Here is a 72089-nt window from a genome sequence, read left to right as displayed (position 1 = left end):
TAAAGTTGTGTTTTCAAGCTTTTTTGGCTCAAAGGATCGATCCCTTGGTTAAAGGATCCCCAACGGCTCCAAACAGTTAGAATTGACAGAGAAGGTATAAATTGAAGGTTAAAGCATCTTAGAGTTAACAAGAACCATATTGAACAAATATACCAACATCTAAGAAATCTTTTGTGTTTAATTTCTCAATCTTTTCATTGTATAACATTTATGAGCTTTATTGTTTAATTTGCTCAAGTGTGATTTGGGTGAGAGCTTATCATTTGCAAACACATTTTCCTTGTGAGGTTTTCATTTGTTTGCTAAATTTGTAATTACTCTTTGGGAGAGTGCGTATTCAAGGTTTTTGGATATAAACCTTGAAGTGTTTGTAAGGTTACACCTTGTCCTTAAATGTAAGAAAATCTAGTGGATTTGAGAAATCCTTAGTTTGGAAGCTCAGGTAGTGGATGTAGACTTAGTTGAGAAGTCGAACCACTCTAAATCGTTGTGCAAAAAATTTTATTTTTCGATTGCTTCCACCAAATTCTTTGAAAAGCCAATTCACCGCCTCTTGGCGTATTTCGATTGATCGATAAAGCTAATATTTTATTATATATATATAATATAAGCATATAATTATATACTTTATACTTATACTTTATATTTATTAATACAAGTGTATATATGTGTGTGTGCACACGCGCATACTTATATATATACACTTATGTCTTATAATGCATGCATAAATATAATATACATTTTATATACATGAATCATATTATCATAACATTCATCATACATATTATATATATATATATATATATATATAAAAGTATATATATAATAAGTATATACTTATTTATAACGTATGCATTAGTATAATGTACATTATATATACATATTATATATATATATATATATTATAATTGTTTTATTTTTTCTTCAACTTTTGAAATGAATGCAATTCAGTATATTTTTTAATTGTTGAACTATGTTTCGATATAACAAATTTAAGGCAAAATGTTTTTGGACTTGAATTGAATTTATTCAAAGTTTTCAAAAGGTTTCAAAAATAATTCAAAGTCCATTAAATTCAGATTTAAGCAAAAATACTAAGAGGTACCGATACCCCTACTATTGGTATGAATACCCCTATGACTGCTCAAACATCGAATGCAAAAAGGGTACCGATACCCCTATGGGTATCCATACCTAGGTACCGATACCCCTGCCTGGGTATCAATACCCCAAGGCTCCAACAACTAGAAATGACTAGTTAAATTTGAAATTAACAAAGAAAGTACTGATACCCTTTGAAGGGGTACCGATACTCGCTGTTATGGATATCCTTGTTTTGTATAAAAATAATCCCCAAACGGATCCAAATCATCCCCAACGGCTATATATGACTTCAAACTCATTTTAAGCTATAAATACAAGTTGAGGACACTTGAAGACATATGAGAACACCTATCCAAGCATTCAAACACAAGAGAAGAAGTTTTTCATTCTTATTTTCATTCTCTCTTATAAACATTGTTCTAGTGAGCTTAATTCTTGTAAACACCTACATTTGATAGGTTTATTTGTTTACTTCTTTTATCATTTTGTAAAGGGGAAAGGTTCTAGCTAAGCTCATGTAAAAGCTAGGGAAAGGTTCTAGTTTATCCCGTGAAAAACTAGGGAGTTGTAAAGGTTATCTCTTTGTCCTTGAAAAAGAAAGAAAAATTAGTGAATTTGTTGGAAAATCCTTGGTGAGGAGCTAAGGTAGTGGATGTAGACTTGGTTAATAAGTCGAACCACTATAAATCGTTGTACAAATTTTCTATCTTTCAATCTCCTTACTCCCTAAACACAAAAACCATTTCAACCTCTCTTTGCAAACCGTTTAGGTTATCGATTTGAGTTTCCGCAAATCCTAACAATTGGTATCATAGCTTAACTCGTTAGAAGACTTAACATCCTTGAGACGATCCTCGAAGAAGCTCTACCAATTCCTGACGCAACCGATAAAGAAATGGTTTCAACCTCCGGTGCTTATTACTTTGAAGATATACCTATTATGGATTCACAATCGGTCAACAAGCCACACTTCTTTAATGGAGTAAATTATGCTCATTGGAAGAATAATATGATGTTCTTTATTCAAGCCTACGATCTAGGAGCTTGGAACTCAATCATGAGGGGTTACTCGACTCCACTCGGTGAATACGATGATTAGAGTAATGGAGAGAAGAAAAAGTTCCATCTTAATTCTATGGCCATACATATTCTCTTTTGTGCTTTAGGACCAAACGAATATGGAAAAATATCCTCTTATTCTACTACCAAGAAGATTTGGGATAAGCTCCAAGTCACTCATGAAGAAACCAACGAAGTGAGGGAAACAAAGATAAGTCTTCTTAACCATAGCTACGAGAACTTCAAGATGAAACCCAATGAAGACATCAAAGCTATGACATATAGATTTTCCGTGATTATCAACGGTATCAGGGGATTTGGAAAAGTAATCCCTAATGAGAAGCTTGTAAGGAAGATAATCTACTCTCTTGTAAGTTCGTGGTAATCGAAGAAGACCGCCATTATCGAATCTAGAGACCTAAAGTCTCTCACTCTAGATGAATTGATTGGTTCTCTTTTCACTCTTGAGATGATGGTGAAGGAAGAAGAAAAGGGTGAAAAAAAAGAAAAACAAGAAGAAGAAGGAGGTAGAAATTTCCTTCAAATCCACCAATGAAAACTATCAAGATACAAGTGATGAGGTGAATGAAGACGATGATGAACAAGAAGAAGAGATGATCATGCTCTTGAAATAACTCAAGAGATTCATGATTTCCAAGGAAGTGAAACATGAATCAACCAAGAAGAAGAGTCCCCCGGTATGCTTCAATTGTCAAATAAAGGGGCATGTCAACCATGAATGTCCTCTTCTAAAGAAAAAGGGGTCAAGCAAGAAGAAGGCATTTGTTGCATCTTGGAGTGATGAAGATGATTCCAATGATGAAGCAGTCAACCTATGCATCATGGCCACTCAAGAAGAATTCGAGGTATTTATAACTCAAATGAATTTAATTCATTTACTTTTGATGAGTTACAAGATGCTTATTATAGGTTGTATTTGGGATTTGAGACCATGAATTCCAAATATATGAAATTAATTTCAAAACTCAAAATTGAAAATAAATCGATTTTGAAAGCAAGAGTTGATTTTGAAAATCAAAATGAAAATTTGTAAAATGATTTAGAGCTTTCAAAAATCAAAATAAATGATTTGGAAAAGGAAAATTTTAAGTTAAAAGTTAAGCTTGAAAAATTAACAAAAGAAAAAAATATTTTCTAAAAACAATTTATTATGTTTAAAAATGAAAAAAAACTTACATTGTCATTTTCATGGTCATTTGGAACATGTTTGTCCTATAAAGAAAAAAAACTTTTTAAAACTAGACAAGTATGAATTCCTAAGGGAACAAGGGGTATTAAAACTAACGTTCAAGGATCCAAAGCAATTTGGATATCAAAATCTACTTAAATGTCTCTTGTAGGCGTGTGGGAGCAATGGTAATGAAAGTGATGATATTCAAGATGCTCTAGCCACACATGAAAAAGGAATGAGTAACCTCTAAGCTTAATGCTTTTAATTTTGATTATTTAGTTGCTCATTTTGGTTTAAGCATGCATGAGTTTTGATTTTAAATAATTATATATTGTTTTAATCTCATGTATGTTGAAAACAATTGCTATGATGAACATTTTAATGTTTTAATGATTTTTCATAAATTTTAGTTCATCATAAGGAATTTTGGTCAAAATTGGTTTTAAATGCAAATGATATCTCTCTAACAATTGATATCAACTTTTTAAATACTTTGATTTTACAAATTTTAAATTTTTGACCTAAATTTAAATGTTTATGCATATGATTTAAAATGTAAATGATATCTCTCTAACAATTGATATCAATTTTTTCAAAAGCGTAACATTTTTAGAAAACTTTATGCATATGCACATAATTTCAACAATTGATATTGCATAAAGAATGTTAGACTTGGATATATTGAATTTCATGTGCTACTAACATGTTTATTATTCTTTGTTGAAATTCAATTTTGTTTAAGTGTCAAGTTTTTAAAGCTAAATTTTGTTAGGAATGCACTTATTGAGTGGGATCTTTGATTTTTCAAATAAATTCTAATTGTCAAATTTATCACTTACTCTCCAATGTTATTTTAAAACTTCAAAGATTGAATTATTTTTTGTAGAACTATGTTTCGATATAACAAATTTAAGGGAAAATGTTTTTGAACTTGAATTAAATTTATTCAAAGTGTTTCAAAAGGTTTCAAAAATAATTTAAAGTTCATTAAATTCGGATTTGAGCAAAAATATTAAGAGGTACCGATACCCCTATGAATGGGTATCAATACTCCTATGCATGGGTACTGATATTAAATTATAGAATGCAAAATGGGTACCGATACCCCTTTAGAGGTACCGAAACCCCAAGGCTCCAACGTCTAGTTGATTTGAATTTAATGAAGGGGTACTGATACCCCTATCAATACCCCATGTTATGGGCAACCTTATTTTGTAGAAAAATAATCCCCAAACGGCTCCAAAACATCCCCAACGGCTAAATACGACTTCAAACTCATTTCAAGCTATAAATACAAGCTGAGGGCACTTGAAGAATATATAGAACAACTATCCAACCAATCAAACACAAGAGAAGAGTTTTTCATACTTATTTCATATTTCTCTTGTAAATATTTATGTTCATGTTAGCTTAATTCTTGTAAACACCTACCTTAGAGAGGTTTTCTTACATTTCCTTTTATTGTAAAGGGGTTTTGTTTCTAACTAAGCCTGCTAAAAGCTAGGGAAATGTTCTAGTTTAGCCCGTGAAAAACTAGGGAGTTTCTAAAGGTTACCTCTTTGTGCTTGAAAAAGAAAGAACAAATTAGTGAATTTATTAGAAAATATTTGGTGATGAGCTAAGGTAGTGGATGTAGACTTGGTTGAGAATTCGAACCACTATAAATCGCTGTACAATTCTCTATATTTCAATCTCCTTACTCCCTAAACACAAAAACCATTTTGACCCCTCTTTGCAAACCGATTCGATTGTCGAATTGAGCTTCCACAAATCCCAATAATTGGTATTAGAGCCTAACTCATTAGAAGGTTTAACCACCTTAAGACGATCCTAGAAGACGCTCTACCAATTCCCGACATAACTGACAAAGAAATGACTGCAACCTCCGATGCATATTACATTGAATATTCACATATTATGTATTCACAACCGGTCGACAAGCCTCCATACTTCAATGGAGCCAACTACCGTCATTGGAAGAAATTAATGAAGGTATTTATCCAAGCCAATGATCTTGATGCATGGGAGATGATCGAGAGCGGATACTATTCTCCAAAGAAGAAGGAGAAGAAGTAGAGTGACCAAGAACGGAAGAAAGCTCAACAAAATGCCAAGGCCATGCACATGGTGTTTTGTGCATTTGGTCCTGAAATATATAAAGGAGTTTCTTCGTGTTCAAGTGCCAAGGAACTTTGGAATAAGCTCGAGGAAATCCATGGAAACAAGAAAGAAGAACCAACAAAGGTGGTGTCTTTAATGGCTCGTGAAGTGCCTGAGGTATCTTCTAACTCAAATGAATTAAATTCATATTCTTTTGATGAGTTACAAGCTGCCTACGATGAATTATTTTCAGAGTTTGAGACTGTTGAGTTAATCGATTGACGGAATTGGCCAAGAGGGGGGGTGAATTGGCAATTAAAAATTTGGTGGAAGCTTTTGCAGAAAATTGAAAGTAATTGCACAGCGATTTAGAGTGGTTCGACTTTCTCAATCAAAGTCTACGTCCACTACCTTAGCTATCCACACTAAGGATTTTCCAACAAATTCACTAATTTGTTCTTTCTTTTGAGGCCAAAGAGATAACCTTACAACACCCTCAAGAATATACCCCAATTCTTGAGAACACTCATTCCCAAAGAGAAGATTACAAATTTGCAAACTTACAAGGAAAACCTCACAAGGTAAGATGTTTGCACAATTCTAGAACAAGAAAAGAACACTCAAAGATAATTACAAATGAGCACAAATGGTGTTCTTGAAAGAAAAATGAATATTGAAAGGAAAATTGGTTTGATTTGCACAAACTTGGTGTTTGATGCTTTCTCTCTTGTTTCTCTATAATTTCTTATTGATCAAGGGCTTTAGAACTTGTTTAAATACACCTTGAATCAATTCTGAACGTTGGGGATGATTAGTGAAGATCATATAGCCGTTTTAGTGTGAAAACAATTAATAAAATAGCTTGGAGCGTGGGGGGAATCGGTACCCCCTATGGGGAATTGGTTCCCTAAGTGTAAAATTCAAATATTTCGCCCGTTATACAAGGGGGAATCGATACCCCCTGGGGGGGAATCGGTTCCCTCCGAGCATACTGGAATTCTCGGAGCCAAACCATTCAGGGGGAATCGGTACCCCCTTAGGGGGAATCGGTTCCCTCTGAGCAATCTGGAATTTTTGGCTTTGAAATGGTTCGAAATACTTTGTAAAATTATTTTGAAATTGTTTTAAGATTAAAACTTAATTTTACACTTTGAGTAAGGATTAAAAATGATCTTTGAAAGATTTGGAGTAATGTTCTGATATTCGAATAATTCTATCGAATATACTTAGAAAATCATTTGGAAAATCTTAAAATTCATTTAACTTAATTTGTTATATCGAAATATCAAAATGTTTACAACAATCTCCCCCTTTTTGATATAACAAAACATTTTAGTAATTTTAAGATTTTGAAATCAAGTTTTGAAATTACTCCCCTTTACTTTAACGCTTCTCCCATTTATCATTTAAAAACACTTTAACACTTCTCCCCTTTTTTGTTAAATCAAAAGACATTTTAAAGAATTTAAACAAGGTTTTGAAATCATTTAGCCAATTGATTATATATAATATAAGCTGCTAAGATCACAAGCAAGAGAAACGTTAGCCATTAGTTTCATAATCAATATTCATAATTAATATGAAATGGCAAAATCATATCTAATCATGAAGTAAATGATGCAATAATGAATAAATTTAATCACACCAAATAGATAATTTCTAACCATTCATAAATCCAAACAAATTCAAAGTCAATCAATCCACAAATTCAAATATTCCAAAATATTCAAAATGTTAAAACAACAAGTTTGGAGTTCAAAGCAAAACATTGAATCACATATCCGGATCAGGAGGAGGAAAATGAGCTCGCATAGCGACCATTTTGTTAGTGAGGTCATTAATACGTGCGTTGGTTGCTTCATTATTTGCACGCATTTCTCGAAGAATTTCTAATTGTTGAGCTCCCATTGTGGATAAATGGGACTGTATAGAAGTAAAGCGCGAATCTATAGTAGCGTATCGAAAATTGAATGTCTCCATAAAGGATTGGAAATATGGAGGCATTGGATGCGTTTATTGTGCTTGCTCTTCGGGCTGCTCCTCGGGCTGCTCAGGTTCATCTTTGGCTTCATCGATGTCTCGAATTAATTGCTCAAGCTCGAGATATTCGTCAGCTTCGGGTGGAGCTTGTGAAGAACTAGCTCCCGGAGTATTTGCAGAAGATCGAACCCATTCACCGGTTTCCTTATCCTTAATCCATCCCGTTCTCGTTAAGGAAAGAATGTTAATTTGTTTCTTAAGGGGAAAAACGGCATCTAGACCGACTCTAAGCCCAGCTTTGGAAAACAGATTACTCAAAATGCAACCGTAAACAAGAGATGAACAGAGTTTTTTGTTAGGAACAAGATTTACGGTTTCAACAATTTCAGCAAAAATAATATGAGGTAGGTTGATTTTAATATTATTTTTGAAACAATGTAACCACCAAAGATCTAAGGCTCTAAGAGTAGAATAACGACCTCCGGATGGTCGAAACCACCAAGAAATCATTAGATGAAGAAAACGTTCATGAAGGTCTAGGACACTTGCACTATCCCTTCTTTTATAACGAGATCCTAAAACCTATTTTTCATTTGAAATCCCATCATTATCTAATCCGAATGTATTGGCTATGTAAGCCGAGTCAATATATAAGAATTGTCCTAGAAGGTTGGAACGAATTCCTATGGTTTCGGTTTTAGTTTGGTTTTTAACACAAACGACATTAGAATAGAAAATACGAACAAGTTGATGGTAAACGATGGGTTCAAGGTCAAAGAGTTTATCAAATTTCCACTATTGTAAAAGAGGAAGATATTTAAAATTGATAGCTAACATAGCTTGACGAGAAGGAATACGTTCTTCTCGGATTTTGTTAGAGTCGAAATATTGATAATACCAAAAACGATGATTTCTAGGACCAGGATGATTGAAACACGAATTTTGGATAGTCAAATTAGGATCAATAGGATTAGGATTAGAAATTGGAATAGGTGGAGGATTTGGAGGTGGATTTGGTTGACGGTGTGAACGACTAGATGAAGACCTAGCACGTTTATGATTGGACATGGTTTAGGAAATCGGAATAGAATTGATAACCTGTAATTTAGAAAACACATGTATGCAATTCAATCAATCCCACAACTCAATTGAGTCCTCAATATTTCAAGGTTCTCTAAATCAATCCTAATGGGCAAAGTTTTTGAAAAACTTTTGAAAAAATATGGTTTTGAGAAACAATATATGTATAGTTTTCATAATAACAACATAATTTAATCAAAACACAATAATTTGAAAATTAATTTTTTTTATTTCGAAAATTTAGAAAATTTTGAAAACATCTTGTGTTTTTGATGAAATTAGTTGTAATATCTAGTTTCTAATCACTAAATAATCAATGCCCGATCAAAAATTCAACCTAGAACTAATTAAAACTAGTTCTATGTTCATAAATTGATAAAAAGAAGTTTTGGAAAAATACCTTGAATGATTTCGGATTTGAGTGAGATTAGATGAAGTTTGCACATTTTTGATGATTCTAACAGGTTTAGAGGATGATATTTGAAGTGAATTCCGATTAAAAACGTTGATTTGAGGAAAAAATGGAGATTTGAGTGCTTAGAAGGAGAGAAACGGCGGAATGAAGAAGGGTTTTGAACAAAATAAGGGTTCTGCCCGTGTTTAACCAGAACCCCAGGGGGGTATCGATTCCCCTGTGGGGGGAATCGGTTCCCCTTCAAAGGGGGAATCGGTTCCCCTTCAAAGGGGGAATCGGTTCCCTCAAGGGGGGATCAATTCCCTCTGCACCAAAATGCTAAAATCCGATTTTAAACACCCAAAATGCTAAATTAATTTCCTCTAGTGGTATTGGCAACTCATATATTGAAAATTAATCATGTTCAAACAATTCAATTAATCTTTAAACGATATTTGAACATAAAATTAATTTTTCATCACGAATCATAAACTCCCCCTAACTAATAGCAATGAATGCAATCAAAAATTGCTATTATAAGCATTTTTCATTTATTATTAAAAGTGCTAAAATTATTTTAAACACTCAGTGAAGATAGATTGGTCAAACCTAATTTTCTCCTAAGTGTCCAAAATCGTTCCTTTTCTAAAGGTTTTGTAAATATATCCGCTAATTGGTGCAAAGTATCAACAAATTCTAGAACTACATCTTCCTTAGTGACATGGTCTCTAATGAAGTGATGTCTTATTTCAATGTGCTTAGTTCTAGAGTGTTGGATGGGATTTTTAGTGAGACAAATAGCACTAGTATTGTCACACTTGATAGGAATGGTACCTACTTCAATTCCATAATCAAAAAGTTGTTGTTTCATCCATAAAACTTGTGCACAACAACTACCAGCTGAAATGTATTCGACTTCAGTGGTAGATAATGCAACACAATTTTGTTTCTTTGAAAACCAAGAAATTAGCATGTTTCCAAGGAATTGGCAAGTACCGGAGGTGCTTTTCCTATCTAATTTGCATCCTCCATAATCCGCATCAGAAAAAGCATGCAAGCTAAAGCTAGAGTCTCTAGGATACCAAAGTCCTAAACTAGGAGTGTCCTTAAGGTATCTAAAGATTCTCTTAACAGCTAGTAAATGTGATTCCTTAGGGCATGATTGAAATCTAGCACATAAGCAAACACTAAACATAATGTCCGGTCTACTTGCAGTTAGATAAAGTAGAGATCCAATCATTGACCTATATAATTTAACATCTACACATTTACCTCCTTCATCTAAGTCAAGCTTTGTTGAAGAGCTCATTGGAGTGTCATGAGGTTTCCCATTTTCCAGTCCAAACTTCTTGAGCATATCTTTGACGTACTTAGCTTGATTGATGAAGATGCCATCTTTTCTTTGCTAGATTTGGAGTCCCAAGAAAAATGAGAGCTCCCCCGTCATGCTCATCTCAAACTCACTTTGCATTAGCTTAGAAAATTCTTGGCAAAGAGCATCATTAGTAGAACCAAATATTATATCATCAACATAAATTTGAACTACTAATAAATCTTTACCTTTATGCTTCAAAAACAATGTAGTGTCAACCTTCCCTTTTGAAAAACCTTTTTCAATTAAAAAATTTGACAATCTTTCATACCAAGCTCTAGGAGCTTGCTTTAAACCATAAATAGCTTTTGTCAATTTTAAAACATGATCCGGAAAATTTGAATCTTCAAAACCTGGAGGTTGTTTCACATACACTTCTTCTTTTATAAAACCATTTAAAAATGCACTTTTAACATCCATTTGATATAATTTAAATTCATTGAAACATGCAAATGCTAGTAACATTCTAATTGCTTTCATCCTAGCTACGGGAGCGTATGTTTCATCATAGTCTATGCCCTCTTCTTGAGTATACCCTTGAGCAACAAGTCTAGCCTTGTTTCTCACTATATTACCACTCTCATCAAGCTTATTCCTAAATACCCATCTAGTACCTACAGTAGATTTATTACTAGGCCTTTCAACTAATGTCCATACTTTACTTCTCTCAAATTGATTTAACTCTTCTTGCATAGCCATAATCCAATGTTCATCATTTAATGCTTCTTTAATATTCTTAGGCTCTATGCATGAGATAAATGCAATATAATTACAAATATTTTTAAGAGAAGATCGAGTTGTTACCCCTTTTGATGGATCACTTATAATTTCACCATCATTGACATAGTTGTACTCTCTTGGATAAGATACTTCCCTTTCTTCAATGGTTGGATTCTCAAGAGGATCATGTGTTTCCTCATTTTTCGTTTCTTCTTTTGATGATGGTTCTCCAACGTCATGTCTAACGTCATTTGTAATTATAACACCTACATCATCATTCAGACAAGAATCCTTCCTCGGAAGGGGATTATCATCGAAAACAACATTTATAGAATCTTCTACAACTAAAGTTCTTTTATTAAATACACGATAGGCTTTAGAATTTAAGGAATAACCCAGAAAAATTCCTTCATCACTTTTAGCATCAAATTTGCCAAGGCTTTCTTTACCGTTGTTTAAAACAAAACATTTACATCCAAAAGGATGAAAATAACTAATGTTAGGTTTTTTATTTTTGAAAATTTCATATGGAGTTTTCTTTAAAATTGGCCTAATCATTACTCGATTTACAACATAACAAGCGATATTTGTGGCTTCCGCCCAAAAATATTTTGGCAAATTATTTTCACAAAGCATGGTTCTAGCCATTTCTTCTAAAGTTCGATTTTTCCTCTCAACAACTCCATTTTGTTGAGGGGTTCTAGGTGCTGAAAAATTATGGCTAATACCGTTAGAGTTACTAAATTCAGTAAATCCAAGATTTTCAAATTCAGTTCCATGATCACTCCTAACACTAGTTATAGAGTAACCTTTTTCATTTTGGATTACTTTTGAAAACGTGATGAATTGTTCTAATGCTTCATCTTTAGTATTTAAAAATAGAACCCAAGTATATCTAGAATAGTCATCTACCAAGACAAATGCATATTGTTTTCCACCCAAGCTAGTAGTTCTAGTTGGCCCAAAAAGATCTAAATGGATCAATTGTAAAACTCTACTAGTTGATACATCATTAATAGATTTAAAAGAAACTTGCTTTTGTTTTCCTTTAGAACAAGCATCACAGATTTTATCATTATCAAATTTAAGCTTAGGCAACCCTCTTACTAGGTCTCCTTGAATTAACCGTTGCAAAACACTCATACTAGCATGTCCTAGTCTCCTATGCCATAACCAACTATCATGTTCATCCTTAACAACTAGGCATAAATTAGTCATATCAAAAGAATCTAAATGCACCATGTATATGTTTCCTATTCTATGACCAACAAGCATAATCCGATTAGATGCAATGTCAATGACTTTACAACCATTAATTTCAAATAAGACATTGAATCCTTTATCGCATAGTTGACTAATACTCAATAGATTATGCTTTAATCCATTCACATATAAAACATTATGCAATGTTGATTATAGAGATTAAGAGAACATGCATAAAGTTTTTGAAAATGTTATGCATTAAAACTTTATAATAGTTAAACAAAAAATCTATGCATAAACATTAAAAAAAAATTTCAGGTCAAAATTTTGCAAAACCAAAGTTCTTGAAAAATCGATATCAATTGTTAAAGAGATATCAATTACTTTAAAAAAACAATTTTGACCAAAAATTAATATGATGAACTCTTTTATAAAACACTACCAAAAATTACCATGTTCATCATACAATATTTTTCAACATACATGAGATAAAACATAATTCAACATTTTAAAACTTCATGCAGGCATAAACTAAATGAGCAACCAAATAATAAAAACATTAATTTTAGAGGTTACCCATTCCCTTTTTATGTGTGTCTTAGAGCATCTTGAATATCATCATCTTTATCACAATTGCTCTCACACACCTACAAGAGACATTTAAGTAGATTTTGGTATCCAAATTGCTTTGGATCCTTGAACATTAGTTTCAATGCCTCTTGTTCCTTTTGGAACCCATACTTGTCTAATTTTAAGTCGTTTTCCTTTCTTTAAAGGACAAGTATGTTCCTTATGACCATGATAATGACAATGTGAACATATTGTCATTATTGAACTAGATGAATTATTTAGAATGATCTCTTTTTCTCTTGTTAAACATTCAAGCTTATCTTTCAAATTGAAATTTTCTTTTTCAATACTTTCAAATTTCATTTTTGAGAGTTCTAAATCCTTCTTCAAGATTTCATTTTGATTTTCAAAATCCATTTTCATTTCTAGAAGAAGTTTGTTTAATTTGAAAATTTCTTTTTCAAAGTTTTTAGATTTTATTTTTGAAAGCTCTAACTCCTTTCTCAACATTTCATTTTGATTTTCCAAGTATGTTTTAGCTTTCAAAAGAAGATCATTTTTAGCAATAAATTTAGAAATCAATTTATTGTATTTGGAGTTCATGGTCTCAAACTCCGAAAATAATTTATCATAAGCATCTTGTAACTCATTAAAAGATTTTGAATTTGATATATTTGAGTTAGAAGATACCTTTGGCTCTGTGAGAGCTAATAGAGACATCACTTTTATTGGTTCTTCTTCTTCCTTGTCTCTATAGATCTCCTCAAGCTTATCCCATATTTCCTTGGCACTTGAACAAGAAGAAACTCCTTTATATACATTAGGATCAATTGCACAACACAACATGTGCATAGCCTTTGAGTTTTGTTGATCTTCCTTCCGTTCTTGAACACTTCACTTCTTTGCCTTCTTAGTAGGAGAGGAATATCCTTTCTTGATTATCATCCAAGCTTCCATATCAAATGATTTGATGAATATCATCATACACCTCTTCCAATGATGATAATTTGTTCCATTGAAGTGTGGAGGCACGTCAATAGGTCTGGATTCTTCCATGGAGAATGAACCGGAAGTAGACACCATCTTTATCGATTTAACTCTTCCCGGATCGACTCAAGAGGCGATTAAACCTTCAAATGAGTGAGGCTATGATACCAATTGTTGAGTTAATCGATTGACGGAATTGGTCAAGAGGGGCGTGAATTGGCAATTAAAAATTTGGTGGAAGCTTTTGTAGAAAATTGAAAGTAATTGCACAGCGATTTAGATTGGTTCGACTTTCTCAATCAAAGTCTACGTCCACTACCTTAGCTATCCACACTAAGGATTTTCCAACAAATTCACTAATTTTTTCTTTCTTTTGAGGCCAAAGAGATAACCTTACAACACCCTCAAGAATATACCCCAATTCTTGAGAACACTCTTTCCCAAAGAGAAGATTACAAATTTACAAACTTACAAGGAAAACCTCACAAGGTAAGATGTTAGCACAATTCTAGAACAAGAAAAGAACACTCAAAGATAATTACAAATGAGCACAAATGGTGTTCTTGAAAGCAAAATGAATATTGAAAGGAAAATTGGCTTGATTTGCACAAACTTGGTGTTTGATGCTTTCTCTCTTGTTTCTCTATAATTTCTTATTGATCAAGGGCTTTAGAACTTGTTTAAATACACCTTGAATCACTTCTGAACGTTGGGGATGATTAGTGAAGATCATATAGCCGTTTTAGTGTGAAAACAATTAATAAAATAGCTTGGAGCGTGGGGGGAATCGGTACCCCCTATGGGGAATTGGTTCCCTAAGTGTAAAATTCAAATATTTCGCCCGTTATACAAGGGGGAATCGATACCTCCTGGGGGGGGGAATCGGTTCCATCCGAGCATACTGGAATTCTCGGAGCCAAACCATTCAGGGGGGAATCGGTACCCCCTTAGGGGGGAATCAGTTCCCTCTGAGCAATATGGAATTTTTGGCTTTGAAATGGTTCGAAATACTTTGTAAAATTATTTTGAAATTGTTTTAAAATTAAAACTTAATTTTACACTTTGAGTAAGGATTAAAAATGATCTTTGAAAGATTTGGAGTAATGTTCTGATATTCGAATAATTCTATCGAATATACTTAGAAAATCATTTGGAAAATCTTAAAATTCATTTAACTTAATTTGTTATATCGAAATATCAAAATGTTTTCAACAGAGACCATGAACTCCAAATATAGGAAAATGATTTCAAAATTTAATATCGAAAACAATTTTCTTTTGAAAACAAAAATAGATTTTGAAAGCCAAAATGAAATTTAAAAAAAAAAGGATTTAGAGCTTTCAAAAATGAAAATTGAAAGTTTTGAAAAAGAAATTTTGATTTGAAAGTTAAGCTTGAATGCTTAACAAAAGAAAACGAAATCATTTTAAATAATTCATCTAGTTCAATAATGACAATATCCTCATATTGTCATTTTCATCGTCATTTGGAACATACTTGTCTTTTAAAGAAAGTAAAACGTTTTAAAATTAGACAAGTATGGGTTCCTAAGGGAACAAGGGGCATTGAAACTAACGTCCAAGGATCCAAAGCAATTTGGATACCAAAATCCAAATAAATGTCTCTTGTATGTGTGTGGGAGCAATGGTGATGAAAATGATGATATTCAAGATGCTCTAGCCACACATGAAAAAAGAATAGGTAACCTTTAAGCTTAATGCTTTTAATTTTGGCTATTTGGTTGCTCATTTGATTTTAATCATGCATGAGTTTTTATTTTAAATGATTATGCATTATTATTTTAATCTCATGTATGTTAAAAAGGTTTTATGATGAACATTTTAAAGTTTTAATGATTTTTCAGAATTTTTTAGTTTATCATAATAAATTTTTGGTCAAAATTGGTTTTAATGCAAATGATATATCTCTAACAATTGATATCAACTTTTCAAATACTTTGATTTTACAAATTTTAAATTTTTGACCTAAATTTGAATGTTTATGCATGTGTTTTTAAATACAAAAGATATCTCTCTAACAATTGAAATTAAAATTTTCAAATGCATAACATTTTTGAAAAGCTTTATGCATATGCACTTAATTTCAATAATTGATATTGCATAAAGTATTTTAGACTTAGATATATTGAATTTCATGTGCTACTAACATGTTTGTTATTCTTTTTTGAAATTCAATTTTGTTTAAGTGTCAAGTTCTTAAAGCTAAATTTTGTTTGAAATGCATTTATTGAGGGAGAGCTTTGATTTTTCAAATGATTTTTAAATGTAAAAATTACCACTTACTCTCCAAATTTATTTTCAACTTCAAAGAATTGAACTATTTTTGATATAACAATAAGGGGGAGAAGTTTGATTTGAAAAATTCAATTTCTTAATGAAAATGGGGAGCTTAACATTTTCATATATTTTCCAACAATTGGTAACAATTGGTATTTTTTTAACAATTGATATCATTTTGTAAACAATTGGTATCTTTTTCATTAAACATTTTATTAAGGGGGAGTTTTGCCTAAAATGATTTTTCAAATGTTTTGTTATATCAAAAAGAGGGAGATTGTACAACAATGTTTTGATATAACAAATTTAAGCAAAATGTTTTTGAACTTGAATTAAATTTATTCAAAGTGTTTCAAAAGGTTTCAAAAATAATTCAAAGTTCATTAAATTCGAATTTGAGAAAATATATTAAGAGGTACCGATACCCCTATGAATGGGTATCAATACCCCATGAAGGCTCAAATTATAGAATGCAAAATGGTACCGATACCCCAAGGCTCCAACAGCTAGTAAACGACTAGTTGATTTGAATTTAATGAAGGGGTACTGATACCCCTATCAATACCCCATGTTATGGACAACCTTGTTTTACAGAAAAATAATCCCTAAACGAATCAAAAACATTCCCAACGGCTAGATACGACTTCAAACTCATTTCAAGCTATAAATACAAGATGAGGACACTTGAAGAAGATATAGAACAACTTTCAAAGCAATCAAACACAAGAGAAGAGTTTTTTTATTCTTATTTCATCTTTATCTTGTAGATATTTATGTTCTTGTGAGCTTAATTCTTGTAAACACCTACCTTAGAGAGGTTTTCTTGTTTATATTTTCTTTCATTGTAAAGGGGTTTTGGTTCTAGATAAGCATGCTAAAAGCTAGGGAAAGGTTATAGTTTAGCCCGTGAAAAACTAGGGAGTTTGTAAAGGTTATCTCTTTGTCCTTGAAAAAGAAAGAACAAATTAGTGAATTTGTTGGAAAATCCTTGGTGAAGAGCTAAGGTAGTGGATGTAGACTTGGTTGAGAAGTCAAACCACTATAAATCACTGTGCAATTATCTATCTTTCAATTCCTTACTCCCTAAACACAAAAACTGTTTTGACCCCTCTTTGCAAACCGATTTGGTTGGTGATTTGAGCTTCCGCAAATCCCAACATTTTTTATATAACAAAAAGGGGGAGATGTACGGTTTAAAAAATTCAATTTCATAATGAAAAGGGGGAGTTTAACATTTTCATATATTTTCCAACAATTGGTATATTTTTAACAATTGGTATCCTTTTGTAAACAATTGGTATCTTTTTCATTAAACATTTTATCAAGGGGAGTTTTGCCAAAAAACAATTTTTCAAATGTTTTCTTTATATAAAAAATGGGGATATTGTTGAACTATGTTTCGATATAACAAATTTAAAGCAAAATGTTTTTGTACTTGAATTGAATTTATTCAAAGATTTCAAAAGGTTTCAAAAATAATTCAAAGTCCATTAAATTCGGATTTGAGTAAAAATACTAAGAGGTACCAATACCCCTATAAATGGGTATCCATACCAGGGTATCGATACCCCTATGACTGGGTATCAATACCCCTATGACTGCTCAAACATTGAATGCAAAAAGGGTACTGATACCCCTATGGGTATCCATACCTGGGTATCGATACCCCTACTGGGTATCAATACCCAAGGCTCCAACGACTAGAAAAGGCTAGTTAAATTTGAAATTAACAAAGGAAGTATCGATACCCTTTGAAGGGGTACTGATACCTTTTGAAGGGGTATCGATACCCCCTGTTATGGATAACCTTGTTTTGAAGAAAAATCATCCCCAAATGGATCCAAATCATCCCCAACGACTATATACGACTTCAAACTCATTTCAAGCTGAGGACACTTGAAGACATATGAGAACACTTATCTAAGCATTCAAACACAAGAGAAGAAGTTTTTCATTCTTATTTTCATTCTCTCTTGTAAATATTGTTCTAGTGAGCTTAATTTTTGTAAACACCTAACTTTGAGAGGTTTATTTGTTTACTTCTTTTATCCTTTTGTAAAGGGGAAATGTTCTAGCTAAGCCAGTGTAAAAGCTGGGGACATGTTCTAGTTTATCCCGTGAAAAACTAGAGAGTTGTAAAGGTTATCTCTTTGTCCTTGAAAAAGAAAGAACAAATTAGTGAATTTGTTGGAAAATCCTTAGTGAGGAGCTAAGGTAGTGGATGTGGACTTGGTTGAGAAGTCTAACCACTATAAATCGCTGTGCAAATTTTCTATCTTTCAATCTCCTTACTCCCTAAACACAAAAATCATCCCGACCTCTCTTTGCAAACCGTTTCGGTTGTCGATTCGAGCTTCCGCAAATCCCAACAACAATTTTATTTCATATTTTGTGATTATTTTGATTTTATCCTTTTATGTTGTTTAATTTATTTAAATTTAAATTTATAATTTCATATTTGTTCATTTTAGTCCTTGATATTATATTTGTATATAAAACTAACCCTTATTTATATTTTTGTATTTTACTTCAAACCCTATAAATCACATAATGAATTTCATTTTAAATTCTATAAACTTTTATTCACCAACTTTTTAAATGTATGCAATTTAGTCCATTTTTTTATCAATTTAAACTTCACATTTTATAATTATTCTAATTTGATCCCTCATTCATGCATGTTGTTTAATTTATTTAAATTTTTGTTTATAATTTCATGTTTGTTCAATTTAGTACTTTAAATTATATTTTTATCAAAATGGACCCATAATTATTTATATTTTTTAAATTTATTCTAAATCATATACAATTACAAATTACAGTTCGACATTCTTATGTTCATGAAACATTAAAAGGCGAAAAATATTTAACCCAAAAATGACCCGACTTGAAGTCAATCCGTATTCGGTAAGATCCGAACTAAATTTTGTCTGTCAATAATGTGACCCGATCTGAACGAAATCGAACTGAAGTCCATTCGAACTTAAATTAACCTTGAATTTAACTACTTCGGACCTGAACTGTTTTGACCTAAACTGATACTGATCCGAATTGAAATTAACATTACCTGAACCCAAACTGAATATGATGCCATATCAACCTAAAAAAATGACCGGAACTGATTAGATATGGACCTGACCTGATCCGAATCAAACCATTAAATTGTTCTGACTCAACATGTATCTTATTTGATCTGACCTAACATAATCCGATTAAAACATCAACGATTACCTGATTTTACAACCTCTTTATCATCCAAGGTAAAGTTGAAACCACAAGCATCATAAAAGCAATCTTTGATTAATTGCTTGCTTTTAAGAACGCATTTTCCTTGATGTACATGGGCATACACTTAGTACCTAACCATTAATAATTATTTATATTTAAGTTTAGCGTAAAGTACATATTTAGTTACTCACCTATTTTCGTGATTTCGTTTTAGTCATTCAACTATTTTATTTTTTCAAATCATACCTAATTTTGTATTTTGGTCACATGTTAAAAAATAAACATAACTGTTGAATGTAATATTTTTCAATAATAATGTGGTATTATCTTATGGTGGCACGTTAGCATCACTGTTAATTTTTGGGTGACCATAATGTAAAGTTAGGTATGATTTTGAAAAACAAATAGTTGGATGACCAAAATGAAGTTGCGAGAATAGGTGAGTGACTAGATAAGTAGCTTATCTTTAAACATAGGGTAAATTAAACAGATCATCACTTAACTTTTTTTCTCATTCCTATTTTGGCCACTCAAGTTTAATTTTTTTTTAATTTAATAACTAAACTTTATATATTGATTTTTTAGTCACTTCGTTAATTTAATAACAGACCGAGGACCTGACATTTTAACTCAAACTTTTTCTAATTCCCAATTTATTTTTTCATTTCATTGGTGTTCATGGCTCTCACCATTTTATTGAACTCCTCTAAGCTGCAACTTTCACCATTGGAAATGCACTTCCAACAGCCTTTAAAGGTCCACCAACTCTTCCACTTGTAACCTGGCCATCTGCACTTAATAAACATGCACCGAGTCCACCAGTCCTCCCATCCTTAACTCCCATCCTTATATTCACTCTCGACTCTCTATTCATATCAATTCAATTCATTGTTACATAAAGTTTGGTTATCAGGGAATTTTGCAGGGACGAGATGAATGGAATTTTTTTTAGATAAAAACGGGGACCAATCTAATTAGCTTATGCAAATTTAGCAAGAAAAGTTGTTCTCCCTAGAGGTATTGAGTTCGAACAGCTACATCTGTAGAGTATATGTGCATTGTCAATCGATTAAGAAAATTATGAACATATATTACCTTGTAATCAATCCATACTATTAAAAAATAGTTTAGCCATTGAAACGAACATGTTGCAGCTCAACTTCCCCTTCTCCAAGTGCCGCAGTCCTCAGCCGGTTATCCTCTGTTTTAAGCAACTTAACAAATTGGACAAACACTCTTAATAATTACATGCTTGTAGCCGAGGCTCCACGGTAAATAGTTTTGTTTTAAACTTCAGTTCTTCAAATCCTTGCAAATATTTAAGTTTATAAGATTTATTTTAGTTAAATAGAATAATATGAGTTTATTTTAATCCAAATCCAAATATATTTTGAGAATGAAATTAATCGTACTCTATAATAATCGATTATGAAATGATGAAATTGCAGTCATAGCCACAAGAATGAAATGCTCACTCGAAGGTAAGTGGTGAGAGCGGTGAACACTAATAGGGATGGAAGAGTTAACATTGATGAATGAATAAATAGGTACAAATTCGAGAGTTGAAAAGTTAAGTAAATAAGAAAAGTTTGAGTTTAATGTCATATTATTAACCGATGAGTGACTAAAACATTTTAACATATCAGTTATTAAATTGAAAATTTAAAATTAAGTAATGATTTATATAGTTTACTCTTAAATTTATTACATAAACTAATACTTTGCCATCTTAATAGCTAATCAGATTACTAATCTAATATTGAATTTGTGAAAATAATGATGTTATTAAGTATTATATATTATAACCTGATTAATAATTGTAGGTCAACATAAATGTTATTTTGATTATTTTTCTTGTAGAAATCAATTTTGGGTATTAATTTTTATAATAAGCCTTATATATTATATTTAATATTTAAAGTAAATGGCTTCTCAATAATAATTTTTTTTTCAGTTTTACAAAAATATAGGGTCGTTAGATGAATAAAAATAAATAGTTGAGATTAACACATTGTTTTTTCAGTGAATATCTTCTAATTTCCTAACGTTAATCTCGGTCATCTATTTTCACTGGTACAACGTTTCTAAATCTGTATAAAACTAAAAGAATTTTACACTGTATAACAGGATCCTACCTCTCTCTCTCTATATATATCATGTTTTATTATTCCCACGTGGACTTAAATTCTAAAAATAATCTATTTAAGTAGAGCGAAAGTAACGTCGATACCCTAATCAGATCGCCGGTAAAAACTATTTAAGGTTCTCTTCCTCTTCTTTCTTCAAACCTTTTATTTTCTTGGTGAGAACCAAACCCTAAATCCGATGGCCAACAAAAGAAAAAGAGTTTCCGGAAATACTGAAAATAAAAAAACCAGGTATGTGCGTTGAATTTTTTACTGCTTCCTTCGTCGACAATCAACTTCAATCGAGTTCTTGATTTGGGTTTTGTTTTATGGTTTATGTTAGGGAAGTAAAAGCTAGAACAGTAGAGGAGAAAGATGCAGTCGACAGATTCAGTGATCTACCAGACCATCTTCTTTTGAAGATCATGTCATCACTTACGATTAAAGAACCAAATCAAACATGCGTTCTATCAAAACGATGGAAGGATGTTTTTACGTCGATATCTGATATTGACCTTGATGGCTTTCTAAAGAATCAACCTTTGCGTGATACTTTCATGAACTTCGTGGGCAGATTTCTGCTGTTGCGTAAGGATATCGATGTCAAGAGTTTCCGTCTTGACTGTGGATTTGGCATGGATCCTTGTAGAATCAGTGGATGGGTACACTATGCCCTACGGATTGGCGTTACAGATCTTGATTTAAACATTAAAACAAGGGAATCTATTCAGTTTCAATCTGGGGTTTTCACTTGTAAAACACTCAAGACATTGAAGTTATGCTTCGATCGAAGTTTCACCCTGCGTGTTCCCACAAGCTGTTGTCTGCAAAATCTCGAAGTTCTCCAGCTCAGTGATCTAACATTCTCAGATGATGAATCTATTCAAAAGTTAATCTCGAGCTGCGTTGATTCACTCGAAGAATTACGTGTTGAATATTGTAATTTGAGCAACGTAAACAAACTCGGTGTTTGCAGTACTAAACTCAAGAGGCTAACCATAACGAGTTATCAAGGCCCTAGTCAAGAACTGGAGATAAACACCCCAAATCTGGTCTACTTACAATACAACTACAACACACCGACAAAACATTCCTCAAGAACCTAAACTCTCTTTCAGAAGCACGTATTGGTATCGGACCGATCATTTCCTCCGACACGGACCGGAAACGCATTGTTTCTGCAATAAATTTGATGACAGCAATCAGTAATTTTCGGTCACTTCATTTAACCGGTTGTTATAAAGTGGATTTATTTGCGGTTGGACGGATGCTACATTGGATGGGGAACATTGTTCGCTACTAGTCCATCACTTGAAACCATTGTTTTTGACTTAGAGGTATGGATTAATCAATGGAATAGTATATATATATTATTGTAGGTTGGAATTTGTAGCTATGAATTAATTTTTTTTCCAGATGTTTTCTCCTGTAGATTTTCATATAAAGAAGGAAGTTTCGTCTTGTTTACTGCATGGTATCAAGAAAATCAAAGTTTTTGCTTTAAGAAGAACGGATATTAAGTTCATTGAATATGCTTTGATGGAGGCATTTGCTTTAGAGAGCTTGGTAGTAGAGGTGCGTGGCGCTGGGAAGAGGGATCAGAAATTTATCAGCAGAAAAATACTTGAATTGTCAAACTTTCAAACAAATGCCAAATTCTTGTAAAATGTTAAACTCTAAAGCTCTTTATATTTATTAATAAATTACTAGTTCATATTATAAAGTGATATTCCATTTTTTATTTTATATTAATATTTTAAAAATTAATATATTTTTAAATAATCTGAAATGATTGTTTTTAAAAAAATCTCACTCATATTTATAAATTTTAGTGGGCATGTAAAACTTTAGATCTGATTAGGACGTTACGACTGAATCTAGACAATCACATTTATTAAAAAGTCATTCTCATATTTAAAAACGCAATTATAATTCATTTCAGTATTTAGAATACATATAACAATAAAATATGGAAATAACCATTAGAAAAGTTTAAAAAAATCTCACTCATATTTATAGATTTTAGTGCCATTAGATTGTTGAGACATGACAACAGTTTAATCATTTAACCTTACAAATATCTAGATTATTTTATGAATATTTTTAGACATCTATTATTTTTATATTATTCTAGAATATTCTCAAGATATATATATATATACACTACTTGATACTTATATATTTCAAAAGAATTTGCATTAATTTTTAATAGATTATCACTGAAATTACTTAATAGATTCAAAGAAATTTAATACATTATTAAATGTTTTACACAAAATTTCATAATAGACACTATCAACAAAATAAATGAATAATCGAACAATATTTAGATTTCAAAGTAAGCACTAGTCACAATCTGCCACTGCTTGTCGTGGATGCTGAACGGAAATTAACCATGCCACTTGAATTAAGTATGAGAATAAAAATATTATATATTTGATAAAAACATATTAAATTATTTTTTTATTATTTTTTTATTATTGTTATTCCTTAAAGTCTTAGGTTCAAACACCATGAATGTCAGGGGTGTAAGTGTTCAATATCAAATGATTGAAAATTGTCTTTGAATAGACATTATCTTATACTTACCCAAATTAATAAAAAATTTGATAACCCCTTGGTTGTGAGAAGTTGAATTTTAATCAACTAATGCGATCGTTTGGTCTTTAGTAAGAAAACTGCAAGGAAGATACATCGTTTATAGACTAATAATACTATAGTAGACCTAATTAAATCAGGTCCGTAGATGTTGAGCTTTAAAATTTTGTAAAACTTTTAAATATCAAACAACAAAAATTATATAGATTTAAGTGGTTACCGGTAGTAACGTTCTCCCTCAAGCAACTGTATTTACGAGTATGTATTGTCAATGACTAAAATATTTATGAAAAAAATATTATTTTATAATCATCTTAAACTATTAAAAGTTATCACGTTATCATAATCTTGAAGGCAAAGTTTTCTTATAAGGGTTGTTTGTTAATTTTTTAACCCTAAAAAAGTTCTATAGGATCACCGACTACTTTCTTCTTATTTTCCTTTTTTACTTTACAGGAGACAACATCAGCCTTAGTGCTAGTTGTTGATCGCATGTATTCCTTACTTTTCTTTTACTTTTTTGTATCGGATTGTAGTAACTGATTTTTGGTGGGAAGACCGATATGACATTATGGAAAATAAAACAAATTTATGAAAAGATAGGAATCACCACCAATCATTTTTAAGGAGAGATTGAACACCTAAAATCAGGTAAATTTAATAAAACATTTTATTTTATAAAAAATACAAGTTTTGGTATGCGAAATCAGAAATCGGATTCGGGAGTCAGTTATGCATAGGGAACGATTAGCACCCCCACAAAGCCCAAAATTGATACCTAGTTGATTAATCTATATTTGAAAATCGAAAATTTTGAGTTTGAACTTTTATTTAATTTAAAACCCACTATGTATGCATATTTAAAAAATGATATCAAGTTACCAATACCAATAACAACCACCCCCAAGCAAAAGCAGAAGCTTTGTTATTAATCCCAACAAATGAACATTGCCTTATCAATTTTAAAAATCATGATGTGAGATTTTAAAAAGGATGTTGATTAACTTCGTGAATCAATTGCGGTCAGCACCGGAAAAAAGCAGGAGATACACTACTAATCCTTTAATAAATGAACGTTACCTTATTTTTGAAAACGAAATGCAATCAAACAATTTGTTATTGAAGCTAATTATGCAAATCTCTAACCTAAAGTGTCAAATTATGAAATTTAAAGAACCTAAGGATTAAACCTAAAAATGTAGGCTATTAATCCAAATCATTTTTAATAAATTCTCAAGACGAATAGTCAAAATGGAACCTTGAGCAAAAGCGAGGACCAAATCAAATATTTTACTAAATTAAGGACTAAGTTTGAAATTAAGCCTAAAATGGAGGCTTTAATTATTAACCTAGTCAGTTTTAATTAGTTATTTGATTTGAATATTTAAAAAGGAACCTTAAGCAAAAGCAAGGACCAAATTAAAAATTCCCCTAAATTAAGGGAATAAACCTAAAATCTAAGTAATCTAGATTAGGACTAAAATATTAAAAATCTAAATCAAAAGGTTTAATTTAAAATCTAAAATTCTAAGACTAAAATGTAAAGAAATTGAAATTAAAGACAAAATTAAAAGCAAATAATAAATATAAAGGGACTAAATTGAAATAAATTAAAATGCAAGGTTGAATTAAAATTCATCAAATAAAGGTCCAAAATAAAAGAAAAAAGAAATTTAAATTTAAATTAAGAAATTGCAGAAAATTCAAAAATTAGAATTTAAAGGACTAAAATGTAAATGTTGAAAAGTAAAGGTATAAATTAAAATAACAGAAATTTAAAGGGAAGAAATGTAAATAACGGAAAATAAATCAATCGAATAAAATTAGAAGTTATGGGTTAATTTTTAATTGTTACCCAAACCATAAATAATGCGAAACATACCCTAGGGCGGGTCATTGTGATGTCATAGATTAATTCAAATATTTTATAAGTTAGTAGTTAATAAATTAGTAAGTTAGCAGTTAAAATTTTACTTGGACCATAATAATGTAGATCATACCCCATGGCGGGTCACCACAAGATCATATTAAATATTCAAGTGTTAGTAGTAATAACAAATTAAAAGTGGTGACCAAATTGAAATAAAATAAAATAGTGAGACCAAATCAAAATAAAAGAAAAGGACAATAAGTGACCAAAATAAAAAAGAAATCAATATGCCAAAATCAAAATAAATTAAAAGAGAGAATTTGGTGGCTAAAGTGTAAATCAGCGGCAAATGTTTGAGGACCTAAAAGTTTACTATAATGGCTAAAATTTACTAATTTTGGTTAAAATCTAACCCAAACATAAAAAAACCTAAAGCCTCTTTTTCTCTCTCTCTCAAAAAACACTCTCCTTCCTCAAACATGAACGATGACAGCCAACCAAAGGAAGGAATGACCAACTCGTAGGCCACCAAGATTTGGTGGGCCACTCATGTCCAATCCACTGCTCGTGGTGGTTGAATAGCCCCAAACCAAGACCAAATGGAGACAAAATCCCCTCATCTTCTAAACTCTCTATTTCTACCGACCGAAGAGACATAGAACTCAAGGCCACTGAAAGTACGCCGTAAATCGATGTTTCCTCATCGCCGATCACCTCTAGCAGTGACCGGCCGAAATAGAACCTAAACTGAAAAGATCCAAGCCCCCTCCTTTTACTCTATGTCGGAACCGTCTTTCAAGTGGGTCCGGAATTGGGCTTCGACTTGAATTGAATGGTTAGAGTCACCACCGATCATTTATTTAAAAAAAATGGGTTGATTGGATACATTGATTTCTTACCTGATCTGTATCTTACCAGCGATATGTCATATTCGGGAGTCGGTTACAGTCAAGGAAGGGTTAGCACCCTTGAATTGCCCTTTCGGCACTAATTAATTTCTAGTTGTCTTTAATTAAGAAAATTGCAGGTTAAATTAAAAGGTAAAATTTTGATCCAAATTACTTACCTTTAATGGATTTGAAAACATACCCTTAAAAAATGTTGAGTTGATCGATAGACGGAATCGGCCAAGAGGGGGTGAATTGGCAATTAAAAAATTGGTGTAAGCTTTTGCAGAAAATTGAAAGAAGTTGCACAACGATTTAGAGTGGTTCAATTTTCTCAACCAAAGTCTACGTCCACTACCTTAGCTATCCACACTAAGGATTTTCCAACAAATTCACTAATTTGTTCTTTCTTTTGAGGACAAAGAGTAACCTTACAACTCCCTCAAGAATTATACCCCAATTCTTGAGCACACTCTTTTTCAAAGAGAAATACACAAATTTACAAACTTACAAGGAAAACCTCACAAGGCAATATGTTTGCACAATTCTAGAACAAGATAAGAACACTCAAAGATGATTACAAATGAGCACAAATTGTGTTCTTGAAAGCAAAATGAATATTGAAAGGAAATTTGGCTTGAGTTGCACAAACTTGATGTTTGATGCTTTCTCTCTTGTTTCTCTATGATTTCTTCTTGATTGTTGTTGATCAATGGCTTCAGAACTTGTTTAAATACTACTTCAAATGATTCTGAACGTTGGGGATACTTAGTTGAGTCAATAGAGCCGTTTAAATGTGAAACAATTAATAAATTCAGTTGGGAGCTTCAGTGCATCGATGCATATCCATGGTGCATCGGTGCATCAAGTGTAAATTCAAATATTTTGACCGTTGGACCCTTAGTGCATCGGTGCACTAAGAGTGCATCGATGCATCAAGTGCATTCGATGTTTCAAAATAGCCAGAGTGCATCGATGCATGGCCGGTGCATCGATGCATCAAATGCATTCGATGTTTTCATAAAATCCTTAGTGCATCGATGCATGAAATGCATTCGATGTTCAATTTATTTCATGGTGCATCGATGCATTAATTGGTGCATCACTATGAAAAATTGATTTTAGGCTTGATTTTGGTTCAAAATACTTTGTGAAAATTGTTTTAAAAATATATTAAGTATAAAACACAATTTTACACTTTTAGTAAGGTTTGAAATTGATCTCGAAAGACTTAGAGTAATAATTTGATATTCGATTAACTAAATCGAATACACTTAGAAAATCATTTGTAAAATCTTAAAATTAATTTAAATTTAATTTTTTATATTGAAACATCAAAATGTTTTCAACAATCTCCCCCTTTTTGATATAACAAAACATTTGTGTTATTTTAAGATTTTCTAAAAATTTGAAATCAGTTTTGAAAAATTACTCCCCCTTACTATAACACTTCTCCCCTTTAAAACATTTTAACACTTTAACATTTCTCCCCCTTTTTGTTAAATCAAAAAGACTTAAAAAGCGAGTTAAACAAGGTTTTGCTATATATATATATATATATATATATATATATTAAGCTGCTAAGATCAAAGATCAAAAGAGAGATTAGCCATTAGCTTCATAATCAATATTCATAATCAAATGTGAAATGGCATAATTGGTCATAATGAACTAATATGATGCAAAAATTAAGAAACATTAAGCTCAAAATAATAAAGTTAAAATCAAACCAAATATATAATAAGTTAAATCAACCAAGCATCCAAATCATAACTCCTAACAAATTCAAACATTTAAGGATCATAAATAAACAATTCAGAAACATCAAAATCAATCCAAGTTTTAAAATCAAGAAAGCATAACAAGGATAGATCTACTCTATCGGAGGACCGGAGGAGGAGGAAAATGAGCTCGAACTTCAAGAGTGAGAGCGTCCATACGTTCACGCATCTCCCGCTGAAACTCAGTAATCTGAGACTCCATGGAGACAAACCTCAGATCAAACGAATCTAAGAAAGATCAGATATAGGGTGGCGTTTGATCATCTTGTCGTGCTGGTTCCGGTGCAGGCTCATCGTCTGGTACATGATCGTCGATATCTTGCATAAGTTGTTGAAACTCGAGATCATCGTCAGTAGCCGGTGCCAGAGGAGGAGGAGCACGAGAAGAGCTAGGAGTAGCTCGTGAAGAACTAGCTCCCGAAGTTTGCTTACCGGGTTGAAATACCCAAAGACCGGTTTCCTCATCTTGTTTCCAATCCGCTTTCTTCAATGAGGTGAGATTGATTTGATTTTAGAGAGGGATAGGATTGTCGAGAGAGACGTTTAGACCGAGTTTGATAAAAAGGTTACTAAGAAGACATCCATAAATCAATGTTTCGACATGTTTTGAAGGAACAATGTTTATGATGTCCACTAGGTGAGTTAATATAATGTGGGGCAAATTTATTTTGATCTTATTCTTAATACAGTGCATCCACCATAAATCCCTAGTACGAAGAGTGGAGTACCTACCTCCGGATGGTCTAAACCACCAAGAGATCATCAAATGAAGAACACGATCGTGATGAGATCGTAGAGTATTAACACTAGAGTTTGGAACATAGGGATATTCCTCATTTTCATTCTCATTATATAACCCATCATCATCTAACCCAAAACAGAAAGCTATAGTCTCGGGGTCAATATTAATATATTGGCCTAAAAGATAGGATCTAATGACTATAGTCCCACATTGAGTTTGGTTTTGAATGCATACCGCATTGGAGTAGAAGATGCGGACTAATTGTTGATAAACGATAGGTTTGAGGTGAAACAATTTATCAAACTTCCAAGTTTTAAGAATCGGAAGGTATTCGAAGTCAATATCAATCATGGCTTGAAGAGAAGGAATACGCTCTTCCCGGAGGATTGGAAATAATTTTTGTACCTAGAGTACAATTTGTTTCTATGACGTTCAGACATATTAAAACAAGATCCTATTAGACTATTAGGTGGAGGAGGAACGAGATTTGGAGGTTGGTTTGAACGAGAACGACTCGATGATGTTCTAGGGCGTTTGGGATTAGACATGGTTTAGGAATCGAAAAAGGAATATAACACCTGCAAATTGAAACACATGTATGCAATTTAATCAATCCCAAAACTCAATTGAGTCCTCAATAATTCAAGGTTCTCTAAATCAAATCCTAATGGGCATAGTTTTGAAAAACTATTTATAAAACAATGTTTGAAAATTTATAATATGTATAGTTTTTCATGAAAACAACATAATTAAAACAAAAACATCAAATTTAAAAATTAAATTCAAATTTTCGATAATTTTTTTTATTTTTAATTTCGAAAATTCAAAAATTCTTTGAAAATTTGTGAGCTTTTGATGAAATTGGTTGTAAAATCTAGTTTGAAATCATCAAACAATCAATGCCCGATATAATGTTCATCCTAGAACTAATCCTAAGATCAAAATATGATAAACTAGAAGTGTTTAGAAAAATACCTTGAAAATTTTGGATTGAAGAGAATGAGATATTGTGTTGCACGATTTATTGATAGTAGCAGGATATAGAGATGAAAAGCTTGAAGATTCCGACAAATTTTTGTTGATTTTGAGCAAATGGAGGATTTAGAGAGGAAGAGAGGTGTACGGCTAGAGAGGGTGTAGTTTTAGGGTTTGAGACAAATAAGAAAATAAGCCTTTTAAACCCCAAAACCTGACGGATACATCGATTCATGACCTTGTGCATCGATTCACATTCAAGGCATGCATCGGTGCACCTTCATGGTGTATCGATGCACATTCAAGGATGCATCGATGCATTATTAGGTGTATCAATGCATTAAGCACAAAAATGTCAAAAATCCGTTTTAAACACTCAAAATGCTAAATTAATTAGCTCTAGTGGTACTGGCAACTCATATATTGAAATTAATCATGTTCAATTAATCAATTTTAATCCGTAAACTACATTTGAACATAAAATTAATTTTCACCAAAGAACATAAACTGCCCCTAACTAATAGCAAAGAATGCAATCAAACATTACTATTATAAGCATTTTTCATTTATTCTTAAAAATGTTAAAATTATTTTAAACACTAAGTGAAGATAGGCTAGTTAAACCTAATTCTCTCCTAAGTGTCCAAAATCTCTCTTTATCTAAAGGTTTTGTAAAGATATCCGCTAATTGATGCAAAGTATCAACAAATTCTAGAACTACATCTTCCTTAGCGACATGGTCTCTAATGAAGTGATGTCTTATTTCAATATGCTTAGTTCTAGAGTATTGGATGAAAATTTTAGTGAGACAAATAGCACTAGTATTGTCACACTTGATAAGAATAGTACCTACTTTAATTCCATAATCAAAAAGTTGTTGTTTCGTCCATAAAACTTGTGCACAACAACTACCAGCTGAAATATATTCCGCTTCAGTGGTAGATAATGCAACATAATTTTGTTTCTTTGAAAACTAAGAGATTAGCATATTTCCAAGTAATTGGCAAGTACCAGAGGTGATTTTCCTATCTAATTTGCATCCTCCATAATCCGCATCAAAGAAGGCATGCAAGCTAAAACTAGAGTCTCTAGGATACCAAAGTCCTAAATTAGGAGTGTCCTTAAGGTATCTAAAGATTCTCTTAACAGCTAGTAAATGTGATTCCTTAGGGCATGATTGAAATCTAGCACATAAGCAAACACTAAACATAATGTCCGGTCTACTTGCAGTTAGATAAAACAAAGAACCAATCATTGACCTATATAATTTAACATCCACACATTTACCTCCTTCATCTATGCCAAGCTTTGTTGATGAGCTCATTGAAGTGTCATGCGGTTTTCCAGTCCAAACTTCTTGAGCATGTCTTTGACGTACTTAGCTTGATTGATGAAGATGCCATATTTTCTTTGCTTGATTTGGAGTCCCAAGAAAAATGAGAGCTCCCCCATTATGCTCATCTCGAATTCACTTTGCATTAGCTTAGAAAATTCTTGGCAAAGAACATCATTAGTAGAACCAAATATTATATCATCAACATAAATTTGAACTACTAATAAATCTTTACCTTTATGCTTTAAAAACAATGTAGTGTCAACCTTCCTTTTTGAAAAACCTTTTTCAATTAAAAAGTTTGACAATATTTCATACCAAGCTCTAGGAGCTTGTTTTAAACCGTAAAGCGCTTTTGTCAATTTAAGAACATGATCTGTAAATTTTGAATCTCCAAAACTAGGAGGTTGTTCCACATACACTTTTTCTTTTATAAAACCATTTAAAAATGCAATTTTAACATCCATTTGATATAATTTAAATTCATGAAAACATGCAAATGCTAATAACATTATAATTGCTTCCATCCTAGCTACGGGAGCATATGTTTCATCATAGTCTATGTCTTCTTCTTGAGTATAGCCTTGAGCAACAAGTCTAGCCTTGTTTCTCACTATATTACCACTTTCATCAAGCTTATTCCTAAATACCCATCTAGTACCTACAGTAGATTTATTACTAGGCCTTTCAACTAATGTCCATACTTTACTTCTCTCAAATTGATTTAACTCTTCTTGTATAGCCATAATCCAATGTTCATCTTTTAATGATTCTTTAATATTCTTAGGCTATATGCATGAGATAAATGCAACAAAATTACAAATATTTCTAAGAGAAGATCGAGTTGTTACCCCTTTTGATGGATCACCTATAATTTCACCATCCTTGACATAGTTATACTCTCTTGGGTAAGATACTTTCATTTCTTCAATGGTTGGATTCTCGAGAGGATCATGGGTTTCCTCATCTTTCATTTCTTCCTTTGATGATGATTCTCCAACGTCATGTCTAACGTCATTTGTATTTATAACACCTACATCATCATTCAAACAAGAATCCTTCCTCGGAAGGAGATTATCATCGAAAACAACATGTATAGACTTTTCTACAACCAAAGTTCTTTTATTAAATACTCGATAAGCTTTAGAATTTAAGGAATATCCCAGAAAAATTCCTTCATCACTTTTAGCATCAAATTTGCCAAGATTGTCTTTACCGTTGTTTAAAACAAATAATTTACATCCAAAAGGATGAAAATAGCTAAGGTTAGGCTTTTTATTTTTAAAAAGTTCATATGGAGTTTTCTTTAAAATAGGCCTAATCATTACTTGATTAATAACATAACAAGCGGTATTTGTGGCTTCCACCCAAAAATATTTTGGCAAATTGTTTTCACAAATCATGGTTCTAGCCATTTCTTCTAAAGTTCGACTTTTCCTCTCAACAACTCCATTTTGTTGAGGGGTTCTAGGTGCTGAAAAATTATGGCTAATACCATTTGAATTACAAAATTCAGTAAATCCAAGATTTTCAAATTCAATTCCATGATCATTCCTAACACTAGTTATGGAGTAACCTTTTTCGTTTTGGATTACTTTTGAAAACGTGATGAATTTTTCTAATGATTCATCTTTAGTACTTAAGAATAGAACCCAAGTATATCTAGAATAGTCATCTACCAAGACAAATGCATATTGTTTTCCACACAAGCTAGTAGTTCTAGATGGCTCAAAAAGATCTAAGTGGATCAATTGTAATACTCTACTAGTTGATACATCGTTAATGGATTTAAAAGAAACTCGCTTATGTTTTCCTTTAGCACAAGCATCACAGATTTTATCATTATCAAATTTTAGTTTAGGCAACCCTCAAACTAAATCACCTTGAATTAGCCGTTGCAAAACGCTCATACTAGCATGTCTTAGTATCCTATGCCATAACCAACTATCATGCTCATCCTTAGCAACTAGGCATAAATTAGTCATATCAATAGAGTCTAAATGAACCATGTAAATATTTCCTATTCTATGACCAACAAGCATAATCCGATTAGATGCAATGTCAATGACTTTACAGCCATTAGTTTCAAATATGACATTGAATCCCTTATCACATAATTGACTAATACTCAAAAGATTATGCTTTAACCCATTCACATATAAAACATTTTTAATTTGTATGGAAGAGGTATTACCTATTGTACCTATACCTTCAATGTGACCTTTTGAGTTATCATCAAAAGTCACTTCTCCTCCATTTTTGGCGTTAAGCACTATGAACCGACTTTTATCCCCGGTCATGTGTCTTGAGCATCCACTATCAAGGTACCATGAGTTTGAATTTATTTCCCATGCCTTATAGCAATGCTCTTTTTCCTACAAACATAGATTAATTTCTAATTTTTGGTACCCAAATTCTTTTGGGTCCATATTCATTAGTTTCCAAAATTCTAGTCCCCTTAGGTATACATTTGTGTAGGATATCCTTATCTTTAGTAGTAATGAGTCCATTAGGAACCCATATACTTCTAAAGATTTTTCCATTAGAGGTTCTTCGGGGACCTCTATGATTGTAGTTTTTAAAACTTTTTCTAACAAAGTTGGATTTTGAATTTTCTCTATTTTCAAAACGTTTTGTTCCAACTTTATCAAAAGAAGCTTTAAGATCATCAATTTTCTTTAAATGATCATCATTGACCTTTGAAAGTAAATTTTGTAAATCTGAAATTTTCTTTTCAAACTCTTCTAGTTTGATTTGCAAATCTTTGATTTTACTTTCAAAATCATTATTGGTCTTGGATATGAGCTTATTTTCATATTTCAATTTTGAGACATCTTTTTTATATTTTAAAAACAATTTCTCATAATCCGAAGGCAACCATTATATTCCTCTAATAACTCATCATAAGATAAATCATCTAATTCAGATGAGTTAGAGGTTACCTTAGAATCTTCCCCGAATGCCATCAAGCACAAGTTTGCTACTTCTTGTTCCTCTTCATCGAAACCTTTTTCATCGCTCCATGTAGCCACATGAACCTTGTGCTTATTCTTTGATTGACCATTTATCTTTAATTGTGGGCAATCATATTTGACAAGTCTCGGCTTTTTGCATTCATAGCAAATGATAGGGTTATTCTCTTTTGGTTCATTTTGAGGCCTTCATTTCATTTGAATTTTCTTCCTCGGTAAGGTCTCATCATTTTTCTGAACCGTTTGGAAAACAATGTTATTTCATCATCATCGTCATCTTTATCTGAATCACTCTCATCTTTTGTGGATTTGAGAGTAATTCCAATGTTTTTCTTCTTCTCCTTCTCCTTTTGTGTCTCATCAATCTTATCGAGCTCCACCTCATCTTCAAGCATCTTTTAATGAGTGAGGAAGGAACCAATTAGCTCTTCAAGAGTTAAGGACTTTAGGTTCTTAGCCTCGATGATTGTCGTCTTCTTGGATTGCTACGATTTTGGAAGTGAGTAAACTAACTTCCTCACAAGCTTTTCATTTGGAATGAACTCTCCATATGATTTGAGACCATTGACAATCGTTGAGAATCTATCAATCTTAGCTTTGATATCTTCATTTGGTTTCATCCTCAAATTTTTATAGCTATATGTTAGAAGACTAATTTTATATTCTTTTACCTCGTCGATGCCTTCATGAGTGACTTGTAGTTTATCTCATATTTATTTGGCGGTTGTACAAGATGAAACTCTCCCATATTCATCTGGTCCAAGAGCACAAAATATGATATGGATGACTTTGGAGTTGAGCTGGAACATTCTTGTCTCTCATTCAATCCACAATCTTGGATTAGTGAGAGGCATGGTATATCCGTCTTCTACAACATTCCATGCTCCTGTGTCACTTGCAAGAATGAAATACATCATCCTATTCTTCCAATAGGCATAGTTAGCTCCATTGAAGAAATGAGGCTTGTTGACGGTCATCGAATCGAGACCGGAGTTGACATTTGAAGTAGAGGCCATTAATGACTTGATAATCGATGTAACTCTTCCCGAATCGACTCAAGAGGAGATTAAACCTTCAAATGAGTGAGGCTCTGATACTAATTATTGAGTTAATTGATTGATGGAATCGGCCAAGAGGGAGGTGAATTGGTGTATCGATGTTCAATTTATTTCATGGTGCATCGATGCATGAATTGGTGCATCGGTGCATCACTATGAAAAATTGATTTTAGGCTTGATTTTGGTTCAAAATACTTTGTGAAAATTGTTTTAAAAATATATTAAGTATAAAACACAATTTTACACTTTTAGTAAGGTTTGAAATTGATCTTGAAAGACTTGGAGTAATAATTTGATATTCGATTAATTAAATCGAATACACTTAGAAAATCATTTGTAAAATTTTAAAATTCATTTAAATTTAATTTGTTATATCGCAACATCAAAATATTTTCAACAAAAATCAAGACAAGTGTTAGGTACAATAAAGAACAGAATTGAATTAAAATATAAAAACAAAATACATGCTGAAGAATTAAAAGAAATAAAATAAAACAAAACAAATAAAAGGAGCAATCGAATTGAAAAACAAAAAAAAAAGAATGCATAAACATAAAAATACTAGTTACAAAATTAAATATAAGCAAATACTACCATAAAGAAAAGAAGTGAAATAAAGAATGAGAACACTAAATAAAATCTAAATAATAATAATAAATAAATAAATAATGAAATGCTAATCTGAAAAAAGAGGAAATCAAAAAATAAAACACAATAAAGGAAAAAAGTAAAATAATAAAACAAAAAAATAAGATAAAAATGAAAATAAAAACATGGAATGAACTAAAATAAAAAAAAACAGAAACGAACAAAAAAATAGAAAATAAAATTTTGAAGGAAAAAAGTAAAACAAAAAAAAATATGTATATATAATAATATATAGTATTAAGTAAATAGAAATAAAAAGGAAAAAATAATATATATATATATATATGCATATAAAAAATAAAGTGTTAAAAAAGAAAAAATAATAATATTAACAGAAACAAAAACTCAGAAAACAATAAGAATAAATAAATGAAATAATAAAAATATATACAAAAATAAAATAATGATACAAAATATATATACATATATAGAAAAAAAAATTAAAAATATGAAAATAAAAAAGGGACTAAATTGAAAACAAATAAAGTATGTGGTAAAATTTAAAAGCCAATTGGGGTGAAAACCGAATTAAAGGGGGGAACATAATTATTTGAAAAATACGAGGGACCAAAACATAATTCCCCCCTTTGTTTCACATATCGCACGGACCCTAGGTTGGGTGGATCGGGTCACTGGTCGGGCGGCGGGTCACTATAAAGGTTAAAATTTTGACAAAACATTTCATTTTTCATTTTCAAAACATAAACCCCTTTTTTTTGAATTCTCTCTTGTGTTCTTCCCCAAATTAAAGAACACGATCGGGGTTAAATGAAAACCCAATTTTCGGCTAATCGCCGCCTCGTCGATCGCCGTTAATCAGTGTCGACCGTCGTTCATCGGCAGCGAAACCCAAAAAGTTTTGCTTTTTTAGAAAGCTCTTTGTATCCCCACTTCAAAAATTCACTTTGTTTTTGCAAAACGGCCTCAGGGGAGGCTAGATCTGAGAATGAAAGTTTCGAAATGCCTCCCCTTGTTCCTCGGCCTTTTAGATTTTTTCGAATCCAAAAAATAAGAAAAAATATATCCCACATGTAAGCGTCGAAACTAAAAAAAAGGTAATAACTATACCACTTTTTTTCCTTTCAAAATATTACAAATGCTTTGATTTCTTGAGCATTTCCTCTTCGTGTTATTTCTTGAGTGTTTCCTCTTCGTGTGATTTCTTATGTGTTTTTGTGTGTTGTTACATGCTTATTTATAATCTAAAAAAATGCTATATCTAGTTTGGTAGAATCCTAATGGGAGTTAAACTATATTTTTTACTTGTTGGTGTTGTGTCCTACGAACATACGTCGCCGGGAAAATTGGAGGTTGTTGTTGGTGTGTGACTGCGTCGAGAAAAGTGGTCGGTTATTTGCGTGAGGCACGAGGACTCTTCGAAGGGGGAAGATGCGGTGTTGATGAGAAAGAGAGGGTTAGGGTTTTAAAACCCTAACCAGTTCAGGTCAGGCTTCCTAGACCTCGGGTCGATTTGGGTCAGGTTCCGGATCCAGTCTGTAACTGGGTTTGGGTGTTTAATGGGGTAGCGTGTAGCCTTTCTATTGAGATTTGGGGCCTGACACATGAAATACATAGAATAAATATATGTATTATACTATAATAAAATAATAAAATATAAATCGGATGAAAATTAATATCTACAACTGCCCCTCTTTGCCCATAGTCGTATAACGGGAATAGGGCAAAGATTACAAGATACAATTTTCGTCTATGAATGTATCATTGAGTTTAACATCCTTCATTTTATCGAATATCCTCTGTCGTGGATTTGAAATCCGATGTTATGTCAGGTTTGTTAATTTGGATTGAATCACGAAATGACCCCATCGCCATAAGGTTGAGTTAAACTGAAAAATTCTGAGCCTGATATCCTTTGTTGTGAAGTCAGAACCGAGCTCGAAGCGTTGGGAAGTAGCCCCTAGATCATCTTCTAGCCCAAGACACTTCGTCACAAAGCTAAAACTTGACTTGAAGACTTCAGTGTTGTTGTGTTACAGATGACTCCTTCGTCGTGAAGTTGGGTCAATCTTTTGGGTATGATATCCTTCGTGGTGAAGTTGAAATCGTAGGAAAATCGGAAAGTGGCTTCTTGTTTCCATTCTTGACCTTGTTCTTCTTCTCGAATTAAAGACCTTGGTGTGAAAATTTTGACCGGAAAGTAGTTCCTTGCGGTGAATATGTCCTCGAGCTGAATGGAATCAGACTCGAAGGTTCTTGTTGACAGATAACTCTTCTCGCCTTTTATATTGTACTGGGCTGGAAGATAGGCCTCTGTTGTTGCAGATGACTTATTTATTGTGAGATTAAGTCGATCCATTTGGCACGTTATCCTTCGATGTGAAGTTGAAATCGTGGATAGCTCATTCGTTGTGAAGTTGATCTTTGAATTGGATATCCTTCATTGTGAAGTTGAAATCCCATCTTGTAAATTTATCAGTTCGAGTTCAATATCCTTCGCTGTGAAGTTGAAATTGACTCTAATAATAATCTGCAAAATTATGCATATATGCGATGCTATGGATGCAATGCTCTTAGGTATGCCTAAAATACACATGTGAAATATGTTATTTTGGGCTCTGAAGAGAAATCTCGATCTTCGGTTGCATGTCTTGGTGACTCTTGATTCTAGAATCTTGAATTTCTGATTCCCGATCTTGAGCTCTTCAAATGTTTAAATATGATATGCATAATTTTATCCTTGATTTGGGAAATGCTTTTTAACCATCTCAAGTATAGGGTATGAGTCTTGATCGACTACCAAGTACATGTACTTTTCAAAAATCTTTGTACAGTAATATGCAATTATCTTTTTTAGAAGTGAATAAATCATTATTTTTAAATTCAACCTAAGATGCTTAAAAAGAATTGAATTAGAGAAACGGTCGTCTTTATTCATAAGGGAAAAAGAACAACAATACATGACAAATATCGTAACCGGTTTTCGCCCGGGTACGAATTTTTTATTTGGCGGGAAAAGTGATGTGAATAAATGGTTTAAAATGTTTTGGGAGTCGCCATCGGCCTTTTGGGTCATGTAGTTCGAATACCTAAAATTATCTTTTAAAAGAGTTTTTAAGAAAACATCAGTTAAAAGATAAACCGGTCTGCGTTTTAACCAAAAATTTGTTCTTTTCAATAATAAAAAGGGATTCGTGGTCGATTACGTTTGGGGAAGGATTAGCACCCCCACAACGCCCAAAATTGGTACTCATTAATTATAAATTGTCTCTATTATTGGAAATTTAAAAATTCAAATATATTTAATTCATAATTCTGTTAAATTTATTTATTAATATATTAATATCTATATTTTTAAATAAGATATTTATTTACTTAAAAATATCAGAAAAAGGGCTTCTAGGTGCTTTAAGACAGCACTTTTCTTAATATTAAAAAAATAAATAAATATTAATAAAACATTTATCTAAAAATAATAAAAAAATATTTATTTATTTAAAAATATCATAAAATGGACATTCAGTTACTTTAAGACTGTCCTTTCTTAATATTGAAAAATAAATAAATATTAAAAATAATAATTTTTCCTAAGAAAATAATTTAAATAGAATAATATGTATTTTCTGGTTTTTATAAGTAAAATATTTATTTATTTTTAAAAAATCAGAATAGGACATCTAGTTGCTTTAAGACTGTCATTTTCTTTGATATTTGAAAAATAAATAAATATTATTAGTTAAACAAATATATATATATATATATATATATATATTTATATGAAAAATATAATAATAAAATAATAATTTAAGTAATAATTTAAGCATATTGGAATTGAAATGATAATAATACAAATTAAATTGCAATTAAATAGTGACTAAAACATATAAAATTAAAGTAATAGGATTAAAATATAAAATATTAAAATTTACAACCCTTGTTCGTAGTATTATAAAAAATATAATTACTAATAGTGTAATTAACCCTAATTATTAATAGGTGATTAAAAAATAATTATTGAAAATTAAAGGCTCTAATTCGAATAAGAAAAAGTCTGAGTGCTAATAACATAATTTACCTTTATTTAATTAATTCGGGTTAAAATAATAAATATTAAACTGTAGGGGACTAAATTAGGTATTTACCCTAAATATATATACATATAAGGATTAAAATAAAATAAAATAAAATTTAAAGACAAAATTAAAAATGCTCATAAGTGTAATTAGTGACTATAATGAAAATTTACAAAAATGTAGGTATCACGCATATGATTTGGCCATTAGCGTAAATTACACATATACCCTTACCCAAAACGTCATCGTTTGGGAGGGGATATAAACCCATAAAACTGGCCATTTTAGGCCATTCTTCTCATTCTTCTTATTTTCTCTCTATCTCTCTAGTTGAGAGATGAAATTCTCTCTGTCATCTCTCTAAAATAGAGAGGGAGAGACCACCGGACGGCAGCCGTGCTCCGGCACCGACCACCACCGCCGGCCACCGCTCACGGTGGCCAGAACTCCCAAATTACCCCAAAATACCAATCTCGGCCTCCTAATGTCGATTCCAACCTTTATTTTCCCTAAAAACCTTTATATTTTCGTAGATCTAATTTTTTTTACCTTCGACGTTTGGTTTCTAGCAGCAAGTGGAGGCTATGGTGAGTTGTCTCTTTTCCTTCTTTTTTTCATTTGTTGTTTGGTGGTTTGCTCCGTTGGCTCTTTGTTTCTTGGTTGCTATTTTCCCCTGTTTTGTGTTATTCGTCGTTGCTGGTTTGCCTCTATTTGTTATTTCTGTTGTGGTTGTTGTTCTCTCGTTCTTGCTCTATGTCTCCTCTCTTTTTTCCTCTCCTTTTCTTCTCTGCAGGAGATGGTCATTTATAGGCCTCGTCGGTGTCTTCTTCGGACCAGTTAAAGGAATGGCCCTCAATGAGTCACCGAACTATGGTGGTGACTTACCATAGGGTAGCAACGTGGACAAGGCAGCTGGCTTCTGGAGGCTTCAGCGTGGCAGCAGAGCGTTTGATCAACTGGCAATGCTGGAAGCTGCTGCAACTGATGCATGGAGGGGCTGCTCGCTGGAAGCTGCTGGAAATGATGCGTGGAGGGGGCTGCTCGGGTAAAAATTTAGTGTCTACAGTTGCCACTCTTTGCTCATTCTTGTGTTAACAAGAATAGGGCAAAGACAAAAAGACAATAAATTTTTGTTCATTTGACTTCTCTTGATTAAGATGGAAATGTTAAACAAGTTCTTCTTTGTTTGGATTAGTTCTTCTCATTATGAACTCTTCTATTCTTCCACTGAGGATGACAATTTATCTTCTTCTATGATGTAATCTAGCAAAAAGTTGAACAAATTCTTCTCATTATGAACTTCTTTTTCTTTTTCAGATGAGTTCTTCTCATTATGAACTCCTTCTGGAAATGCTGATCTTCAAAAGAGGGATTTGTTGATTCAACTCCATATGTGATGAATTAAGGTAAGGTTGAACAAATTCTTCTTATTATGAACTTCTTTTTCCTCTTCAGATGAGTTCTTCTCATTATGAACTTTCTCTGAAAATATTGATCCTCAAATGAGGTTCTTCTTTCATTCAATTCCATAGGAGATGAATCAATGCAAGGTTGAACAAGTTCTTATCATTATGAACTTTTTCTTCATCTTCAGATGAGTTCTTCTCATTATGAACTTCACCTGGAAATAGCTCTGTTGCTCTATCTCTTTTTGGAAATGGAGTCAAGCAAAAGGTTGAACAAGTTGTTCTTCATTATGAACTTCCTTTTCCTCTTCAGATAAGTTCTTCTCATTATGAACTTTCTCTGGAAAAGTTGGTGTTGATCTATCTCCTTCTGTGATAGAGTCATGCAAAAGGTTGAACAAGCTCTTCTCATTATGAACTTTTTCTTCCTCTTCAGATAAATTCTTCTCATTATGAACTTTCTTTGGCAACGCTGATCCATCAGTTGATAAATTTGAAGAAAAGGTTGAACAAGTTCTTCTCATTATGAACTTTTCCTTCCTCTTCAGATGAGTTCTTCTCATTATGAACTCTTCTGGAAATATTGAAAACATTCTATCGAGAGGTCTTATGAATGGCCCTGAGGTCTTATCATCTTGCACTATAGGGCTTACAGATGACCCTGAGGCTTTAAGATCAAAAAGCTCTGGAAGGCTTTTTGAAAACATCATGCATTGTAGGTCTTATAGATGACCCTGAGGCTTTAAGATCAAAAAGCTCATGAAGGCTTTTTGAAAGTATCATGCACTGTAGGTCTTACAGATGACCCTGAGGCTTTAAGATCAAAAAGATCCTGAAGACTTTTTGAGAACATCATGCTCTGTAGGTCTTACAGATGACCCTGAGGGTTTTGAAAACATCAAAAAGCTCCCGAAGGCTTTTTGAAAACATCCTGCACTGCAGGGCTTACGGATGTTGGAAATAGTTTACTAAGTAAAAACTATGGAAATCATTTTTTTACTTTTCAACAATTTCATTTTAGAAAAGATTAAATGAGAAACTTTGGAAAGCGTTTTCTCATTGAAATAATTTGTTGATTGGGTAACATGCCCCAAAATAATTTGTTGATTGGTTTAGGGTTCTTACAATACCAGATCAGATAACTCAAAGAACACTTCCAGAAGATGTTATTGGACCTCCTTATTTCTACTATGAGAACGTGGCGCTTGCTCCAGTTGGTGTTTGGACCAAAATGTCACGGTACTTATATGATGTAGAGCCAAACTTTGTAGATTCAAAGTATTTTTATACTACTACACGGAAAAGGGCTACATTCATAATCTGCCAATTGAGAACAGATTTCCTCTTATTCTGCTTCCTCCATGCAGCATACATAATGCTTTTCTATTGACAAAAAACTGGTGACCTTCCTGGGATCCAAGAACAAAGTTGAATTGTTTACAAACATGTACATGAAGTTCCATATTGACAGAAAGGATCCGTAAGCCTCTTGAAGCTTATGAAGATGAGCCACTTTCGAGTGTCCAAAAATATGTTCTTGATGAGTGCCGAAAATAGAATCTGGTATGGGTTGGAAGGAATAAAGTTGCTTTACTTGAACCTGATGAGGTGGAAATGTTTCTAGGTTTCCCTAAAAACCATACACAAGGAAGAGGATCTGCTAGAGACATGTTCTCCGATGGTATCAATGTTCTGTCTCTTTTCTCTGGAATCAGTGATGCAGAGGTTGCCTTCTACTGTCTTGGCATACCTTTGAAAACAGATGCGCAAGAACTGAATGATGATCGATTGGAGCAATTGATGAGTAGATTTCGCAAATTTGACCTCGGTGGTGGTGGCGTTCCGTGTAACAACCTTACCGGAAGACATAAACATCATCAAGATGAACTAGAAGATTTTTGTTGGCAACTTTTCTTGCAATGGCTGTTAAAGTGATTGTCTCTCCTGCTACTTCAAGATACACACCTACATATTCCACTCTTCCTGAACCATGGAAAGATTTAGTTGAAATGGGCTTTCAGTATCTCCCTTTAGAACAAAGTATTCATTCTCTATAAGTTGCTGATAATGTCACAGGAGAGCATCATAAGTTCATTTCTCCAAACTTTCTGGCTTCTCAGACCACTTGATTTCAAGAGTGCTTCATCATTTTGGCCTGACTTATTCTTTTCCTATAATAGAAGTAGAATAGGCAACAATTTACTTCAAGAACCTTCCTCATTTGAGACTGTCCAATTTGAAAATGTTTTTTCTCCTTTCTTTATCAAAGAATAACAGAATTTTGTAAAGTATTGCCCTTTTCAGGTTCACAATAGAATTAAATCATAAGACATAAAATTAATAAATATCAAATAAATCAACTACTCTTTTAAATCATTCAAAAAATCATAGTTCTATGGCATTTAAGGTGTAGGTTGATTCTGGTAAAGTAAGGTCTCTCAGATCAGTCCATCATATATATCTCTTTGGGTAAACTTGAAGAAATGATTGTTATGCTTATCTTGTAGAGATATTTCTCGTTATTATGCTCATCTCGTAGAGATACTTCTTGTGTCTGACTCTCAGGAACATCTTTCGGATGTGTGGTGCTTCATTAAGAGCTTAAGATCATCTCTTATGTCATTGTTGCACCATTTAATATTCGAGCCACCTTTTCAGGTTTTCAACTCGAATCCTCCTTTGGTTTCAAGATGTTATTCAAAATTTACATCTTGATCATTTTTCATATCATGCATTAAAGATTTTAAAGCCCAATTTTTGCAAATAAAAATCAATCTTGAGAGGCGAAATGAATTCTGAAGATATTCTCTTTTAATTAGATGCCTTCAATCTTGCTTTGCTTGACTTGGATCTGCTTTGCTGGGGATTTTCTCATGAGATTCATTCATTTCCAGTATTTCTTGCGCTTCTTGTTGAATATGAATCTTTGAATTAATTGTACTTGATCAATCTTGTAACTTGAGGCTCCATGAGTCACCCATCTTGGTTCAATTTTTTCCTTTTTTTTCTTTTTTTCAAGTATAATATTTCTTGACAGAATCTGAGTTTATTTGGTTTCTTAGAACTTTCCCATTCATTTCTGCCAAAATCAATGCTCCTCCGGAAAATGCTTATTTTTTACAATATTTGACCTTCCCAATTAGACATCGATTTCTCACGGAAATCTTTATGTATAGGCAAGATCTTTTTAAACACTAGATCATCCTCTTGGAACTCTCTCGGATGTGATCTTTCATCATTCGTTTCTGATGCATCTGCCGAGCTTGGATCCCTTCAGCCTCCTCTAATTTTAGCTCCTTTAAGATACAAAGTGATGGTATCTCAAATTGGTAAGACTGAACAAATAAGGTGTTGTCCCAGTGATGTTCGAATAGTATTTCGATATGTATATAAGGCAAAAGGTAGCTTCTCGTGCCAATCCTAGTAAGTTTCAGTGATCTTTGTAATGATAATCTTAATGTTCTTATTTGCTCCTTCAACTGCCTCATTCATCTTTGGGCGATATGTCAATGAGTTTGCATGCTTAAACTGTGCACAAAGTTCAGTCGTCTCATACATAGAAGTCTTTGTGAAAAGTTGTATCTCCATGGGAATGAATATTCAAGATTAACTTTCATTTACATGAAAATAATATAATTAATGCATGATATATTTATTTAAATCAATTGTTTTTTCTTCTTTGAGTATGCTCCAATCACTCGAAATTATCTTCGATAAGCTGGTCTATAATGCCTCATCTCGTCTCTTCTTGTAGGAAGATTCACGGATAATTGAAAGTTTGGTTCTTTTGAGGTCATTTGGTTTATGATGGTTTTGTATTTGAAAGGACAAAAGTGTGACTTTTGAAGTCGTGTATGTGGTGGAAGGTAGTATCATAAACCAGTAAACATCTGGATTTGGTCTCTCAAAAATAGGTAAAGATATTTCTTCAGAGTCTCAGATAATCATAGTGTCAGGATTTGGTTTTGTAAGGGTCAAGTAATTGGCGTTGGATGGGATATGGAAGATATAATTTTACCACTTGCCAAAGATCTATAACTCTTGAAAAATTAAAAGAATATTTAATCTACTTGATACTCAAGAATTTCAAGATTAAAACTTAATTCCTTGGTCATAACCATAAAAGCAACACAAATTTATTTATTGTACAAAGGGCGGAGAAAAGGAACAAAAAACAAGTTCAATCAAGTTGCTGAAAGTAGAAAGGTACTACAGTGGTAGATATCAACTTCCACTTGTTTATCAATCATGCCTCATTATAATGTTAGGTGTGTAATAGGACTAAGGTTTTTGTCCTCATTTACCCCCCATTTCTTGATCATCTTTTGTGTCAACTTCTTTGGATAAACCCTCGAATGCACAAATTTTTGCTTCTTCCTGACCAATTTCTATCATCATCTTCTTCTTCCCCGAGTGGAAATTGGGCTCAATTTTATATTCAGAACAGCTTCCTTTAGTGATGACAATTTTGTTCTGATTCTGAATGCATCTTGCAGCTGTGATTGGAGTAGTATTCACCAGACTCTTTATATTGCCCACTGCTTCACTTGTCCTCAGAATATCTGATATAAATGTTTGAGATTTCTTCAGAGTTATATTTTTCCCATTCATTCTTAAACCGGTGGGCCAATCTCGAATTACCTCTCTTTTCATTTCTTTCTCATTCTTTAGCATCAGAGAAGTATCATGAGTTGAATCTGTCATACATACTTTATATTCCTCAATTTTTCCTTTTTTCTTTTTAATATCTTCTACTGTATGATCTTCATTTGCCTTGACCGTGTTAACTTCATTTTGGGGTTTGAATCCCGATTATTTAATCAAAATGGATTGACTATTAACATCCACTCTTATGATTTTATGAACCAAAAGGTCTTGAACTTGTCTTTTGAAGTTACCGCAATTCTCGATGGAGTGTCCTCGGATTCCAGCATGATATTCACAAAAGACTTTCTCATTATACCATATCGGGTAAGGAGGTAACAAAGGCTTAGCCTGACATGTGCCAATAAGATGGGCTTTGAGTAACTCAGGATATAACTTGCTGCATGAAACTGAAGGAAACTTGGGTAGAATTTCCCCTGACATCACTGTCACATTACAATTGTTTTCTTTGCTTTCTTGAAGACCTTGTGACTGAGGATCTAGATGTTTGCTTTTTTTAGATTTCTTCAATGGTACTGAAATTTCTTCTATGCTTCTCTTCAACTTGATCTTTGTCTCATCTTCTGGGGTCATACCCGATTTTTGGAGATTTATCGAATTTCCACATTCCCTGGCAAAGTTCTGGTCATTTGTTTCCATTGTATCATCTACATTATTCATAATCCCATTCAAATATTTCACAACAGGATCCTCTAAGGGGTTCTCTACATAGATTACAATATTCACCAGGTCCATCAATTTGGTCAGTTGTTCCTTTGAATCCTCCTGGAACTTTTTTACTTGATCAATCATCTTTTGTTGTGTCTCGATAAATTGCTCTTGTAGTTTCTCGATTCTACTAACCCTTGCTAAAATCTCATTCATGGCTATTATCCTTCTTTAAGAAGACCAAGTTAACTCCACTTTGATTCTTTCATGGAATTTTCCACGAACTATTCCACGTTGTCATGATTAAATGCATGTAGAATAGTTTGAAATAAAATGTAATTATGCAAATATGCAAATGCAAAAATGAAAATATAAATATAAACGTAAAAATGAAAAAAATGCAAAATGAAAATGCATGTATGAAAAGGTGTTACTCAAGAGTGATCATCTTAGAACAGATTTCATTGAACACAAAAGTTTCCGTGCATCAAACAAAACTTTTATATATAGGGGACAACTTTTAGTCCTATCTTCAACAAAACTTTACATATAGGAGATAACTTTCCCATTTTCTTCTTGAAAGCTAAGTTAGTCGATCAGCTTATGGGCCGTATTGCTTGTCTGGACTACAGCTTCTTCCATGACATTCTGGTGTTTCATCTTCTATATCAGTTCTCGGAGTTGCTCATTTTCCCTTGTAAGAGAACTTTTGTGTTCAAGAAGTATATATATAAAAATTTTGAAAAGAAAGAATTAAAAATTAAATATATGAATTTTTGATTTTCTAATTGATAGAGACAATTAATAATTTGTTTTAAAGTTTGACCACTCCCCAGCAGAGTCGCCAAGCTGTAGTAACCAGTTTTCGCCCGAGTACGAATTTTTTATTTGGCGAGAAAAATGATGTGAATAAATGGTTTAAAATGTTTTGGGAGTCGCCATCGGCCTTTTGGGTCAAGTAGGTCGAATACCTAAAATTATCTTTTAAAAGAGTTTTTAAGGAAACATCAGTTAAAAGATAAACTGGTATGCGTTTTAACCAAAAATTCGTTCTTTTCAATAATAAAAAGGGATTCGTGGTCGATTACGTTTGGGGAAGGATTAGCACCCCCACAACGCCCAAAATTGGTACTCATTAATTATAAATTGTCTCTATTATTGAAAATTTAAAAATTCAAATATATTTAATTCATAATTCTGTTAAATTTATTTATTAATATATTAATATCTATATTTTTAAATAAGAAGATATTTATTTACTTAGAAATATCAGAAAAAGGGCTTCTAGGTGCTTTAAGACAGCTCTTTTCTTAATATTAAAATAAATAAATAAATATTAATAAAATATTTATCTAAAAATAATAAAAAATATTCATTTATTTAAAAATATCAGAAAATGAACATCCAATTACTTTAAGACTGTCATTTCTTAATATTGAAAAATAAATAAATATTAAAAATAATAAATTTTCCTAAGAAAATAATTTAAATAGAATAATATGTATTTTCTGGTTTTTATAAGTAAAATATTTATTTATTTTTAAAAAATCAAAATAGGATATCTAGTTGCTTTAAGACTGTCATTTTCTTCGATATTTGAAAAATAAATAAATATTATTAGTTAAACAAATATATATATATATATATATATATTTATTTATATGAATAATATAATAATAAAATAATAATTAAAGTAATAATTTAAGCATATTGGAATTGAAATGATAATAATACAAATTAAATTGCAATTAAATAGTGACTAAAACATATAAAATTAAAGTAATAGGATTAAAATATAAAATATTAAAATTTACAACCCTTATTCGTAGTATTATAAAAAATATAATTACTAATAGTGTAATTAACCCTAATTATTAATAGGTGATTAAAAAAATAATTATTGAAAATTAAAGGCTCTAATTCGAATAAGAAAAAGTCTGAATGCTAATAACGTAATTTAGCTTTATTTAATTAATTTGGGTTAAAATAATAATTACTAAACTGTAAGGGACTAAATTAGGTATTTACCCTAAATATATATATATACAAATAAGGATTAAAATAAAAATAAAATAAAATTTAAAGACAGAATTAAAAATGCTCATAAGTGTAATTAGTGACTATAATGAAAATTTACAAAAATGTAGGTATCACGCATATGATTTGGCCATTAGCGTAAATTACACATATACCCCCTATCCAAAACGACATCGTTTGGGAGGGGATATAAACCCATAAAACTGACTATTTTAGGCCATTCTTCTCATTTTTCTTATTTCCTCTCTCTCTCTAGTTGAGAGATGAAATTATCTCTGTCATCTCTCTAAAACGGAGAGGGAGAGACCACCGGTCGACAGCCGTGCTTTGATGCCGACCACCACTGTCGGCCACCATGAGCGGTGGCCGAAACTCCCAAATTACCCCAAAATACCAATCTCGGCCTCCTAATGTCGATTCCAACCTTTGTTTTCCCTAAAAACCTTTATATTTCCGTAGATCTAATTTTTTTTTACCTTCGACGTTTGGTTTCTAGCAGCAAGTGGAGGCTATGGTGAGTTGTCACTTTTCCTTCTTTTTTTCGTTTGTTGTTTGGTGGTTTGCCCCGTTGGCTCTTTGTTTCTTGGTTGCTATTTTCCCCTGTTTTGTGTTGTTCGTCGTTGCTGGTTTGCCTTTGTTTGCTGTTTCTGTTGTGGTTGTTATTCTCTCGTTCTTGCTCTATGTCTCCTCTCTTTTTTCCTCTCCTTTTCTTCTCTGCATGAGATGGCCATTTATAGGCCTCATCGGTGTCTTCTTCGGACCAGTTAAAGGAATGACCCTCTGTGAGTCATCGAACTATGGTGGTGACTCACCATAGGGTAGCAACGTAGATAAGGCAGCTGGCTTCTGGAGGCTTCAGCGTGGCAGTAGGGCGTTGGATCACCTGGCAGTGATGGAAGCTGCTGTAACTGATGCGTGGAAGGGCTGCTCGTTGAAAGCTACTGGAAATGATGCATGGAGGGGCTGCTGGATGGAGGGGGCTGCTCGGGTAAAAATTTAGTGTCTACAACAAACATTCTGAAAAGTCAATACAAAGAAGAAGTATGAATGGATGCCTTAGATCTTAATAATGTAGGCGCTTCGGAACTGATAAGTTGTTAGGAGGCCTTGAACGCAGCCTTTATCAAGGGATCTTCTAAGATGTGACAATGTTCGGAAGAGTGCAACCTTTCTCCGACTCGTTAAGTCTGTAGAAGATTCAGATGCAGGGATGTTTCACTGTCTGGATTAGGGACCTTTCTTGAATCAATATCCAAATCGCCCTTTCGGGTTTTCAATTTGGACCCATTATCGGTTTCAAAATGCCTTTTGCGGATTTTCATCTTGAACCCACATTCTTTCTTTTTCTTTTTCTCTTTCTTTTTTCTCTTTTTCCTTTTTCTTTCTTTTTATTTTTTTCAATTTAGGGTGCCCTTTCGGGTTTTCACCCTAAACTTTCTTTCATTTTCTTTTTCTTTTCTTTTTTCTCCAACTTATGACGTCCTCTTGGGTTTTCATCCTAAGAAAAATATTTCTTGGCTGCATCCGAATTAACGAGATTTGGCAGTTCTGGCCCGTCTATTTTAGCCAGGACACGTGCTCCTCCGTAGATGGCCTTTTTCACGACATAAGGTCCCTCCCAATTTGGCATTCATTTTCCTATGAAGTCTTTTTTGAATTGGCCAAATTCTCTTTAGCATAAGATCTCCTTCACAAAATACTCTTGGGCGCACCATCTTGTTATGTGCTCGAATCATTCGTGTCTGGTAGATTTGACCATGATGAATGAATTTCAATCTCTTTTCCTCTATTAGGTTCAGCTGATCATATCGGGATTACACCCATTATACATCATCCAGTTTGACTTCTGACATGACCCAGAGTGACAAAATTTCTACTTCAATGGGCAACACCGCTTCCATCTCATATGCCATTGAAAATGGGGTTGCCCCAGTCAAAGTTCATACCTAGGTTCGGTAAACAAACAAAGCAAAAGGCAATTTCTCGTGCCAATCCTTGTAGGTCTCATTCATTTTTTCCACTATCTTCTTGATGCTTTTATTTGCTGCTTCTACTGCTCCGTTCATCTTTGGTCTGTAAACAGTAGAGTTGTGATGTTTTATGTTGAATTGCTCAACCCAGCGTCCATCATTTTATTGTTCAAGTTTTTAGCATTATCGGTAATAATTCTTTTAGGTAAACCATACCGATATATGATCTCTTTCTTAAAAAACTTGCAAATAGTGAATTGAGTGACACTGCGTATAATGCAACCTCTACCCATTTGGTGAAATAATCAATTGCCACGAGAATGAACCGGTGACCATTCGAAGCATTCAGATGGATTTGCCCGATAACATCCATGTCCCACATAGAAAAATGTCATGAGGACGTCGTCACATGAAGTGGATGAGGTGAAACATTTATTTAATCTCCGTAAATTTGACACTTATGACATCTTCTAGCATAATTGATGCAGTCACTTTCCAGTGTGGACAAAAAAAATATATGTATCTCATTATTTTCCTTGAAATCATATGTCAATTCGCATGTGTTCCACAAACTCCGTAATGCACTTCCTCCACTATCATCTTCTCCTCTTCTGCATCTATATACCTTAATAGGACTTGATCATGACTTTTCTTGTATAAGACCTTCCCATCAAGGACATATCCAGCTACCATCCTTCTAATGGCTCTTTTATCAATTTTAGTGGCTTCCTCTGGATAATTTCGATTCTTGATGTATTGCAGAATGTCGTGGTACCAGGGCTTATTGTCTTTCACTTTCTCAATTTGATAATAATGAGCCGGGTACTCATACGACTTCATGTCAATTGGCATCATTTCAGACTCCCCGCTAGCCTTGAATGCAACTGCCAAGGTAGCTAAGGCATCAACCATTTGATTTTCTTCTCTAGGCACATAGTGGAAGGTGACTTCATCGAATTCTTCGAGCAGATCCAATATTAGATTTCGGTACTCCACCAGCTTTACATCTTTGGTTTCCTATTCTCCACAAAGCTGATAGATTACTAAGTCTGAATCTCCATATACCCGCAGGGTCTTTATATTTTGCCCCATTGTAACTCAGATCCCCAAAACACAAGCCTCATATTCTGCCATGTTGTTGGTGCAATCAAAATTCAGTCTGCTAGTGAATGGGTAATGATTCCCTTATGGGGAGACCAATATAACCCCGATGCCATGTTCTAATGCATTTGATGCATAATCAAAATGTATTTTCCAAGATCTTTCTATGGAAGTACTTGCTTCTTCTAAAGATATGGCCATTAAGTCTTCGTCTGGGAAGTCAAAGTCCAGCGGCTCGTAATTTTCATCAGTTTTGCTTGCCAAGAAATCTTATATGACACTTCCTTTTATGGCTTTCTGACTTACATGCTCGATGTCAAATTCAGATAACAGCATCTGCCATCAGGTTAACCTTCCAGAAAGAGCAAGCACACCTATCATGTACTTTAGTGGATCTAACTTGGAAATCAGCCAAGTGGTGTGATACAACATGTATTGCCTGAGTCTTCGTGTAGCCCAGACTAGAGCATATCAAACCTTTTCGATGGGAGGATATTTGACCTCGCAATCGGTAAACTTCTTGCTCAAGTAGTAGATGGCTCTTTTCTTCCTTCCGGATTCATCATGTTGACCCAAGACAGACCCCATTAAATTCTCGAATATGGATAGATACAAGAACAGAGGTTTGTCCAAGATAGGGACATCAGGATAGGAGTGTGAGACAAATACTCCTTTATTTTCTCAAATACAGTTTGATAGTTCTCATCCCACTCTCCAGGGTTGTTCTTTCAGAGAAGACGAAAGATTGGATCACACTTGTCGGTTAACTAAGATATGAACCGTGCTATATAATTCAATTTTCCTAGAAAACCTCAAACTTCTTTCCATGTTTACGGGGGAGGTAGATTCTGGATAGCCTTAACCTTATCAGGATTGACTTCGATGTCTTTCCTGCTGAGCACGAAGCCTAACAGCTTCCCAGATATTACCCCAAAGGTGCACTTACTAGGGTTCAGTCTTAGCTGGAATTTTATTAATCTCTGGAAGAGTTTTCTCAAATTCTCAACATGTTAATTCTCGGTTAGTGCCTTGACAATAATGTTATCGGTATAAACCTCGATTTCTTTATGTATCATGTTATAGAATAGGGTCATCATAGCTCTCTAATATGTTTCCCCAGTATTCCTCAACCCGAAGGACATCACTTTGTAGCAGAAGGTTCCTCACATCGTGATGAATGTGGTCTTTTCCATGTCTTCAGGATGCATCTTAATCTGGTTATACCCTGAGAATCTGTCCATGAACGAGAAGAATGTGTTCCCGATTGTATTGTCCACCAAAGTGTCTCTGTGCGGCAGAGGAAATTTATCTTTAGGGCTTACCTTGTTAAGGTCCCGATAATCAACACACATGCACACTTTCCCGTCTTTCTTTGAAACCGACACTATGTTGGACACCCACTCCAGATACTTGGCCAGTTGAAGGAAACCAGCATCGAATTGCTTCTTGACTTCTTCTTTGATCTTAAGGAGCATCTCAAGTCGCATTCTCCTTAGCTTTTGTTGCATGGGTTTGCATTCTAGTTTGATAGGTAGTTCATGGACTACTATATCTGTGTCTAGTCCTGACATCTCTTGATATGACCAAGCGAACACATCTTTGTATTCTTGAAGTGAGACTATCAAGTTTTGTCTTGCTTCAGCCAAAAGAGTTGTGTCGATTTTAACATCCTTTAATATGTTGCCCCAGTATTCCTCAACCCGAAGGACATCACTTTGTAGCAGAAGGTTCCTTACATCGTGATGAATGTGGTCTTTTCTATGTCTTCAGGATGCATCTTAATCTGGTTATGCCCTGAGAATCCGTCCATGAACGAGAAGAATGTGTTCCCGGTTGTATTATCCACCAAAGTGTCTCTGTGCGGCAGAGGAAAGTTATCTTTAGGGCTTACCTTGTTAAGGTCCCGATAATCAACACACATGCGCACTTTTCCGTCTTTCTTTGGAACCGACACTATGTTGGCCACCCACTCCAGATACTTGGCCAGTTGAAGGAAACCAGCATCGAATTGCTTCTTGACTTCTTCTTTAATCTTAAGGAGCATCTCAAGTCGCATTCTCCTTAGCTTTTGTTGCACGGGTTTGCATTCTAGTTTGATAGGTAGTTCATGGACTACTATATCTGTGTCTAGTCCTGACATCTTTTGATATGACCAAGCGAACACATCTCTGTATTCTTGAAGTGAGACTATCAAGTTTTGTCTTGGTTCAGCCAAAAGAGTTGTGTCGATTTTAAAATCCTTTCTTTCCTCTTCAATTCCCAGATTCAAGACTTTGACTTCCTCTTCATGTGGCAGTATTTGTTTGTCTTCTCTTTCTACCATTCTCAATACAAGTTGCACTCATATTCATTGTCGCATTCATCAACTTCCCCGAGACAAATGGCCAATTCAAAATCCACCTCCAGATCAGGATCATATCGTTATCTGGGGACTTGAAGGAAAAAGAAAATATGTATGCGTGAGAGGAAAATATCCCACACGGAATAGTCGAAATTAAATTTGAAAGAGAATGAAATGGAGTACTGAAATGAATGAAAGAAAAAAATGAATTCAAAAGAAATAAAACAAGAAAACTGTTTGACATGAAGGAAATTGCATCTTTTATTGAATTTAAATCAAAATGTTTATTCACCCTTACAAAAGATCACCTATTGCTCGAGTATAGGCAGATAGGGATAGTTTGAATATTACTCTGAAAGGTATTTGAAAATCACAAGCAATTTTTCCGCCGAGCAGTTACTAAGCATAGACCCAGGTGGTAGTGGACGGATTCCGGATCTATTATCGTCTTCAGTATTTTCTGCGATTACGAAATTGATACTCAGATCTTTCAGAACCACTTCCAAATCTGATGAGGTGGTCTTAAACACATAACCACTTGACTTAAATATGTTATCAAGAGGTGAGAATACCTTGGGTTCCCATTGAAATTCATTTCCAGTTAACCTGGCTATTTTTCTTTCCCGATTCTTCTAAATTTTCTTCCTCTTTTCTTAGTGACTGGGCTGAAAACCAAGCCCAAACTGATCGAATTTTGATATAGGAAGGACATGATTATCCTTCCTTGCAGGTGCTTCCCAAACCCCCTTTCTATCTTGGCACTTCTTCCCAAGGTCTGCCTGATCTCTATTCTGGTATACTTGGAAAGTCAGGGTTTAGAAATTTTCTTTCCTTCAGCCATAAATGTGGCATTCACAAATTCCAATGAGCAGAATGAACATTCTAATGCCTCCTCATCTACCTCAATGTATGGAGCGTCCGTTGTCACACTTGCTACAATATCTTCTTCAGTGTTAATAATCATCAGGGCTCCATTAATAACAAACTTAACCTTTTGGTGCAGCGTGGATGGTACTGCACCAGTTTGATGAATCCAAGACCTTCCCAAAAGATAATTGTAGGAAGACATGATGTCCATCACTAGAAATTCAATATTATAGGTGACAAGTCCGATGGTTAACGGCACCTCAATCTTGCCAATTACCTCCCTCTTGTTCCCATCAAAGGTTCAGGCCACGCTCTGGCAGGTTCTCATTTGAGAGGTATCCATTGGTAGCATTTTCAACGTAACTATAGACATCACATTAAGGGCTGAACCGTTATCGATTAATACACTCAGTAAAGCGTACCCCTTACATTAGGTGGTGATATGTAATGCCTTAGTTCGACCTCTACCTCCAAATGGAATCTCATCGTCTGAAAATGAGATGAGATTATCAACTTGAATGTTGTTTACCAGTCGGTCCATCTTGTTGACTGGTATATTTTGTGGCACAAACGTCTGATTCAGGACCTTCAATAGTACCTCCCGGTGTGCCTCCAAGTTCAACAACAGTGTCAGCATTGAAGTACGTGTGGGCAAGCTATGTAGCTATTCTACATTGTTGTATTCGCTGTGCTTCAAGAATTTGAGGAATTATTTAGCTTCCTCCTCCTTTATGGACTCGTTGATAGCCAATACATCTTTCTTGAAGGGTTCAAGTGGTCTTTGGCCCACTTTGCTATCATCTTCTCTTGAAGTGCTCACCTGACATTCATACATCCATGACACTTATCGGCTGTCCTTGTAAGCAAAAGGTCGGGGTGCTATAATCACCACCTTCGCTTGTGTTCTTTCTATTATCTTTGATTTAGGGGTAATTATCAAAGGACTACCCCTACTGTATTTCCTTTCAGATGACTCTCCAGTAGCACAAACGTCTACTTTTAGAGAATCTCGAATTTCTTCATAAAATTCTAGCTCCTTTCTATCTATCATAAGTTGGACCAAAGTTTTGAATTATGGGTAATCTTGCACCTCATGTCCCTCTTCATTGTGGTAACAACAGTGGTTACCATCTCCATTCCTTGATGTATCCGAATGTGGTACGAGAAGCCCTATTTTCACCACTTGGCTCCATACCCAATCCAAAGGAGATTTTACTTCCGAAACACTATTTTTGACTCTCTTTTCTTTCTCAGTAGTGACTGCGTTAATCTGTAACCCCTTTGACCCGGCCTATGCGTTTCGACTAAGTCTAGTGGATCACATTATGATTATTAAAGACATTTTCCGAAACCGTTATTCCATCAATATAAAATCACATTATAAATAACATGAAATTATAAACAAATTATACTATCAAAATCCAACTCGTAAATATAATACCAATAAGTAATAAATTAATTTAAAACATGTCTTCAAATTTAAAATCACAATAAACCGAACAGTAATAGCAAAAGAGTCATCATTATAAAATCCGATATTTTAAAATAAGGTCCATGTCACCAAAATAAAGTCAACTTGCAAAATAAAAACATTACAATCTGATTTACTTCAAGAGATATGTTGATCCTCCAAGTGCTCGAACCGAGGTATCTAACCAACAGTATCTGAAAGGGGGAAAACATTTTTGAAAGGTGAGCTAGGCTCAGTGTGTCCCAACATTTCCATAAAATCACAATAGGTACAAATCATAGTCCAGTAAATCTCACAAATTCGTAAAAGAGTTTAACTTTTGAAAATCATAGTTTAAACCCTTTTCTGGTACACCATCAGTAGTTCCCAAAATTATTTTCCATATAGCTTACTTTATGCACATAGCAAAAAGAAAGCCGACTTAAGGATAGGCTATGAAGCTTGTATCCTTAAGCCCAAGTCAATAAGTCCATATAGCTTACCCTAAGCACACAGCAAAGGAAAGCCGACCTAATGAAACATCTTGGGGCCCTCAAGAGTCACATTAGGCCCATTTAGCTTGATCAGAGCTATTCCATAAATTTCAAAACAAAAATTAGATAGCAGCCATATTCCATAAATTGTCACATTAAATTGGTGCATCCATAAAACAATAACCAATGAATTCGGTGTACCACATATTAAAACCAATGAAACAGTTCAGTAATAAGTAGGGAACACACCTCGACAATAGGTTCAAATAGCAAATCTACTGATTGCTGGTTTCACCACGCTCTGCTACAGTTTTCGAACCTATTTTACAATAACACTATATTACTTATGAGTAATATATAAATAGATCTCTAAAATCATAAAATTTACGGGTCTTACGGGTGAATACTGGCACACGTGGTTTAACTGATCTAGAAGAGCTGGGTCGAGCTGTCGAACGATCCGGAGAGTCTCTTTGTACCTTCAAACAATAATAATTTATCAGTCCCTAATCCTATTTAATTGTTCAAAACTAAACTTCTCAAGTATATAAGCATTTTTCGGGTTTGACTATCAATTTGGGGTATTTCAAGTCTGAATTTGGCCAAACGGATTGCGGAATCGAAATCAGGACGTCGAAAAACATAAAGTATGACTTTCCAAAAATTCAAATTCTTGGTCAAAGTCAAAGTCATCCACTTTTACCGTCGATTTGGAGGCCTTCAGATTCGAATTTGACGAAATAGACCACAAAAACGGATTCGGCACGTCGAAATCTATCAGGATAGGTATACTCGGAAAGGAATAACGATCGTTTAATAGTCGGTCAAAGCCGGTCAAAGTTTTGGTCAAAAGAGGTCAACAAACTGTTGAACATTTTACACAAATAGCACACTTTTTAAAATAATTACCAAAATAGCACCCATTTTAAATTAATCACTAGAATAGCACAAAAACTGAATTATTTACCAGATTAGCACCAAAACCGAATTATTTACCAGATTAGCACTAAAACCAAATTATTTACCAGAATAACACCGGTCAACGGTCAACGATCGGGTCGGGTCAACGGGTCGGGTCGTGACCGGTCAAACCCTTAAGAAAACCGGTTGAACCGGTCACTCACTCGCCTTACGGCGGCGCGTGTGGCGCGTGAGGTGTCCTCCGGGGCTCTAAAAATTACGGAAAAATTTCTAAAAATTATTTTGAGCGTTTTCGAGATAGTTACAAAGCTCGGTTCAAATTTTTGAACAACGGAGAGCTCGAATTCATCAAATCGGGAAGTTTGACCGGTTCATCTCCCCACGCGCCACCGCCGCCGGAGAAAAAAGAGAACACCGGTAGACTCGGAACGACACAAGGAACACGATGGTGTGGGAGGTGTCGTAAACGGAGCAACGATCAGCGGTGAATTTAAGATTTTCTTGGCGATAGAGCTAATAAAAACGACGATACTTTGACTATAAATTCCCGACGTTTGGCTGCGTTTTGCTTCAATTAATTTGAAGGGTTTGTTCCTCGCTCGATGATGAACACAACGGTGGTTTCAAAACAACGATCAGAATTCGGACGGCGTCAGAATCGAGTTTGGAAGTTGTGTGCGTGAGGAAAGATTTGTGAAATTGATTTCTGTTTTTCAAAACAGAAATCACACATATAACAATTGCCTGCCGACACTCCAAGGTTAAATTCAGGGCTTGATCCCTGAATTTTCTTTAACTTTAAAACAAGCTCCAAGTTTTAAAATCTTTCAATTTAGTCCTAATATTTGCCAAATTTTCACAATTAAACCCTCCAATTTCAATAAAATATTATTTTAAAAATCGGGTTGTTACATAATCCCAATCTCTTGATGATTTGGCAAGGGATTTTATGCAATATTTGGTCCTCCGGAGTTGAAGTGGATCCAGTCTTTGTTATACATTCTTTGTACAATCCTATTGAATGCGAGACAGTTTTTGATTGTCTGCCCCAGCACACTGCCATGGTATTCGCAGTGAGCGTTCTCGTTATAACATCTGGGGTAAGGGGGCTTCATTGGTTCCACAGGGTAAAGTGACATCACATGAGTGTCAAAGAGTTGTTGGTATAATTCTTTGTACGATATGGGAGTATGATCGAATTACTCCTTCTCTCTTTCTTTCCTAGGTTCCCTCTGATTTTATCTAGAAGTACCTATCGGTACAGCTGTAGTTGTTTTTGTGCCAGAGATCGTAACACCTTTTTTGGCACTATAGGTGTTGACGTTGTTGATCTCTCTATCTTTGTTCTTCATGGGAGGCTTCTTACTTGATTCCCCTCCCTCTATTTTGCCTTGTTTTATGGCCAACTAAATCATTTCTCCGGCCATAACTAGGTTTTAAAAACTTCCTGATGTGATTGCAACCAGGTGCGCGAAGTAAGGAGCCTTCAGGGTCTGTACAAAAATCTTCCTGGTTTCCTTTTGGATGAACTTGCACAACCAAATCTCTCCATCTCTGTGCGTATTGTCAGAAATTTTTGTTATGCTTCTTCTCCATGCTTTATAGCATTACTCGATCTAGCCTCATATAGTTAATGTGCTTGTACTGTTCTAGGAACGACTTGACTAGGTCTTTCCAAGTCTTGATATGAGATCGGTTCAGCTGATTGTACCATCGGATAGTTGAGCCAGACTGACTCTCCTAGAAGCAATGAATGTGGGAATTGATCATTACCCCCATATCCCATCATCTTCCAACATAACATCGTGATGTGGGCTGAAGGGCAAGTGTTTCCATCGAATTTCTCAAATTTGAGGACTTTAAACTTTGGTGGAAGCACAAAATCCGGGACCAGACTAAGTTCTAATGCATCTACTCTGTAATAATCATAGTCCCCTTTGACCACCTTCATTTGGTCTTCCAACAGTTTAATTTTTTCTTCCATCTTCTTCGTTTTGTATTCCTCGTCAAAATTCGAGACATGGTAATATCCATATTATTGTGAGGGTTGGTTACAAAAGTTTGCATCTTTACAACAGATGAGGATTTTCCTATTGCCGCAGATAAGTCCCCTTGCAGTCCGGGTGAGATAACCACTTATGGGGTCGGTGGTATAGTTACCCCTAAGATGAACATACACCTGGTGCAGTTTCTTGTTGTAAACTAGATAACTTGGCCACGATCTGGTCGACCAATGACTCTTGGCTATTCGTGATCGTATCCAGGGTGCTCTGACTGTTCAGAGTTATCTTGTCTTTCAGCTCTCTCTGTAACCTCAACATATTCTCCTCAAGTTGAGCGATTTTGGCCTCCATTTTTCTTTTCTTTGTTCGAGTGTTGTGCGGATGATGCGTGTCTAGAGCTTGTAGAGGTAAACTTGGTGTTTGTTCTTTCTTCTGATGAGACATTTTTTGTTAGTTAATATGAATGTAAAAAATAGAAAAAATAGAAAAATAAACATGAAAAATAAAATACAAGGTATGAAATACATGATGTATGTGATTCAGAGGCATTGATCCAGAAATGTGTCTGTTATTATAAATAATCCTTATTAAAACAAAAGTGTTTTATCTTTTAAGAGACAAAAATTAATTCAAAGGTACATCTGGACTAAATTCGCTAGACCTCGAAAGTTTCTAATAGGTTAACAAGTCTTCTTCCTTCATCTATCACTGGTTGAATGCCTTGTCGAACCACTCTGGCTTCCCTTCCTAAACCATGTAAATGACGAGCTGCATTATGTACTTGCTCCAGGAAATCACGGATGACTGCATTTTTAGCCTTCACCCTTTGCTGAGCTTGTTCCCAAAGAAAACACCACTGTAACCCTCCATCAAATGGCACTATCTGAAGCTCGCTTGCTTGTTTTTTGAATCCGTCTACAATGGCTTCTAACTCAACTATGGTTTTGTCGTCCCGTTCTTGTTGTTTATGGAGAGACTTCTCTAAATTAGTTACTTGGATTTTCAAACACTTGTTCTGATGTTGACTATCTATCAAACGCCTCTGAGCAGTGTTTAGCTATTCTTTCAGTGTCTCTCTTTCATCATGCCCTTCAAACTTTCTTTTCAGGCTGCTAGCTTTACCTTTCCAGTTCTCAGAAGTCATTTTCATATTAGAATTGCTCTAGACTTGTTCTCGATACCTTTTTCTCAAGTCTTCAAGCTCAAAACAAGTTTTCTTCTACTCTTTCTCTAACTTGTCTGCCCGATCCTTCTGAGTATTGGCATCTCACTTCCACTGATATCTTTCAGCCTCAAGTTATCTTACCTTCTGGTTCAATTCATTCTTTACAACTTCAAATTCATCCCTTGCTATCTCCAGCTCGGAAGGAACATGCTTAAGATGTTCTTCCATAGTCCGCGTGTCCTCATGATCTGACACTGGGATGTTGTCGTTTGTCCTTTACCTTAGACACTATAAATCATCCAGAGTGAGCATGTCCTTGGTAGCCACGACATCCATTCGGAACACTTTCTTCTATGACTCAGCTACTTCCTTGACCATCTTCTTGTAGTTGTCTCCATGGTATAAGAATTCTGATCCAGATATTCCATATGTTGCTGGGACAAACTGGAGTGCTCCAAACTATCGAACTGCCTAAAGTGGAGAATATTCAATTCCTCCCCATAGTCCAAGTAATATCATAGTATTTGCATCCCCACATCGGAAGAGAATGTCACTGTGGGTCAACCAAGGAGCTCTCCAAGTAATATCCAGATCTTGAAAATGTGTAAAGACTTTCATCCATTTTTCTTTTGAGGCATCTTCATGCCATTTCAGAGTGATGAATTCTCTCAAAGGTGAATAAGTGGTGCTGAATCAGCGGTAGGCAAATCCATTAGTCTTCCAGAAATGATTGTGAATCCAGACTTGGAGAAGATGAGTGCACCCTATGAACCTTCCTCCACCAGTCATTTTACAGTGGTTGAGAGAGCGAAAGGTCTCGGCTAAGATTACCGGTGTTGGATTTACTTGCCTCGGGAGTTGTTCAAACAATTCCACCACAACTGTATCAATGTATCCTAAAGTCCTTGGGAATATAATCAATCCATACAGACCCAGTGCGAAAAGATCTATTGTCTTCCATTCATCGGGATGGTTCTTCATCAGTTGCTTGATATGGAGCCAAGCAATTATTTCCCCGCTACTTTTGTGTCGTGCTCGGTCAGTTACCCATTTTTCATCAACCCCTACAACCTTTGCCAGTCCGTTCTTGAAAGGCTGACTTTTGATATGTTTGATGTAGGCCCGCTCCAGTCTGATGCTTTCGCAGTGTAGCAGTGTAGTATACTCTTTGATTGTCGGCACCATGTCCTCCTGGTTAAAGGTGAACAATTTTACCCCGAGTTCCAGAATTGTACCAAGGCTTTAATTAGGGGCTCATATGTCCTGGCATAGAGAATGAGATCGATATCATCATACCACTGGCTGAATTTCTGCTTCTGGTCATTCTTCTAGCTATCCCAAATGCTTTGTAACTCTTGAACATCATTATGCTTTAGGCTAACAGAAGCATAGCTAACAAGATCTGACACATAGCTTCCTTGTAGAATGTCTCCATTCTCTTTCTGAGTCTTTTCAGACCATAGTCGTACCTTGGCGTTTTTATCTCTTGCGTTACAGCCCCTTTGTCCATTAATGCAGATTATTTGTGAAACTAACACCTTTTTATGGATCAATAGCCTCTTTTTATGATGCAAATGCTAGAAAGAAAAACACGAAAGCACAAGGTTAGCAAGATAAAAAAATATAAATGATAAAAGTAAAAATAAATGAAAACAAACTGCATGATTAAGTTAAAAACATCCTAGGTTTTGAACTAGAGTTTTGGAGTAGGCTCTAATTCCCTGTCGTCTCTCAGTTTAGGTTCTAAAAAAGGTACTCGAGTTCTACTTGTTGGTGCCCCCTTGGGGTTGCTAGACCCTTAGTCCTAAGCCCATTACAAGCTTTTGTAGACTAAGTTAAACTCAAGAGGATACATTCCCTTATGCCTGTGTGGTGAAAAAATTCACACAAAGACATAAGGTATATGAATCCCGAATGATACTTGCTAGGCTTGTGCGGAGAATAAATTCTCACGAAGGTGTCGCTTTCACCCCCACTTAAAAAGGTTCGAAGCTCGGGTATAGAGCCTTAGATGAAAAAAGTTTGATAAGCTGAAAGAAATCGTCAGTACAACATTATTTGAAAAGATAATAAAAAGTATGTAATAAGGATCGAAAATATTTCCTTAAAATTTAAACTTACCATTTTTATTAAAAAGACAACTGGAAATTAACCTTAGCCTGACTCACTTACCTTTAGTCCCTAGTGGAGTTGCCAAGCTGTCGGAACCGTTTTTCGGGTGGGCCCGGAATTGGACTTCGACTTGAATGGAATGGTTAGAGTCGCCACCAATCATTTATTTTAAGAACAAATGGGTTGATCGGATACCTTGATTTCTTACCTGATCTGTATCTTACCAGCGATATGTCAGATTCGGAAGTCTGTTACACTCAATGAATGGTTAGCACCCTTGAACTACCCTTTCGGTACTAATTAATTTACAGTTGTCTTTAATTAAGAAAATTTCAGGTAAAATTAAAAGGTAAAATTTTGATCCAAATTATTTACCTTCAATGGGTTTGAAAACATACCCTTAAAAAGTTAAGACAAGTGTTAGGTGCAATAAAGTGCAGAATTGAATTAAAATATTAAAACAAAATACATGTTGAAGAATTAAAAGAAATAAAATAAAACAAAGCAAATAAAAGGAGCAATCGAATTGAAAAAGAAAAAAAAGAATGCACAAACATAAAAATACTAGATACAAAATTAAATATAAGCAAATACTACCATAAAGAAAAGAAGTGAAATAAAGAATGATAACCCTAAATAAAATCTAAATAATAAAAAAATAATGAAAGGCTAATCTCAAAAAAGAGGAAATTAAAAAATAAAACAAAATAAAGGAAAAAAGTAAAATAATAAAACAAAATAAAATAATATAAAAAGGAAATACGATACGAAAAACATGGAATGAACTAAAATTAAAAAAAAAGAAACAAAACAAAAAAAAAATAGAAAATAAAATTTGAAGAAAAAAGTAAAACAAAAATATATATGTATATAATAATATGAGATTAAGTAAATAGAAATAAAAGGAAAAATAATATATATATATATATATGCATATAAAAAATAAAGTGTTAAAAAGGAAAAAAAATAATATTAGCAGAAACAAAAAATCAGAAAACAATAAGAATAAATAAATGAAATAAATGAAATAATAAAAATATATATATATATAATTAAAATAATGATAAAAAATATATAAACATATAATAGAAATATTTTTTTTAAAAACATGAAAAAAAAAGGGACTAAATTGATAACAAATAAAGTACGTGGTAAATTAAAAAGCCATTTGGGTGAAAATCGAATTAAGGGGGGAAATAAATATTTGAAAAATATGGGGGACCAAAACATAATTCCCCCTTTGTTTCACAAAATATGCGAACCCTAGACTGGGTGGATCGAGTCACGGATTGGGCGAGGGCCCTATAAAGGTCAAATTTTGACAAAACATTTCATTTTTTTCATTTTCAAAAAAAACCCCTTTTTCTGAATTCTTTTGGTTCTTCCCAAAATAAAGAACACAGAAGGATTAAACGAAAACTAGTTCCTGGTAAATCATTGCCTCGGTTGTCGTTCATCGGCGGCGAAACCCAAAAAGTTGTTTTTTAGAAAGCTCTTCGTATCCCCACTTCAAAAATTCACTTTTTTTGCAAACGATCTCAGGGGAGGCTAGATCTGAGAATGAAAGTCTCGAAAATGCCTCCCATTGTTCCTCGGCCTTTAAATTTTTTCGAATCCAAAACAAAAGAAAAATATATCCCACATGCAAGCGTCGACACTGAAAAAAAAAAAAAGGTAAGAACTACCACTTTATTTCCTTTCGAAATATTACAAATGTTTTGATTTCTTGAGTGTTCCTCTTCGTGTGATTTTGTGTGTTTTGTGTGTTGTTACATGCTTATTTATAATCTAAAAAAGGCTATATTTAGTTCGGTAGAATCCTAAGGGACTTAAATTGTGTTTGTTGATGTTGGTGTTGTGTCCCACGAATATATGTCGCCAGGAAAATAAGAGGTTGTCGTGGTGCGTGACGTGCCGAGAAAAGTGGCGATTGGTTGTGAGGAACGAGGACTCTTCGAAGGGGGAAGATGTGATTGTTGATGATAAAGAGAGGGTTAGGGTTTCGTAACCCTAACAAGTTCAGGTCAGGCTTCTTGGATCTCGGGTCAGGTTTCGGATTTGATCTGCAACTGGGTTTGGGTGTGTAATGGGTCAGCGTGTAGCCTTTTATTTGGGCTTTGGGGCCTGACACATGAAAACCATAGAATAAATGTAATAAATATATGTATCCTACTATAATAAAATAATAAAATATAAATCGGACGAAAATTAGTATCCACACTCTAAACTTCTAAAACTAAGCCCCAAAACTACATGCAATCCCCCAAACGGCCAAAAAGGCTCTCGGCCAAACAGCTCCCGACGGCCACCACTCTAAGGTAAGAGACAAACCCTTTTTTTCTCTTCTCTACTTTGTATTTTTGAAGAAAGAAAGGAAAAGAAAAAGAGAATTAAAAAATGTGTATCATCAAAAAGAACCTTGAAACGTTTTTTTTATATTGCTTGGGTTGTCCTTTTTCGAATGGGAACAAGATGATTTGTTACAAAAAATTTTTAGAGAAGACTCAGCGAGAGCCTCCTCCTTTTCACTCTTTTTTTTTTTGTTTAAATAACCTTTGTTAAAAGAATGAAAAAAGAAAAAAAAGTACATTGATTCTTGTTTTTGTCTTCTTGCATGGCCGATTTGCTGACTGGAGGGGGACCATTCGGCCACCTAGTTGCTGCTGTGTGGAAGCATGGGGTCGTGGCTTGTTCGATTGGAGAGGGGACCAACATCGGCTGCTGCTAGAGAGCTGCTGCGGAGATGAGGGGACCATAGTGGGGGGCTGTTGTGGATGTTCACGTGTTGTTGGGGTCCCACTGTTTTGGAGCTTGCTGCGTGGAAGATGAAAGGATTGGAGAAGTGGTGACGCTAGAACCCTTAACCATTTTGGGTTTCCTTTTTTGTTAATTTGGGTTGATTGGGTTTGGCAATGGGCTTTACAAAATGTAAAGGACTTTGGTGTGTTTGGTAATGGACACATGGCTAAAATGTAATTGGGCTTCTAATATTTTGGAATGTGGTATCCACTAAAGGTTTTAAATTGAATTTTAACTTGGACCCCAATTTCAAAAATAATAATTTATGGTTACGACCCGATTCAGCACCAAGATTCTTCAACTTAACGCTCACGCTAATCGAATGTGAAACTCCACAAATCACTTCCATCTATGTCCACAATGCCATTTAACAAGTAGATCTGAATACCCGAACATCTTAACGTTCTTCAATCTTCTTAAATCAATTTGAAATGTTCAAATAAAATTAGGTATTACTGCTGCCCCTCTTTGCTCGTTGTTGTGGAAACATGAACGTAACAAAGACAAAAAATGACCTTATTTTGTTTGATTTACTTGCGTCTCTGTCTTTCGGATGCAGCTCCATCTTTCTAGCATTGATGTCCTTCTTCGATCTTTTATTGCTTTTGCCTCCATCTTTCAATCAAATGATTGTCTTCTGTATCTGAAAATTCTCGCTCTTTTTGCCCTAATCTTGCATATGTCGGCCGCAAAAATAATTGCCATTCATTAGTTCAATTGAAAGATTTCCATTTATTTATTTTTTTTTACTCTATTTTTCAATTTTCTCTTTTTCACTCTTTTATTCAATTTCTTCTTTTTTCTTTCAATTTTCAATTTTCTCATTTTTTCTTTTTCATCATCATTTTCATCAATTAAAATTAATCTTTGACAATTGACTACTCTACTCAAGGGAATCAAATATTCTGATCCTTTCTTGAAAGATTGTGCGAGTTCTCCTATATGAATTGTAAACTCTTCCATAAAGGTCATGGTGAGGTCAAACAAGCTCTCCTATATGAACTTCCTTCGATTATGCTGATCCACCTCCTTCTATGATGAAATCTAGCAAGAATGACAATGTTGATTCACCTCCTTCTATGATGGAATCGAACAAAACGTTGATTTATTTTCTTCTGTTGTCAGAATCGAGAAAAAGGGTGAACAAGTTCTTCTCATTTTGAATTTCTTCCCTCTTGAATGAGTCTTTAAAATGATGATCGACATCCTTCTAAGATGGGTTTGAGCTGAAGGTTGAACAAGTTCTTGTCATTATGAACTTCTTCTCCCTCTTAGATGAGTCCTCTCATTATGAATTCTCCATTTAAAATGTTGATCCACCTCCTTCTGTGATGGATTTGAATCTGGAAAAAAGGTTATCATATGTCAGTGTTAGTTATGTTTGAAGTACCCGAAGGTATTGACCTGAAGGTTCTTGAATATTTGCTAGAATCCATTTCTTTCAAAAATGAATATGTGGATTAATTCTTTGCTGAAATATTCTTCTTCAACATGGAATTGTGAAATGAAATCTCTGCTAACTTTGGAATTCCTGTCATATATTCAACATTTGGATGAAAATGAATGGACGAAAAGAAATTTGTTTCAAGAAAAGCTATCTCATGTGAGATAAAATTTGGTTTCGAGTGAAACAATTTCAAAATTGGTGTTTCAAGGGAAACTGTCTCAAGCGAGACAAAAAATTTTAAGAAAAAATAATCTCAAATGAAATAAATTTTGTTTCGAGTGAAAAAAATTTAAAATTTGTGTTTCAGGGGAAAATATCTCTAGCGAGACATAATTGTTTTAAGAAAACAATCTCAAGTGAGATAAATGTTTGTTTCGAGTGAAACTATTTCAAAATTTATGTTTCAAGGAAATTGTCTTAAGCGAGACGAAATTGGTTTTAAGAAAAATAAACTCAAGTGAGATAAATTTTTGTTTCGAGTGAAACGATCTTAAAATTTGTGTTTCAAGAAAAACTATCTCAAGCGAGACGAAATTTGTTTTAAGAAAAACAATCTCAAGTGAGATAAGTTTTTGTTTTGAGTGAAACGATCTTAAAATTTGTGTTTCAAGGGAAATTGTCTCAAGCGAGACTAAATTTTTTTTTGAAGAAAAACAATCTCAAGTGAGATAAGATTTGATCTTTGCTTCAAGATATCAAATCTGAAGATGATTGCTCATTCTCGCTGAAGACGTCTAGTTGTCATTAATTTTATTCTTTCCTGAAAGATCTGCAAAAAATGTGTATTTGAATGTAACTATCTTAAATGTTTATATGAAGTACAAATGAATTTTAGAAATTTGTCCTCATGAGAGGAGAGAATGTCCCTAAGAAATACAAGATTTCAAGGGAAATTTTAAAGACATCCTCATGAGAGGGGAAAATCAAAGTTTTTATATTGCACATGATGATGGATGTTTTATGCAATGATGCAAAATCATATATGTGCATGTTGATGCATGTTTTTCTTGATTAATAGTAGTGAAGAAGTGCTCAAGCAATCTTGATTTTCTTTCTGATCTGTTCGTCTTCATTTTTTTCCCCACACCAGAGTGTATCATTTCATTACTCTTGCAAGGAAAAAATCTTCTCTTCTTGCTCCAATAGATATTACCCCCAACATTCAATCTTTTTGCCCCAGTTCTGATTTTGAGCTTCTAAGTCTAAGAGACCTTTGTCAATTTCCTAGATACACTCCCTAGAGAGATTGTCTTGTTTGAAAATATTTTCTTTCCTTTTTATTTTTTGAAATGTGAAAAGTTTGTTGAAGAGACAAAAATAGTGTCCCTCTTTTAGGCTCACAATTGAAGCAAATCACAAAACATGAGTTCACTTAAATATCAAAAACATCAACAATTGTTTTAATCTTTCAAAGTTATAACTCTTTGACAAGTGTTAAAATTGATAAGTTGGTTTTAGGTTAGCTTCTTAAAGCTTCTAAAGTTTCAGTCATCAATGATTTTCTTTCTTTCTCGGTCCTTGTGAACATTATGACATGCCCCTCCTTCTCAACTTGGCTTTTTAATTGGATGTGGACAAAATGATGCAACTAGCACAATCAATTGCTAGACTTTTTAGAACACTTCTATTTTGGTTCTCTGAAATCTTCCATTTGTTCTAGCTACATGGGCTCCCTTAGCAGAGGTAGTGCAGAGACATCAATCTAAAAAATAGATTTCCTTAATGCTTATATGAAGTTAACCACCATAATAGATGTTTCTCAACTCCCTTATTCTATTTTCCGCCGAAACTTATTATTAAATCAAACCGTAGGCATTATAGCCTTTATTCCTTGAAATTTATCTAGTTTAATTTTTCATTGTTAAGGTATAGCTGAAGGGTTCATCTCGTCACAAAGTCTTTAACGTGACAATCACAGTGGAGCAAACACTAAATTGTCAGGTATTTGGTCAATGCCATGGTTTGAATGCAATTTATTCATAAACCCAGATCTTTTGACTTGCCTCTATAACCAATTTCTTTAGTGGAATAGCTCAACTTTATAATATTTAATCTATAATAATAATTTATTAACCTCTTGAGTATTCATGTTTAGAATTTCTTAAGATCATCAAGAATAACATGTTATAGTCTAGGTGTCCTTGATGGTCAGTAAATCATATTTACTAAATTAATCCACTCCCATTCAATTTGTGAAGATTAGGATAATCACTGAACATCGTCAACAGAAGTGTAGTCTAATCAGTTTTGCAAAGTCATGCATATGTGATGTCTCATGTTATCCGCTCTTATACATACCTGAATGCCAAGCCCCTTGACCGTCTCTTCACGAGAGGAGAAAGCTATGTAGGTCCCTCCAAGAGAAGGGTACGGTGTTCGAGTGTATCTTCTGGAGCAGGATCAAGAGTTGTTTTTTTATAAGGATTTAATCTTGTCACTTTGTCAAAGATCTATAACTTTGATTCTTGAAAGAGCTTTTAATCTAGCTGATATTTAAAAAATTTCAAGATTTAAATTTACTCATTGCTCATAGCTTTAGAATGTAGCATTTTATTTAATATATTCAATTGTCAAGTGACTAACAAACCTTTAATCAAAAAAGGGAAAGAAAAACAAATTCAAACAAGACAAATATGCAAGTGCAACAAAGATTCCTAATTGATGTAGTGACTTCTTATCGATTCACATTAGAATTCCCCATCACTCAATGAAGGTCCATACCCCTGAATAAATCAAATTATGGACCTTACGCTTCAATTCCCCACAATTCTCAATAGTATACCTTGAGCTTCCCGTGTGGTAGCTACACACTGCGTTAACATCATACCCTTTGGGAAATGGGGGTTCTTTTGATTTGGACTGAACTGGAGTCACGAGGTTCTTCTCAACCAATATTTGGGGTAATTCTTCGTATTTCATTGGAATTGAACCAATATGAGTCTTCTCTCAGATTACTTTATGAGGTTTGATCCCATGATTAGCTGAATAAACTCTCATTGTATTTCCCTTAACTCTTTTCTCGACGTCAGTATTGTCTGTGCCCCTTATCCTACTGTATTTGATAGTTGTCTCAATCATTTCTCCACACACGACGATGTCAGAGAAATTTTTAGTGTCAACTCCTATCATGTGATTATTATAGGGAGATTTTAATGTATTGATGAAAAAAGTAGTGAACTCTCTTTCAGTCATTGGTGGATGCACTTGGGAAGTAACGTCCCTCCATCATTGTGAATATTGTTGAAAGCTCTCGTTATTTATCATCTCCATATTTTATAATGTTGTTCGATCGGGGGCCCTATTAGTTATGTGCTTGTATTAACCTAAAAAGGCTTGAGCTAAGTCATTTCAAGAATGGATTTGAGTACGACTTAGCTAATTATACCATTTGAAAGCGGGTCTAGATAAACTGTCTTGAAAATAATGGATCAAAAACTTCTCATTCTCTATATAACCAGCCATTCATCGACAGTACATGGTGATGTGAGACAAAGGGTAGGTGGTCCCATCACACTTTTCAGAATCTAGATATTTGAACTTTGGTGGGAGGACCAAGTCAGGGACCAAACTTAGCTCTTTGGCGTCAAACCTATAGAATGACTCAACCATCTCCCTAGATTTTATCATCCCCATATTTTTTTAGTTTTTGGGTGAATTTTTCCTTCTTTGTTAACTCATTCATATCAGGGACCTCGTTATCAACACAAAAGTCTCATGGTTTCAACATAGATGTTGCAGGATAGTCAGTGGGGAATGAAGCTCCAGCCTGATGTTGTAGGTTCTCAACAGTGAAGAAAGTTGATGGCCAGATTTCCTGATGCCCAACTATGTGCGTAAAAATGTAGACAAGTGTAAAGCTCGAATGATGTACAGGATCTTCAGCAAGACTTTTTCAAGCGGTTACATGTTTCCTAAATATATCTTCCATTTTGTTTAGTAGATAAAGTTGAGAGTTAGCGATATCAGCCTCAATTTTAGACAATTTGCTCCTTACTTCATCTTGCATCTCTTTCTACTCTTTCTCAATTTTGGCTACCCTATCCTCTATTTCCTTATACATTTTTCTTGTGTCTTACGAGTGTTGAGTTTTCTTGCTACTAGTATGGGTCAGGATCATTGTAATCGAAAATCTTATCTTATTATTTTATGTCTTTAAATGAATGAATGTTTTAATGTATGATTCAGAAATGTATTAATCAATACAAATGCAATGCAAAATGAATGTATTCAAAAGATTTTGATTAAAAAATAATTTTTCATAAAATAATTCTCAAAGAACTGACAACATCTCTATATAGTGGGAAAAGCGAAAATCAAAGTTACGGATAAGATCTAGCTATATCTTCTAGCTTTTCA

General features: G+C 33.7%; 2 protein-coding genes across 2 annotated transcripts in view; one reads left to right on the top strand and one right to left on the bottom strand.

Moving 5' to 3' along the window:
- Window positions 1–21611: 21611 nt before the first annotated feature.
- Window positions 21612–50294, top strand: LOC120165436 (F-box/LRR-repeat protein At3g26922-like). Its single transcript, XM_039174953.1, has 6 exons — window positions 21612–21664; window positions 21756–22464; window positions 22657–22749; window positions 22829–22987; window positions 49881–50051; window positions 50181–50294. Exons 1-6 carry the CDS (start codon window positions 21612–21614, stop codon window positions 50292–50294), a joined length of 1299 nt encoding a protein of 432 aa, XP_039030884.1.
- Window positions 50295–71445: 21151 nt separating this feature from the next.
- The window catches only part of LOC120165435 (protein FANTASTIC FOUR 2-like), a 2895-nt gene continuing 2251 nt past the window's right edge, over window positions 71446–72089 (bottom strand). Inside the window, exon 2 of the mRNA XM_039174952.1 lies at window positions 71446–71547. Within this exon, the coding sequence (XP_039030883.1) occupies window positions 71446–71547 (102 nt within the window). The remainder of the gene's footprint in view (window positions 71548–72089) is intronic.

This window comes from Hibiscus syriacus, unplaced genomic scaffold (genome assembly GCF_006381635.1).
Source record: "Hibiscus syriacus cultivar Baekdansim isolate YM2019G1 unplaced genomic scaffold, ASM638163v2 tig00111582_pilon, whole genome shotgun sequence".
Taxonomy (NCBI): Eukaryota; Viridiplantae; Streptophyta; class Magnoliopsida; order Malvales; family Malvaceae; genus Hibiscus; species Hibiscus syriacus.
This window is presented reverse-complemented; position numbering and strand designations above follow the sequence as displayed.

What these genes read in the sequence shown, in the direction of transcription:
- LOC120165436 (XM_039174953.1), top strand. Translation starts at nt 21,612, where the DNA reads ATGGCCAACAAAAGAAAAAGAGTTTCCGGAAATACTGAAAATAAAAAA. An exon ending in CCATTGTTTTTGACTTAGAG is followed by an intron (nt 22,750 to 22,828) that starts GTATGGATTAAT and finishes TTTTTTTTCCAG; the next exon opens with ATGTTTTCTCCTGTAGATTT. An exon ending in TAGAGAGCTTGGTAGTAGAG is followed by an intron (nt 22,988 to 49,880) that starts GTGCGTGGCGCT and finishes GACTCACCATAG; the next exon opens with GGTAGCAACGTAGATAAGGC.